The following is a 72089-nucleotide window of genomic DNA, read 5'->3' on the forward strand; positions in this document are numbered from 1 at the left end:
TCACGATATCGCAGTAGCATGGGTTCGAATCCCGGCGAGGGAAGAACCAAAAATTTGCGAAAGCAAATTTACAGATCTAACGTTGTTGGGTTGATGTTTAGACGAGTTGTATATACATTATGTACACAGCCATGTATCACCATCATTGATGGCGATCCGATGGATACATCTGTTGTAGGGTTGTCACTGACTCAGACGTACTTATGAATATAATTATTTTCTGTGACTGTATCTTACATTAATTTGTAGAATCCTTTACTATAGATAATTTAGCTGATCTGTAACAATAACATCTTCATGCCTTATATATCATGTACTGTAGTACGCCGCTAGATTAAAACTGACGTGGAAAGGTAACACATGGCCAGCGAAAGCTGTTTTTTTTGAGAGCCCAGATGGTCGTGTGGTCTAGCGGGAAGGCTGCAGTGCAGGCGATTTGGTGTCACGATATCGCAGTAGCATGGGTTCGAATCCCGGCGAGGGAAGAACCAAAAATTTGCGAAAGCAAATTTACAGATCTAACATTGTTGGGTTGATGTTTAGACGAGTTGTATATACATTATGTACACAGCCATGTATCACCATCATTGATGGCGATCCGATGGATACATCTGTTGTAGGGTTGTCACTGACTCAGACGTACTTATGAATATAATTATTTTCTGTGACTGTATCTTACATTAATTTGTAGGATTCTTTACTATAGATAATTTAGCTGATCTGTAACAATAACATCTTCATGCCTTATATATCATGTACTGTAGTACGCCGCTAGATTAAAACTGACGTGGAAAGGTAACACATGGCCAGCAAAAGCTCTTTTTTTTTAGAGCCCAGATGGTCGTGTGGTCTAGCGGGAAGGCTGCAGTGCAGGCCATTTGGTGTCACGATATCGCAGTAGCATGGGTTCGAATCCCGGCGAGGGAAGAACCAAAAATTTGCGAAAGCAAATTTACAGATCTAACATTGTTGGGTTGATGTTTAGACGAGTTGTATATACATTATGTACACAGCCATGTATCACCATCATTGATGGCGATCCGATGGATACATCTGTTGTAGGGTTGTCACTGACTCAGACGTACTTATGAATATAATTATTTTCTGTGAATTTATCTTACATTAATTTGTAGGATCCTTTACTATAGATAATTTAGCTGATCTGTAACAATAACATCTTCATGCCTTATAAATCATGTACTGTAGTACGCCGCTTGATTAAAACTGACGTGGAAAGGTAACACATGGCCAGCGAAAGCTCTTTTTTGTTGAGAGCTCAGGTGGTCGTGTGGTCTAGCGGGACGGCTGCAGTGCAGGCGATTTGGTGTCACGATATCACAGTAGCATGGGTTCGAATCCCGGCGAGGGAAGAACCAAAAATTTGCGAAAGCAAATTTACAGATCTAACATTGTTGGGTTGATGTTTAGACGAGTTGTATATACATTATGTACACAGCCATGTATCACCATCATTGATGGCGATCCGATGGATACATCTGTTGTAGGGATGTCACTGACCCAGACGTACTTATGAATAAAATTTTGTTCTGTGACTGTATCTTACATTAATTTGTAGAATCCTTTACTATAGATAATTTAGCTGATCTGTAACAATAACATCTTCATGCCTTATATATCATGTACTGTAGTACGCCGCTAGATTAAAACTGACGTGGAAAGGTAACACATGGCCAGCGAAAGCTCTTTTTTTTGAGAGCCCAGGTGGTCGTGTGGTCTAGCGGGACGGTTACAGTGCAGGCGATTTGGTGTCACGATATCACAGTAGCATGGGTTCGAATCCCGGCGAGGGAAGAACCAAAAATTTGTAAAAGCAAATTTACAGATCTAACATTGTTGGGTTGATGTTTAGACGAGTTGTATATACATTATGTACACAGCCATGTATCACCATCATTGATGGCGATCCGATGGATACATCTGTTGTAGGGTTGTCACTGACTCAGACGTACTTATTAATATAATTATTTTCTGTGAATTTATCTTACATTAATTTGTAGGATCCTTTACTATAGATAATTTAGCTGATCTGTAACAATAACATCTTCATGCCTTATATATCATGTACTGTAGTACGTCGCTTGATTAAAACTGACGTGGAAAGGTAACACATGGCCAGCGAAAGCTCTTTTTTGTTGAGAGCCCAGGTGGTCGTGTGGTCTAGCGGGAAGGCTGCAGTGCAGGCGATTTGGTGTCACGATATCACAGTAGCATGGGTTCGAATCCCGGCGAGGGAAGAACCAAAAATTTGCGAAAGCAAATTTACAGATCTAACATTGTTGGGTTGATGTTTAGACGAGTTGTATATACATTATGTACACAGCCATGTATCACCATCATTGATGGCGATCCGATGGATACATCTGTTGTAGGGTTGTCACTGACTCAGACGTACTTATGAATATAATTATTTTCTGTGACTGTATCTTACATTAATTTGTAGGATCCTTTACTATAGATAATTTAGCTGATCTGTAACAATAACATCTTCATGCCTTATATATCATGTACTGTAGTACGACGCTAGATTAAAACTGACGTGGAATGGTAACACATGGCCAGCGAAAGCTCTTTTTTGTTGAAAGCTCAGGTGGTCGTGTGGTCTAGCGGGAAAGCTGCAGTGCAGGCGATTTGGTGTCACGATATTGCAGTAGCATGGGTTCGAATCCCGGCGAGGGAAGAACCAAAAATTTGCGAAAGCAAATTTACAGATCTAACATTGTTGGGTTGATGTTTAGACGAGTTGTATATACATTATGTACACAGCCATGTATCACCATCATTGATGGCGATCCGATGGATACATCTGTTGTAGGGTTGTCACTGACTCAGACGTACTTATGAATATAATTATTTTCTGTGACTGTATCTTACATTAATTTGTAGAATCCTTTACTATAGATAATTTAGCTGATCTGTCACAATAACATCTTCATGCCTTATATATCATGTACTGTAGTACGCCGCTAGATTAAAACTGACGTGGAAAGGTAACACATGGCCAGCGAAAGCTCTTTTTTTGAGAGCCCAGATGGTCGTGTGGTCTAGCGAGAAGGCTGCAGTGCAGGCGATTTGGTGTCACGATATCGCAGTAGCATGGGTTCGAATCCCGGCGAGGGAAGAACCAAAAATTTGCGAAAGCAAATTTACAGATCTAACATTGTTGGGTTGATGTTTAGACGAGTTGTATATACATTATGTACACAGCCATGTATCACCATCATTGATGGCGATCCGATGGATACATCTGTTGTAGGGTTGTCACTGACTCAGACGTACTTATGAATATAATTATTTTCTGTAACTGTATCTTACATTAATTTGTAGGATTCTTTACTATAGATAATTTAGCTGATCTGTAACAATAACATCTTCATGCCTTATAGATCATGTACTGTAGTACGCCGCTAGATTAAAACTGACGTGGAAAGGTAACACATGGTCAGCGAAAGCTCTTTTTTTTGAGAGCCCAGGTGGTCGTGTGGTCTAGCAGGACGGCTGCAGTGCAGGCGATTTGGTGTCACGATATCACAGTAGCATGGGTTCGAATCCCGGCGAGGGAAGAACCAAAAATTTGCGAAAGCAAATTTACAGATCTAACATTGTTGGGTTGATGTTTAGACGAGTTGTATAAATTATATATATATATATACCTCGTCTAAACATCCACCCAACAATGTTAGATCTGTAAATTTGCTTATATATATTTTCAATGCATTTGAAAGTTTAGGCTTTCAAAAATACGACGTTTCTTCAGCGGTTAAGTATATTATGACGTAATTTTGACGTCTTCAGATAAAAATCTTTATGTTTTCTTTTTTATATTTCTTGACCTTATGCATAAAATTTCTAAATATTATGTGCCTATTTTAAATAGTTATCAAACATTTATTTTCTTGAGCCAAAACCAGGTCTTTATGCCCCTACATAAAATTTTCAATATTGGATCAAATCGTTATCGTGTTCAGGAAAGAAGGGTATGAACATAGATACCGACTTTCAAGAAAATTAAAAAAAAAAAAGTCGTTAAAATTATTTAATAAATATCCACTCAGTTTGTCATATTCCTGATTTCAAAATAACAGAATAAATCATTATGTTGAGGTCGTAATTAACGAAAAAATGAGAAATATCAATGTGAACTGTTATGATCTTTGCCGAAACTGACTGGGTAAATTATTTGTATGTAAAAAATGATGGATTAAACCGGAATTAATAGCAAGGACAAGACCAAAATCGAATTTTATATTATTAGATACAAAGCATAGTAGTTAAATAAAAAGCAAGTCATCCCATTTTAGTCTCGCAATAGTTACCAAATCTACTTTATCATTATTAAAATACGTTTTGAAGTTGTGATCATTTGAAGCTTGTTACATCAGTTAAGTTTATTTTCAAGTATTAACCAGTTTTTGTAAACTTTCTTTAGTTTTTTAAGATGTGACCAATTAAAACTAGTTATATCAATTGTTTTTGTTTCTTATATTTGTAAAGTGTTTGGAAAAAAATATTGTATCGTAAAACGAAAGCCTATTTAGGACCTTACAAAATTATAATTAAAAGTCGAAATCACGATTTATATCGTTATCATGAAATAATAAAAAAAATTCACAGAATAAAATAGTCATCACAATTTTTTGGAACTATATAGTTAAAACATTTTTAATATTTAAAAATTTTAATAACTAATCAAATTCGTTGTCACATTTTTTTGTAATAGTTGATAACGGATTAGTTTTGTTCACACGAATTATATTATTTTGTTATCATAGTTGGTTTTTTTTTATTTTGAAATTCATGATAACTGAAAAACCTTATTTAAAAATAATTAATGATCCATTTTCAACTTACGTATAAATTCATTTTGAACAGCATTGGCTTCTTGTTCAGTGTTCGGTCTCCACAGGTAGGCACCATCTGTCGCGGCACAAATATCCTAAAATATAGTAAGATGACATTCATATTTTATTTACATTTCGTTCATTTTCGCAGATTTCGTGGGTATAGGTGAACCACGAAAATAAATCGCCAACGAATGACAAGTTTTCTATAAACTTGTATAAACATGTATATATAAAATGAGGTATACGTGCCAATGAGACAACTCTTCAAACAAGTCACAATTTATAAAAGTAAACCATTATAGCTCCAAGTACGGTCTTAAAAACACAGACTTGTCTCACCCCTAACAGCAGTTTATAATCGGCCACAAGCAATTTCTAGTGTAAAACCATTCAAACAGAAGAAAAAAAACCAACGGTCAAATGTATATATCTAGGGAAATATAAAGAAACAAGAAACACTGAAGAACCGAATCAACAAACGACAACTACTGAACATTAGGTTCTTGACTTGGGACAGAGGCAAACAACTGCAGAGGATTTAAACATTTCAATGGTACCACACCTTTACCTTTATCTGTAACAATAGTAGAATATCACAATATAGAAAGACACAATATAAAATAGCTATTGAAATGGCTTTACTCAATCAAAAGAAGTTGTATTTCAAATGAACATACACAGAACAAATAAATTTTATCTATGTTACAATAAAAATATAAAAAAGGATGGAATAATAAATCAAAAGTATATTGTTTAAAAATTTCAGATAAACGTCAAACTTGAAAACAATCAACCATTGCAATAATTTTATACACAGGTAAATGACAATAATTATCTTGTTACACGTGTTAGGCATACTTCTTTTGTCTGTATTACCTTCCGGTTAGGAACACCAATAAATGTTTGTATTGCAATAAAACTATTCTGAAAACTGGTACACGTGGGATGAATATCAACAATAAAACTATGAAGTTGGTGCTCGACAAAAAAAATCGTGTTCTTTATGTATAGGTGCCAGAGGTGTGATTAGTATAAAGTATAAAAGGAGAAAGAAATAATATCTATGTTCATAGTACGAAGAAGTGATATAATAATTATCAAAGATGGTATATTGGCCAGATGTATGCATGCTCTTGTTTCCTCTAATTCACGAAAACCGAATTTTGAGGAGTCACAATTACACCAAATACCATTCAGTTAGTTTGTTGTACAAGTACTATTATAATCTATTATCAACATATCATTGTTGATTCAGACAAAATTCTGTCCAAATAATTTCGGCTTCCTTCAACACAATTTAAAACGTTACATTGTTTTTTAAAGATGAAAAAAATATTCTTAAATAGAATTAACAAGACTTCTAACAACGTACTGTATATATAAACAAAAGATACAATGACATAACTATAAATACTGTAGAAAACATTTTGAAAGTCGTCATTCTTCGTATATTAAACCAGGTAGTCGTGTTTTACACGTATGTTGTAATGACAACATAGGAAATTACTTAAGTCAGGAATAAAGAATTCTGATATGTCACTTGATCAATACAACAATCAACCTTATGTTAATCTTATAATAATACTATAGTATAAGTAATGTATTGTTATTGTTAATGGTTTTTGATTCTTGTTTGTTTTCGAAGAAAAAGGCACGGTCTTGCAAATGGTGATTAACTAACATACTCACCGCAGCTGTATTCCAGCTAACTATATTAGGACCACTATTGTAATAACAATTAGCACTACTTGTTTGGTTTGATAATAGCTTGAACCCTTTTGGGCAAGTTTCTGGAACACATGGCGCTTTTAAAGCTAAAAAAGAAAACAATTTTATCCACAATCGAAATGTAATCATAAAAAGATAAAGAGATGGTGTAATTACAATAACGTTATAAAAGAAGCACCATGTTTAAATTTTACAGAACGTCATTTACGAAATGAACGGTACCAATCGTCTGCACCAGATGCGCATTTCGACAATCATTGATAAAAGAAGACGAAAGGCATATACTCACATTGCAAGTAAATATCAAATCCAAATGTAGAAGGGAACGTATGTAAAGTACACAATTATAAAATGTGTAACGGTAAACTCAAAAATTACTGCGTGTATATATTATTGTGATTCTGTCATTTTAGACTTAATGTTCGTGTATATTTATTATCGTGGTTTTTCGTAAGTCTGTATTCAAGCCTATATAAGATCTGACATTCTTTGATTTTTGATTTCGTGGTATCCAACGATAATAATGATTTCACAGTATGTTAAAACATTACAGCTGACGTAAGGCATTTCTTCTTCTTTTTTTATTGTATATCAATCGTCGTTTTTGTTGAAAGTATGTCGACATTTAGTTATTGAATATAAAAATAATTGCAAAAAAAAAAAAACACATGCAAACCCGAATTGTGCTTTCCAAGTGTGAATTATGTAGACGTTTAGTCAAAACATAAGGAAGAACAGAAAAAAATCTGAAAATTGTAACACAAAGAAATATTCAAGAACACATCTGAAACAACTTTCACTAATTGCTTTGTCGCTTCGACTGAAAAATTGCAAATGTGATATTTTAAGTACAAACTTGTCATACTTAGATTTTTTCTCTTTGATGGTTGTACAACCCGCCATCGTCGTCGATGTTGAGCACAAAATATTTCAGAAAAGGGAATGAAAAAACTGTTCCATGCTTCTTTTTCTTTTAAAATAACTGTCTTTGTCTATAAAATTCATTTGCATTTCATTCGATTTGATCAAAAGTGGCTACAACTATTGCCTGATTTATATGTTTACTTACATTTGCATCATGGTCGGTCATCGCAGCATTTTCCGTTATACGTCCAATCAGACCCGAAAGTCTCTTTACATGGAACACCTTTTGTTCCACAGGTACCAATGCATATTCCAGAAATAACTGAATAGTAAAGTATTCCGATACAATATAGCTTAATTTACTTTCATATATACATTTATATTACACAGTAGGAATATAAATGTAAAGTCATTGTTTATTTCTAATATTGATTTGCTTAACCATGTTGAATATAGGACACAAAGACGATTTTTTTTAATTTGAAGAAAAAGTTTATATATATTGTTGTTGCGTTATGATTTCTCATAAATAAAACTTACTCAATTTGCTCGAGATGCTCGTAACTCTGCTTAGAAGTTTTAAAATCAGTTCTTCCTAAATGCAAATATTTTTATTGTTCTTATGTCAACACAGGAAAGTAGTGTTGAACAGCTGTGTACAGCTCTGTAGCTCGACAAAAGTACGGATGTTAGTGTTGTAAACTGAATGAAAGTTTTTACCCCAATTACTATGAAAACAAATGGTACAAAATTGTGTTAACATGATTGAATATCTGTAACATAAAAAGGTTATACCTCTGTATGTCTCATTTGGCTCTCGAATGCAGAATGTTTGATCAAAGTGAAAGGATCATACCTTTTATATTATTAGAGAGTCAGGCAGCCTAATCTTTAATCTTCACTACAGCGTTTTAAAGATAAAGGATACTTACTGCCGCCATTTGACAAAATTGTGCAAAAGATGAAAACAATCAAACAACAATACTTCATCATAATTCTGAAATAAAAACTCATCTATATTAATTTATATTCCATGCTATTTAGAAATACACTCATTATATATACAGGATTGAAATTTTATTTTTGCGCCAGACGCGAGTTTCCTTTACAAATATGGAATCATTAAGAAAGAACCACAAACCAGAAGTAAGCGCAGTCAGCTTGTATGCATTAAATGCTATATTTTGATCACTAATTTCAAGTTCCAAATCTATGTAACAATTTGAAAACCGAAGTCGAAACTTACAAATAGAAGGGTTTGGATGATATATGAAAGTACTATCAGGTTGTAAGTATTGATATGGTTTATATGTTTGCTTTCAAAATATCTGATCAACAAGACTGTAATTCACTTTTCATGTGTTAAAATCGGAAGTGGGTAATCGGACTGTCAAAAATTAAAAAAACAAATTGTCGAATTGTTTGTGTTAGGGATTTGTACTGATTTTTGTTTTAAATTTTGTTCTTTGTGATTTTCTAATTTGAATGTCATTGTTGTTTACAAGTATTACAATATTATTTATCATAAACGTGTTTGAAATTCAACATTTTATATTCAGTCAATTTTAAGGTGGTACCCAACACTTTTACTAAAATTAATTTGGGTCGTTTAATTTTCATCAAATTTTGACAATGTATTTACTTTGACCCTTTATTGCAATATAAACATTTCAAAAATTTTGAACCAACCGTTTTGTCACAAAAAATATACTAGTTTATATAGCAGTTTGACAAACACCAATTTAAATCATTGAGAAGCTTAGTACTCCCTTTTCAACACTACGTAATTAAAACGTTAAGCTGACTTGACAGAGTTATCTCCCTGTAGTGTTAGGTACCATCTTGAGGGTAACAAAACATTTACAAATTTGGTATGACTTATTATTAGATAAAAACTTAATTACTTGTTTCCTTTAATAATGTAATATTAAGAAAAGTATGTGTTGTGCAATTTCAACATATAATACTTCAGAGAAGTTGTTCTGTAACGAAAATGTAACAGAATCCGAAAAGTGCTTGAAAGTGGATTAACTAATTCAAAATATATATTTGTTACTAGGTTGTAAACGACAATGCCATGCGTCGTTGTCTAACGTAGTTGATTTCAACTTTCAGTACACCTAATAAAAAAAGAGGGACGAAAGATACCAAAGGGACAGTCAAACTCATAAATCTAAAACAAACTGACAACGCCTGGGCTAAAAATGAAAAAGACAAACAGAAAAACAATAGTACACACGACACAACATAGAAAACTAAAGAATAAACAACACGAACCCCACCAAAAACTAGGGGTGATCTCAGGTGCTCCGGAAGGGTAAGCAGATCCTGCTCCACATGTGGCACCCGTCGTGTTGCTTGTGTGATTACAAATCCGGTAAATAGTCTAATTCGGTAGGTCATATTCATGAAAGGGAAGGGGATTGTAGTTACGACGTAAGGAACATATCCGATATCATTTGTGAAACGGTTAATATGACTTATTACTTTAAACGATTTTTCATTGCTAGCATAGTTTATATGTTTAGTCTGTTCGGTGTCTGTGTGTCAACCGCTTTTTAATTTTGAAATTTATTGATTTTTTTTTAAATAAATCCTTTCCGCCTTTTAATTTTTGAATAATAATAGTCTATTTTATCTGTAATTATTAACAATTATAATGGGTTTGAAACAGCCGAAGAACTCATTGAAATTTCAAAAAGTAATGCACCATTCAAACGGGTTTTAAAAGAAGAGGGACAGGGTATAAAAACGGTGGCATTCAACAAAAGACAAAAATATATCAAAACCAGACAAAAAAATGGTGAAAACAAAAAGAAAAAAGCATGGACTAATGTCAGGTTAAAGGTCAATATCTCCCAGCAAACAAGATGGCGATGATAGCCGTAATATTTACGAAGGAATGATTTAAACTTCACCATTTGAAACTCTAAAGCTCTCAGCAAACAAGATGAGTCAAAATTAATCTGATGGAATACATTGTTATTACCTTTGAATTGTATTGAACATATTTAAATTTCAAGTATATCATCTGTAAGAAAATAATTGAACACGTACCTCAATTCGTAATGGCAGACCTGTTGGAAGAACGATTATTTTTAAAATGAAGTGACTACTTTCAAAGATAGCATGTTAAAACAAAGTGCGTGGTGAATGTTTTGCGTAGTTTATAACAACGATTAGTGACATATGTTGTTTTTTCCCTAATATTGACTAATTAAGCAAATATTGTTAAATGTATTACTTCCTTTACCTGTTATTTAAATGTTGTTCACTTCTAGATCGATATTATAATTGAATCAACAAAATAATACATAAAAGAAGATGTGGTATGATTGCCAATGAGAAAACTAGCCACAAGAAAGAAAATGACACAGAAAGTATTAATTATAGGTTACCGTTAGGCCTTTGACATAAGCAAAGGCCAAACCACATAGGCAGCTATAAAAAGATCCCGAAAATGAAAAATGTTAGACAATTCAAACGAGAAAAACTATCGGTCAGATTTATGTACACAATAATGAATGAAAAAAATGAGTAACACATCAACAAACGACAACCATAAGTTACAGGGTCCAGAATTATGACAGACACATGCATACAAAACTGGTCGCGAGTAAACATGTTAGCAGAATCCTGACCCTCCATCTCACCTATGACACTGACAACCACTAAACTACAGGTTATAGACGGACATATACAAAATGTGACGGGCTTAAACTTACATAAATGTACCAACCTTCCCGTATCCAGTGATATTTGTGTAACAAGTACACCATTAGAAAAAACTCCAGTTGAAACGGCGTAACTTATCAGATGGATACAAATAGAAATACATCTAACAAATCGCAACGTAGACGTGGACGAGTACTTTTAAAACATCCCAACCACAGAAAAACACTAAGAACAGATGTGCGAGTACTCTCAGTTACTGACAACTAGCTCTTCGCCATAAAAAAATAATAAAACAAGATTGCACACGTCTCCTTTACTGGCAATTGTTAAGGTGTTGATAGTCCTAAATATAAAACTTTACTACAACTATAACATATTGAACTTAACATGATCTAGAAAAATGAGGTCAAGGTCATAACAACCAAACAAGAAAAACATGTACATCTTACAATCATTCATTGCACTTAGTAAGTTTGACATATCACTTAATGGTTCTTAGACACATACTTAATTAAGAAAACTAAATATTGATCAATGAACCTTAAAAATGAGGTCTAAGTCAGATAAGCCGAGCCAGGCAGCTGACATGTTCAGCTTTAAGTCCGTCCATTTAACAAATATAGTTGACCTATTGATTATTCTATAGGATATGAAAAACAGACCAAAACATAATAACTTAACACTGAGCAATGAACAGTGTAAATGAGGTTAAAGACAAATAAAACATGTACGATTGACATGGAAATAATAAAATATGTCCATAAATCAAATATAGTAAATTTATTGCAAACAGTATAAGAAAAAAGATTTAAACTCACAATTTTAATTTTGACAAATAAACCTTAAACATGAAGACAAGGTCAATTAGAAATGTACACCTTACCATACATGCCATAATGGTAACGTTACAATGTATGCAAACCTATAGTTTATAGTATATTCGATATTGACTTGACCATCAAAATTACAACCGTGTTCACTGATCCACGAAATGAGGGTGAGGTCAAGTGAAATTTGTATAGGGGCATGACGACTTTACAAGGTATGCATATACAAAATAAAGTTATCCTATAACTCATAATAAGAGAGATATTTATATTACAAAATTGTCAACTTTAAAGTAGTCCCTGAATCATGAACATTAGGTTAAGGACAGTGGCATTTTCGTAAAGGTTACAAAAGTCGCAGGCTCGACAAAAATCATGCATCTAAGAATCAATTTTCAATCAGTACATATTCAACATCAGATTGATTTAGTAAATCTGTCATTAATAGTCAGAGAATGTCATGCCCTTGTGAAATGCCAAAATACAGGTATTGACAAACTGTAAAACCATGAATGAGCATATGCAAATATCAATGATATTTAGTTTGATTTATAATTACTGAAAACAATACCAATTTTGATACCAATATAAAAAGATATTTAGAGATTTTAGCACAGTGTTGTTTGGTAACCTATTAGAATAAATTTATTCAAAGGATTGATAAGTTTACCCGGGTTGTTCCCAAATTTCAAGCTCGGTAAACAGCATCTCTGTAAATATGAGGATGGACAAAGTCTACAGTTGCTACCAAACTTAAAAACCAAATCTTTATATCTAATGATAAAATTAGCAGCGTTTTAAAATAATTTGTGGTAAAGAAAACTCTGACTTAATAATTTACTCGTAAAACATAGATGACGTACGTAACATCACCATCTAAAATTAAAAAAAAAAAATAACAATAGTGAAAAAAATTTCGTCAATAGTGACCAAAATATCGTCAATAGTGACCAAAATATCGACAATAGTGTACAAAATATCCTCAATAGTGAACAGAATATCGTCAATAGTGAACAAAATCGTCAATAGTGAACAAAATATCGTCAATTTTGCCACATATTTCAGACTACAGTTTTCCGTGCTAAAACAAATATCTATATCTATAAAAAGACAGTTATTGTAGTTAATATTTGATTTATTTCAATTAACTTTTTTGGGGTAAATTTGGGCAGTATATTTAGAAAACGCTTGACTATTTAACAAATAAAATCACCAAGATGTCTTTACTGAGTTTAGTCATAAACTGTGATTCATTACAATAAAAACAAAAACAAGTCAGTTATTAAAGGGACACAGTTGGTATTACCAGCAAGCTGTCGATAAACTTTATTGTCGAAACGTACATGAATATTATCAAGGAAAAATTTGACTGCTTCAATCTTTACATCACAGCTCCAGTAGGCATAATTAACATTTACAACATTCTTGCTAGAGAAGAAAGCTTAAAATGAGTTACGGCAAATGTATTTGCATTCAGATTTACCAAGCAACCCTTTAATTAAAAAGGACAACTTTCGTTTGATAAAATTGTATGCACGAGTAGTATAAAAAGCTGAAAAGTATCAATTTGCAATAGAATCGAAAGGACCACCAAAAGCACTTAATATTTCCTTGCTAAGGCAATATACACACTGTATAAGATAATTTTTCCTCAGAATCTATTTAATGGTGTTTGAAATGATATTGCCATTATATTTGCTACAATGCGTGAACAAAACATACAGACTTAATAGGTAAAAATAGCGGTAAAGCAGTCAACTAGTGTGTTAAAATTTTAAACACTATAAATACATCTCCAATTACTAGATTGTCCTATTATACACGTATATATACATGTATATGACATATTAAATTATCTACATATCATATGCGACTTATTTATAAAGCTAGAGGTAAAGATTTCAGAATAAGGAATAGTATACTTGATTTAGCAATCATCAACTGTTTGCCAGGCGTGCGTTTTCTCTTCACACAACTCACCAATTTGGCTCAAATTAGAAAATAAAATATTAAATTGGATGACCAAGCGTTATACGTTGTTTGTATTGACAGTTATGTAATTCAATTATCGTTAACAACGGGTCAAGATCTAGATTGTCGTCTTGGTTGCAATTCCAAAGGAACACACAAACCAACATGATGTCTTTATAAATTGTTCTACTTGGGAAGTGTCGTGTAGGTATATCTTGAATTGCATATGAATGATTAAGACCTTATTTCGTTATCAAGCAGTATATGTAATGTCATTTGGTCCGGGACCACAATTGTCGTCCCTTGATTTTCGTTGTCCACAAATATAGTCCATAGTGTGGACAGTGGGTTACTTGCCATTAATTTTTATACCCCTTCCAAATTTATTTCTCCATGTTTAATGCCTCAAATTGATAGTAGGGGGTGAAATCACATTGTAAAAAAATTGGGTACAGAATTTCAAAGGAACGTAGTGACTTGGTCCAGCTGAAAAAGGATAAAAATTAGCACTTCGGAAGCTGTCAAAAGATTTAAAGACGTCCTAAACATAAAATTGTCCTGATATTGAGTTAGAGCCGATGACGTTTTCTATAATTTTGAAATAATTTGTCCCAAAAGAAGCACAACACACTGTAAAAATTTCATTGAGAAAGCGCAGGTTGGATTTTTTAATTTTCATTACGATGTTGTGAGAAGCCATGTCTGCATAATCAATAAATAACTTGTCATGGAGACACCACAATTCCCATATCACATCTTTTTTGGTATAGATACAATCAGGATGTTTACACTGGAATTCGGAAATATTGAGATCCTGAAAATATGTTTATAATTGAACATTATACTTACAATTGATTTGGTATGGGTATAAGATAATATAGATAAATATTGTTCTTCAAAGAAGTAGTTAACATAAACTTTGGAATTTCATTTTTTATTATTAATATAGTATTTATACAATGTTATATTCGATATTGATATAACTACTCAAAAGTACCAGGATTATATTTAATACGCAGGATGCGCGTTTCTTCTACATAAGACTCATCAGTCACGCTTAGATGAAAATAGTTGTAAACCCAAACAAGTACAAAGTTTAAGAGCATTGAGGACCCAAAATTAAAAAAAGGTAATACTTTGATAGATTCAAATAAAAAAGCAAATTAAAGTACTTTGCTGATATTAGCTAATTATGCAACATTGTTTTTCTTTGTTAATATAATTGATTATGCACATTATAAATATAATTCTTGATGTTGTTCGTGTAACATCTTTCTTACTTCGTGATCAATATATTTTAATTTTGATTTCATTAGCAAAATTTCACATGTATTTTTCAAAAAACATTGAAAATATAAATAATACGCATTTATATACTATAAGTTATTATTATATAACTTTTCCTTAATTTCTAGACGTTCTAGTAGATGTTCAATTTTCTGGTTGGTTCTTTTAATAGACGTATTTATACATGTATATGGGATATTAAATCATTTGCTTCTCATTTGTCACTTATTTGCAAAGCTTAAAGTAACGATTTCAGATTAAGGCATACTATACTTGATAAAGCAATTCGTAACATAACACTTTGCCAGACGTTCGTCTTCTTTGCAAGGGACTCGAATCAAAAAAAACCAAAATAGGTGACCAAGCGATATAAATTTGTTTTGTATAAACAGTTATGTAATTTATTGTCTATAACAACGAATCAAGATGTAGATTTCTCTTGGTTGAAATTCCAAAGGACATAAAAGACCATGGCTATTCAGAATTTCCCCTTTGGCAAGTGTCGTGTAGGTATATCTTGAGTTGCATATGAATGGTTAAGACCTTGTTACATTATCAAGCAGTATATGTAATGTCATTAACAAACACAAACGATGTAGTGTGGAGATTTGTATGCGAGATCATTTAAATAAAATTGTTATGGAGAAAACGCAGCAAAATTTGACGTATTTAAGGATAGGCGAGGATGTTTATAGACTGATATAGATCTGATATATATCAACAACCTAGCAGACTTATTTTGGTAGTATATCAACGTCTGCTTTTTTCTTCAACTCATTGCATGGTATTGTTCTCGACTTGTTATATTCCTATTTGTGGTGTTTCTTCCTTTCTTGTTTAATACAATAACTTGTTCTGGCATTGATATGACATTTCATCATATATATAAAGATGTTTCTTTGATGTATATGTAGAGTATGGTTTTCATAAACTGTGGAATTTCATGTATGTATTACTGTCATATTGCATTATTATATTGCTATAATACTTTGATAGATTTAAATGTAAAGCAATTAAAGTACTTTTGTAATACTACCTAATTATGCAAGACGGAAAAGTGGTAGGCTCTGTGTTTCTTGTTAATATAATTGATTATGCAAATTAAATATTCTTGATGTTGTTCGTGTAACATCTTTCTTTCTTCGTCATCAACATATTAATTATGATTTCATCAGCAAAATTTAACTTGTATTTTTCAGATAATATGAGTAATATGCATATATGTATTATTAGTTATTATATATATTATGTCTCCTTTATAATCAAGACGATCCGGTAAATCTCCAATAGCTAGATTGTCCTTTTATACACGTATATATACATGTATATAACATGTTAAATTATCTACATATCATGTGCTACTTATTTACAAAACTTGAAGTAAAGATTTCAGAATAAGGAATAGTATACTTGATTTAGCAATCATGAACTGTTTGTCAGGCGTGCGTTTTCTCTACACACAACTCACTAATTGGGCTCAAATCAGAAAATAAAAAATTAACTTGGAAGACCAAGCGTTATATGTTGTTTGTATTGATAGTTATGAAATTATATTATCGAGTAAAGATATAAATTGTCGTCTTGGTTGCAATTCCAAAAGAACATGCAAAGGGACAAGATGTCTTTATAAATTGTTCTACTTGTTCTATCTTGAATTGCATGTGAATGGTTAAGACCTTATTTCGTTATCAAGCAGTATATGTAATGCCATTAGATCCGAGACCACAATTGTCGTCCTTTGATTTTCGTTGTCCACGAATATAGTCCCTAGTGTTGACAGTGGGTTACTTGCCATTGCTTTTAATTCCCCTTCAAAATTTATTTCTCCATGTTTAATGCCTCAAATTACAAGTAGGGTGTAAATTTACACTGTAAAAAAATTTGGGTACATAATTTCGAAGGAACGTAGTTGAAAAAGTTTATAAATTAGCACTTCGGAAGCTGTCAAAAGATTTCAAGACGCCCTTAACAAAAACGTCTCCATATATTGAGTTAGAGCCGATGAAGTTTTCTATAATTTTGATATAGTTTGTCCAAAAAGTAGTACAACGCACTGTAAAAAAATTATTGAGAAAGCGCAGGTGGGATTTTTTTAATATTCAGGATGTTTACTGATTCGTCAATATTGAGATCCTTAAAATGTGTTTATAATTGAACATTATACTTATAATTGATTTGGTATAGGTATAAGATAATATAGATAAATATTGTTCTTCAAAGAAGTGGTTTACATAAACTGGAATTTCATTTTTTTTTGTTAATAATATATTATTTAATAACGATATAACTACTCAAAAGTACCAGGATTATATTTAATACGCCAGAGGCACGTTTCCTCTACATAAGACTCATCAGTCACGCTCAGATTAAATAGCTGTAAAGCCAAACAAGGACAAAGTTTCAGAGCATTGAGGTCCCAAAATTTAAAAAAAGTGATACTTTGATAGATTTAAATAAAAAGCAAATTAAAGTACTTTGCTGAGATTAGCTAACTATACAACATTGGTTTTTCTTTGTTAATATATTCGATTATGCACATTATGAATTACATATTATTTTATTTGTTAATTGATTATGCAAGTTATGTATTTCTTGATGTTGTACATGTAACATATTTCTTACTTCGTCATCAATATATTGATATTTATATCGTTAACGGAATTTTACATGTATTTATTAAAGAACATTGAAAATATAAATAATACGCATTTATATACTATAAGTTATTATAATATAACTTTTCCATATTTTCTAGACGTTCTAGTAGATCTTCAATTTTCTGGCTGGTTCTTTTAATAGTATGTACATGTATATGGGATATTAAATCATTTGCTTCTTATTTGTTGCTTATTTGCAAAGCTTAAAGTAACAATTTCAGATTAAGGAATAGTATTCTTGATTTAGCAATCATCAAGATAACAGTTTGCTAGTCGGGCTTTTTCCCTACATACGACGTATCAGTGTGAAACGAATTAGAAAAAAAAAGAAATGATCATATTAGAAAACCTTGCGAAATAACGTTGTTTGTATAGTTGGTAATGACATTTTCTTTAACAACGAATCAATATCTAGATCGTCTTTTTGGTTGAAATTCCATAGAAACATACACAGACACATGATTTCTTTATAGTAAGTGTCGTGTAGGTTTATCTCAAGTTGCATATGCATGGTTAAGGAACATACATGTGTCGTTCTCAAGCAGTATATGTAATGACATTAACACACACACACGATATGTTGTGTTGAGCTCTGTCTGCGAGATCGACAAATAATTTGTCATAGAGACCACCGCAGCAATATTTTTCGTAATCAAAGATCGGCTAGGATGTGTATCTATAAATAGATTAAGTTCTGATTTACACCAATGACCACACAGATTTAAAAGATTCTGACAATGTGTCAATGTTTATTTTTCTTTAGCTAATTACATTACATTATCCTTATTAATATTATAATCGTATTTTTTTCGGTGTTTCTATGTTGATGGATTTCGGCCTTTGTATAACACATTTCGCCGAGAAGTTTTATTGATAATGGTTAGGTCACTATAAAGAACGTGGCCAATGGAATTATATGTGACTAAGGAAAAAGCAGAGGTGCAATCTGAAGTTTTACACTAACTTTTGTTAAATTTGAGATTCTGAAAAACGTGTTTGTAATTGGTTTGGTATAGGTAAAACCTACAATAAATATTTAATCTTCAAAGTAAGTGTGTTTAAGTGAACGAATTCATGATGGGGGCATTCGCTAAATTTATATATGGTACATACCACATACCTCTCATATGTCTCATGTTGTGTTCCTTCCTTTATGGTTTAATACTATAACATGTTCTGGCATTGATAGGACATTTATTTCACAAAATTCAATATGCTATCTTATCATAAATATAAATATGTTTCGTAGTATGGTAAACAAAGACTGTGGAATTTCATTTCTGTATTAGTATAATATTTCAGTACGATATTGATATAATACTTTGAAAGATTCAAATATAAAGCTAATTATGCAACATTTTCTTGTTAATATAATTGATTATGCAAGTCATGTATTTCTTGATGTTGTACGGGTAACATATTTCTTACTTCGTCATCAATTTATTGATAATTATATCGTCAACGGAATTTTACATGTATTTATCAGAAAACACTTGCAATGGAAAATAAATATAATAAATAAAATGGATTTGTACCACCTACGATACTACAGAAAGGTACCTAAATTTTTATAGAAAAAGCATTCCCTTGTTGCGCCTATCCCAATTCAGGAGCCTCTAGCCTTTGTAAGTTTCCAAGCAAGGATTTCTAATTACAGTTCATGAATATATTAGGAAGGTTTGCATAACGTTCATTATCAGTGAACTAGCACACTTTTTTATTTATTTAGAGGCCAGATGAAGCTCGCCTCCGGATGGTGTATTTTCCCGCTACTTTGAAGACAAATTGATGGCCTTCGGCCGATGTTTTTTTTTTTTTTTTGGAGGGCGGGTTGTTGTCTCTTTGAACATTCAACATTTCCGTTCTCAATGTTATTGATAAATCTTTCTCTCGTGCGAACAACATCAGCCGAGATGAACGTGTACAATACAAAGACAAGACGATCAACAAAAGAGTCCCGATGTTGCTGACTTGATAAGTTATATCACCGTCTCCTCGAAAACTGCAAGCAAATCGAACAACATCCAAAACTGTCCAAGATCTGTACCTGTACATGTATAATATAATAAAAGATTATTATATTATACATGTACTAGATTTTCTTAGCCTAAAACACTTGCTGGGTATATCTGATTTATCATTAAAACTAGCCTCCTTCTGCAAGGGATGCAAAAAAAACAAACGAGTTCTGGCTTGCAAGCAAAAACTGAAGACTTTTAACGGTCACTTCACTGGCACGGAAGACACAGCAATGTTAAATGTAAAACTATAAATGATGTGTTTCTTCTACAGGCTAGATGTGGTAAACAGAACCGCCATTCCTCAAACTATTAACGTCTATTGTAACGACTATATGCAAGCCAAACTTCCTCGTCGTTGAAATTTGAGATCCCCTGACCACACTAAGACATATCTCAAACGACTGACCATTACAATCACAGACGACAACACTGCTTTATCTAATAGGGGATAGATTCACTCTGGAAATGTTTTAAGAAAATAAAAAAAACTTTGAAACAAAATGGAAACAATGAAAATGTGAAGTTTTATTTGCGCGTTCTGTTCATTTATCTAACCGTGTGTGACCCCTCAAAAATGCGGGGTTTTTTTTCAGACAAAAATGTTTTCAAAATTAACAGACGATTACCTGGTGATGTCAATAGCATTTTTTTCTTTTGTGTGATAAGCAAACATATACAAAGTATTTTAAATAGAAATAATTAGTTTAATAAATCTGCTATATAACTATAATTGAATAGTCACTAGATTGATATTTCGTACGAATTAAAAACGAATAAAAAACATATGTTTCATCTCATTAAAAAGCTGCTAAAAGTTATCTTACCTTCATTTAAAATCAAATCGTAGTTCATCTTAAAAAGTAAAATTGATGCATACAGTCCTAATTATTTAATTTTTCACACACAGCTTACAACATGTACAAATAATTTCAGGATGTGTAATGTACGTTATCTGCTTTTTCTGAATGTTTTCTAATCAAACGTTGAAGGTTACACTCAGTCACACTTAAGGTGGCTCGGTCCTTTAACAGTGCGCGTTTTACGCATGTTTCTCACGACGAGTGCCTTGGTAACGGTCGCTTTTAGGGGTCTTCTAAAAAATAATTTTGACGACCTTGGAACGAGGGCTTGTATGAAAGCACCCTTCACGATGTAAACAAGTGATGCAAAACGTTCTTCAAAACAGGAAATATGTACGGTGAGAGTGCTTTCTTCATTTTTTCGCATAACAGTTAAAAAAAAAGAAGGACGGAAATATACATGATATGACATTAAAAAAAAAGAATATATAAATACTAACATTAACGAGGACGACGGTATTCCCTTCCAAAAACACATTCTCATCATACACGTTCGCCCCATTGCGTCTGTTCGCACCATATTTTGAATTCATTTAAATACCGGCTAAATTAAATGATGTCTAAAAGATTTATATTTGAAAATGTTTTGCCAATGACGGCAGTTCAATAATTTACTTTTTTTTTGCCTTTTCATGTACACGATGCAGATGAAAATTGATCAATATTAACCGGGACCCAGTATTCCGACCTTATACATCGGTCTAACTCTTTTATATAATACCTCAATACCGCATGCTTTGCGGAGGACCGCAAAATGTTTGGTTTCACAATGTCGAGGATTCTGCCTATAGGACACAGTCCTGCAGACCTCGTGACGGGCAGTCCCAAACGCTACTAACAACTTTATAAATAAAAATATATTATGACTAGGTTTTTAAAACTCCGTCCAGTACACAATGAAGGTGATATTGGCAAACTTTAACTTCTGTCTTACTTTTTGACATGCGTTTTTCAAAGAGAAGCTACAAAGGAAAGTTCTTGATTAAAATAAATATAGCGGAGTGATGTCATTGCAACAAAACATGGGAATGACAATTTTCTTTGTGAATACTGATATGATATAACTGTTGCAAAGAAATGTATACCAGTAACTAATTATCAATCTGTGTGTGATGATAAAAAGGAGATATTTTTTTATTAATAATAATGAATTTTAAATTTGAACTTTGGTAGATAGTTCTTTCATTGGCAATCATACCACATCTACTTACAGCTGGATGTATACACACGAAGCCGCGTAGTGTAAAAAGGGGAAAATTTGCCCATACGTACACCAAGCATACATTGTCCATTCATCTTCTGATGGCAGTCAATATATCTAGCTCCTCCTACTTTGCATAACTTTCATAATATGATACTTATATATATTTTCTTATCCGTATTATCCTTGAAATATTTGCCAGTGAACATTCGGCATGAACGAATTAAATTGTGTTATGTGCAATATATACAAAAGAACGTAATTTCTATTTTTTTATTTGTTTGACTACGCGGTATAGGTTTTTGGTCATTGTTGAAGTCCGTTATTAAATATTTGACACATATTAGGTTTCCAACACATAATTACTGTAGTAGAAGAACTAAGAATTGGTAATATGATGTAAATTGATATGTTTTTGCTTTTGTGCAATACCCACCTTTTTTTTGGTAAATAGTCCAAAACTTGACATTTCTTTATACAAAATTTACAAGTAGTGAAAGGGAGCTAAATCTGAACATACCCAATATTGTATTTAAAATGTTTTGTTGGATTACCTCCTTTGCACTCCTTTAAAATTGTCTTATGTGTCCATTGACCAAAAAAAAAAACTAGTAGTGTAAGGGAGCTAAATCTTAACATACCAAATATTGTATTTAAAATGTTTTCATGGATTACCTCCCTTACACTCCTTTGAAATTGTCTTATTTGTCCATTGACCAAAAATAAACTATTAGTGTAAGGGAGCTAAATCTTAACATACCAAATATTGTATTTAAAATGTTTTCATGGATTACCTCCCTTACACTCCTTTGAAATTGTCTTATTTGTCCATTGACCAAAAATAAACTATTAGTGTAAGGGAGCTAAATTTTAACATACCAAATATTGTATTTAAAATGTTTTCATGGATTACCTCCCTTACACTCCTTTGAAATTGTCTTATTTGTCCATTGACCAAAAACAAACTATTAGTGTTAGGGAGCTAAATCTTAACATACCAAATATTGTATTTAAAATGTTTTCATGGATTACCTCCCTTACACTCCTTTGAAATTGTCTTATTTGTCCATTGACCAAAAGAAACCCTAGTTTCCCCCCAATTCCTATGTTGTTTGAGACATAACCCCCTAAAATCAATACTATCCCTTCATGGTATTGAAACTTGTGGCATAATTTTAGAGAGATTCATACATTAAATCACAGGTTATTGTTTGGAAACTACAAAAATGCTTAATTTGAGCCCAATTCCTACACTATTGGGACCATAACCCCCAAAAACAATTCCAACCTCCCTTTGGTGGTATTGAACCTCTGGTCAAAATTTATAGAGATCAATTACTAAAACTAAAGTTATTGTCCGGAAACTAAATGCATCTTCGGACGACGACGCAGACGACATGATAGTATTATACGACGCAAAAAAAATGTATAACAAGTTGTATATATATATCTGACAGGATAGTCTAGATCACATATTTATCAAGTTGTTACATACATATTCCTAGAAACATCTGCATGTATGGCTGTGACAATTTTCAGCACATATTTTGTGTTAATAGAAGCTGAAGTGCAAGTGAAAGATGAGTGCACAAGCTGAAATGCCTCGTCTGCTTTACTAATCACCACCCATGAATGATTTTATGTTGATACTTGATAAGTTTTACTACAAATATCAGAAAAAAATAATATTATAATTAATACATGTAGTTCCAAATTATTGTTGATCTTAGCTCCTTAAGTGGATTGTGGCAACACATTGCATATACAGCACTTTACACATAGTTCCCAATTGCAAGACTAGATGATACTGGCTTCTCATGAAATTCTGTCAGTACTTTTCCAATAGTTTCCAAGTAAAGTTGAACATTCCAATATCACTCCTTCTATCTGCATGTACATGTACAAATATACTTGCAGACTGAAATTAGACCCCGTCTTTTAGGAAAATTGTTCCAGATATAATGAATGTTCTCCCCCTTTTTTGTGTTTAGTGTTTATTCATTACAATGTAGACTTTTGCTGAAAAAGTAATGCTATGAATGAAGGTAACTGTAGTATACCGCTGTATAATAGTCGTGCATCGATTTAGCTTAAACTAATCCATGTTACAAACTAAAACAAACAAAACAAACACACAAAAGTAAAACAACGGAACAACAGAAAAAGTCTCCTGCTTTCATATTATCCTTTTGATTTTAAATCTTAACATAAGTTTAACAGTCTGAAACAGTCATCTGACCAGCCCTTACAAAACTGAATATCAAGTACTTTTAAATGTTAGAATGACTTTCAGACTTAAGGTGAATTCAATACTTTTCAGGCATTCTCTTGCCGTCATTTAGTATCGGCTCTGTCAGTATTCGGAAATCAGTGGATTACAAAATGCCGTATACAGAAATAACACAAAAACTACAAAATGTTTAATATTGAACTTGCCCCCAAAATTCATATTTGTCTAAGAATCCAAAATATGGTTTTCGACAACTAAACAATCGACAATTGCAAATTCGTATTATTACTGTATGTAATGAAGATCACGTGCTAATTCTCCCCTTTATTTGGTTTTGAAATATCAGTGATTATCCTATTTAAATAGATAATACTCTAAATCAAATGTTGAAATTATATATTAATTCATGATTTTAATGTAGAAATTGGTAAAATTATAAAATAGATATATTAGGGTCTGGCTTAGATTTACGGACTAGAGAATAATGAGGAAAAATTGTAGTATTTATGGCAAACAAATGAAAAAAGAAAACTAGGGACATTAATTAAAGAATAGAGAATAATGAGCAAAATAAATAAAGAAAAGAGAATAATGAGCAAAATAAATACAGAATAGAGAAAAATGGTTTGTAAAGTTAAAGAATAGAGAAATAAATTACCCTCTATCCATACCCTTATATATAATAATACTTCATATAACATCATTTTATTTGAACTTAGTTCAAATTCGTGACTTAAATAGATGAATCATCAACACCAAACAGAGAGGGTGACTTCCAAAAGATGGAAAAGATGACCCATCAGTAAGTTACATGACATTTCACATAAACCATAAATAAACAGTGAAAGTTTTAATATTTTGGCCACGAGCATCACTGAAGAGACATGTATTGTCGAAATGCGCATCTGGTGCAAGAAAAATGGGACTGTTAATTTTTTTAATCAACAGTAAAAGAGGATATTTAAATCTCCGGTTTTATTGGGGTCCGTATTGTTATTAAATATTTTGTTTTTACCCAAATTGTTTTGTGAACCTTTGTTTGTATTGTTATCAGTTTTCATTTTACTATACTACGGACAATATTTACTTTCTTTTGATAAAGTTATGGTTTTTGGTTTTCTCTTTTGGTTCTTGGTATCTTTTCAACTAAATGAACTATTTGGTTTCGAGGATGATTTGTTAATCCGGAAATATATTTTAATTTCTGTACACAACTTTTCCCCGCATTGTTCTGCATATTTTTGGACAGACTGTTCGGGTTCATCATTTCTATAGCATGTTTGTTAAAGCTAGTTGTTTCCAGTAATTGTTCTTCAAATCGATTTTCACATAAACTTCAAACAGTAAAATGTTTGTGACAAGTACAAATACAGAATAAGTACATAAGACGAAAACATACATATAGATAAACCATCATATGTTTTATAAAGTCTAGTAAATAGTCAACGGCCAAGCTCAGACTTTAGAATTCGACAATTTAACCATCTAGATTAGATTATTCTGATGATCCACTGGTACCAATGAACAAATTTACATTTAAACAATGGGTTGAGAAAGGGTTTAATTGCCAGAGAATAAGAAAAAAAGAATAAAACAGTAAGGGAATATCTTTTAACATTATCAAAGGGGTTTTAGAGATTCTATTTTACCGTGCTAGCATCTAACATGTTATTTTCATTTTGAAATGTGTTGTGGGTAATATTTTCAAAAGTGTACTTTACAATGTTGTGATCGGCTAACAACGTCCTCAGCCAATGCTTTTAAATCGTAACTACTCGGTTATTCTCGCAACGCCTACAAAGAATAGCTGGGCAGTTACGATAGCCAATAATGTAAAGTTATCATTATTTTGGACTACGATCAATGTAATTACCCATACTCCTTTAGATTGTAATATCTCCTTGCTTTTACTAGAAGTAAAAAAATCATATCACTTTGTTTTATTGTTTCCAACATCGCCCTATTCATTTCAGTTTTTTTTATTGTTGTCAACAGCACCCTATTCATTTTTCTTTTTCTGAATATCATATTCGTCGGCCCATTTTTTTGACGTTGTCCTATTGCTGGCATGCTGTCCTTTAATGCTGTCTACGTCGTCTTTTTCTTTCACTTTGTCGTATTGCTGTCAAAGTCGCCGTATTCATTTTACTTATAAAAAAGAAATATGAAATTTTAACATTGGGTTAGTTTTTTATTGTCTAGGGATTATCTTATATTTCTCAAAATAAATAATACTAGAAAGTTGTAAACATTCTCTGAGATTTTCTAGCGGCCACCGCGTCTCCACGAAGTATAAGTTTCCTGTTCTTTTACACCATAAATGTGGTCCTAAAAAGTGAAATTTAATCAAGGGCCTAATTTTCTAATCATATCTTTATGGTGAAATAAGTGAAAATATATCAACACTCAGTTAGCGTAAGCATCCCGCTTTACAGTATTGCTAAATATGACCTTCAATCACATTAATATGGCATAAAACAAGAGTGAATATTTCACATTTATTTTAGTCAAGATAAAATGTCAAATCTATAAGAATGACATTTTAAATTTTTATTGTGTCACATATTGATTACACATTTTGCAATAAAATAATGAAAATATTCTTAAGACGTAAAAAAGCAATGCCTATGATTTTGCTTATGAGGCACATATTCACAAACAAATTCACATTTATATTAACGTTTATTTAGTTAATGTATTTAACTAAATAATAATGTTGATTATGAGTAACCACTATAAACAAATCATTATGTGGTGATCACAAGCGACGAATCATCATTCGGCTTTCTGTCATTAAAAATGTGTGTCTTTTGAAAAACGGAATGTAGGACCATCGCATACCCTTTATGTATTGACCATTCAAATACGAAGTCTCACATTTGGGCAGAAACCACCATCCTCCTCGTTTTGGTTCGCCATTAGCACAATTTTCCAAATCACCATCAATGTTGTTCATGTCTGGAGTGGTAAACTTTGTTTGTTTTCCAAAAAAATCTTGTAAACCATTTTCTGTAATAATTGACGGCGCTAAAGAAAAAAGATTCGAAGAAAGATTAGATATGTTGCAAGTTTATTGTTCGTACCGTCTGTCTTGTGTTTATAGAACAGAGCTAATCGGCGCATAATTATATTTTTGTGTATGCACTATATTTGTTTTTGTTGCCAAAAAAAAATCAAGGTCATTAAACATACTCGCAGTTGTATAAAATATACCTAGTAAGTTATCAAGTTAACTATTGTTTAGATATTTTGTACAGCCATACATTGCAGGGTAGTTGTCTATACACTTTATCGCTATTTATTCCAAAAAGTTTTGAAATTACACGTCATAAACCAGTTGAAGATATTAGTTGACCTTGCTTGCACAATGCAGTGTAAAATAAAACTTTTCAAAAACACGTAAAAGGTAGTATGGGTGTCTTTCGCCATCTTGAATTGTAAAATAGCAGAGGACAGAGGTACAGATTTTCAATCAAGTCAGCAAAATTAATTCAGGAATGCAATTAACTAAATTGTGAATATGCATTCAAAAAGATTTTAACTTAGAATTACTAATATTTCTACAAATTCAGATAATTTTTGCTTGATTTTTAATGTTTTTAATTAGGCTTATTGAGGTGATGTAACTCTGAAGTGGTACATTTTTTAAAGGAATCTACATGAAATTTTGCTTTTTTATAATGTTTCAGTTTCAGCAGGAAAAAACGTACGGTGACTCTATCTTTTCTTTTGATATTCTGAAAGCATTTTCTAAAAGCTGTCTTCTCGTATTTTATTTTGCAATTCTATCATTTAGTTTAGCTAATATTCATATAATGATGTTTTTTCCTGTATAATCCATAGAAAGTGTGTCATTTCGTTACAACCTGTAGCTTGAGAAAAAGCTCGGTGACGTATCATTGTTATTATATTTTTGAGCGCATCACTATATGCTTCGTTTTCGCAAAGTATGAACAAATTCTATCATTTTTTAATTATTCCCCCGCTTTAAAAAAAGTGGGGTATACAGTTTTACCTATGTATGTCCGTCCGTCAGTCTATCGATCCGTCAAGGCATCTGTCAGTCCGTCAGTCTGTACGTCCGTTCCATGAATATTTTTGTCGCATCTTTATCAGGAACTACATCATAAGGATTTCTGAAATTTGGTCTCAAGGTTTATATAAGTCGATTGTACTGTGTGACGAGTTTTCAGATTCACCACTCAACAACTTCATATTTACTGAACACTTGTATCATTTTTTTCATATGATAGCCAAGTTGAGTTGAAACTTTTTGTCACATTTTTCTCAGGAACTACAATACAAGAATTTCTGAAATTTGGTTTCAGTGTTTATATAAGTCAGGTTTTCCGTGTGATGCGTTTTCAGATTCATCACCCAACAACCCCGAATTCCTGTTTACCTTATACTTTTAGCGGTCAGGGTTATTATAAGTGAGCAGTATCTCACATTCACTTGTTTTTACTCCAATACCACCTTAAACCATCGTAAACACTTGTATGACTTTAATTTGTATTTAAACAAATTGTAGTATTATCTATAAAAAAAAATAAATGTTTACTTTTTAAACTTTCCCCTCGCTCAACTTAGTACTTACAAGTGTATTACCACCAAATCATAGTACATCACATCCGGTTGCATACGAAAAAGGGTCGAAAAAATATATTCCCTTGAATTTGACAGTTGTAGGATATTAATACTACATTTCATTGCAGTAAAAAATTCCTGGGTCATACGCATTTATTTGGAGCATTTCAACGTGTTCAAAGCACCATTGTTTTGGTATTTGGTGATTCTATAGAATATTTTGGAACCTTGATGTTACATAGTTACTAAAGCTTAAAAAAGAGGTGAAATGAGATTGGTAAACTTCAAGAGATGATTATTTTCTTATATGCAATGAAATGTAGTGTGAAATTTGGTCTAGAGCACTGAACAGGATAAAACTTTACTCATGCCAAGTATTTTTTTTATTTGAAACAAAGATAAATTCTGCACATTTCTTTGAAAAATGCAATAGATGTATGATGACAATAATATGATGATTGTCTATGTAGGTGTTTTTGTTTATCTTTTCCATCAACGTCTATCCACATTTCAACTTAATTCATAATCTAATTTGGGATAATTTATGGAATATTAGAAACATCTCCGATACATTGAAATCAAAGCTAAGACAATAAACAACCCTTATAAAATTAACGGTACCAATTTTCTTGCACCAGATGCGCATTTCGACAATACATGTCTCTTCAGTGATGCTCGTGGCCAAAATATTTGAAATCCAAAGCCTATATAAAAGATGAAGAGCTATAATCCAAAAGGTCCAAAAAATATAGCCAAATCCGTGAAAGGAATCAGAGCTTTGCATGAGGGAGATACATTCCTTTATTTATAATCATTTTTAATATTTTGTAACAGCAAATTTTAATAACACAAAAAATCCGTATGTTCATGCCAGTACCGAAGTACTGGCTACTGGGCTGGTGATACCCTCGGGGACTAATAGTCCACCAGCAGAGGCATCGACCAAGTGGTAGTAATAAAATTAACGGTACCTAAATTATATAGCATCAAGAGATCCATAATTGTTTGATCCAATTTTATGTTAATAAACTCAACACCTTAAGAAAACCAACTACATTATTTTTTCGGTCTGAAAATTTCTTTTGCATATATGTAGATATATATTTTAACGTGATGGAAATAAGTTATTTTGTCTACAATATTTCTGTCATACAGATCAATTGTCCGTTTCAGAATCTAAAGCATCATGGGTAATTTCATTGTCCGTACCCCAAAGTGAAAAAAACGTCACGTCATTGGTTGAATTTCCATTGTTTATAAAGTTTTAAATTAATCAAAACGCTTTTGTGTACGCTTTTGAAAATATTACCCAGGATGCATTAGATTCTGAAACGGCCAATTCTTTAAAAATATTTTTTTGTAGATAAAAGTAAAATAACAAAAATACCGAACTTGAAGTCAAAGGAAAATTCAAAACGAAAATTCCCTAATCAAATGGCAAAATGAAAAGCTCAAACACATCAAACGAATTAATTTTAGCTGTCATATTAATGTCTTGGTATTTGCAATTATAGTTGTGGTTTTATTGAGTTTCTAGAAAAAAAAAACATTTTAAACCAAAATGAACGAAGCGGTTTTTATTTGTGTTATTAATTATGGCATAAATATATGAATACCTTGATTTCCACTGAAGTTACCAATAGCTAAATCATACTTTGAATCTTCATTTCCAACTGAAAACTGCTTGTATTTTGCAAAAACTGTAAATTTCCTCAAACCATCATGAACTAGATCGATCCGCAGTTCATATTGATCCCTGAAGGTCATTTGATGTAAACGTTCGTTACCTGCAATTGTTAAGAAGTCTGTTTATACACATCATTATAAAGAAAGGAGTTAAGATCAAACAACACCAAACTCCAGAAAGAAAAAAGCAAACTTATAAAAGAAGAAAAGAAAAAAGTAAAACCTTTTTGCTTACTTCATCTTGTCTTAATATTGAAACATTCAACATAGAGCAAAACATGTAAAATCGCAAACTTCAAACTAAATTCATGGCATATAGTTGCTTTTTGTATTGTTGAAAGAATTTGTAAAACCAATTGCAAAATCAGATACCAATTAAGATACTACTCAAACGAACAAGTGAGTTCGCACTCACAACTTCAGTGTTGGAAGGTTTGTAATCAATATGTCCATGGGGACGTTGTAAAAGAGGGGCGACAGATACCAGAAGGATATTCAAACTCATCAATAGAAAAAAACTGACAATGTCATGGTTAAAAAGGAAAAAGACAATCAGACAAACAATAGTACAGAAAACACAACATAGAAAACTAAAGAATAAGCAACACGAACCCCACCAAAAACTGGGGTTGATCTCAGTGCTCCAGAAAGGTAAGCAGATCCTGCTCCACATGTGGTACCATGTAAACAGTGCGGAGATGTCACATTATGTTCCTCATTCATGGTTAAGGACAAGCAATAACGTTATACTAAAGTCAAAACACATTTAGATATCGGTTCTTGTCAATTAAATCCTCGGCGATTGATGCATGAACAAAAGCATTATTTTAAGGAAATCATAAGGAATCAAATTGATATTTATACAAACCTAGCCAATGCTCTTTAGCGACATCTCCAAATCCATTTTTGTAATCGTCCCAAAGTTTATCTTCGAAACTGACGTTACCGTTAAAGCGCCTTTGGAAAACCTTGGAGAAGAAAGTCATATACAGCCCTTGGATGGTGTAAACTTCCCAAAAAAACGTGTATGGTGTAATGGTGTATGGCATATGGTGTAATGGTGTAAAGTGTATGGTGCTATGGTGTATGGTGTAAGGGGAATGGTGTAATAGTGTATTAGGAATGGTGTGATTGTGCAACGTGCGATCGGGAATTGTGTGAATGATTGGTGTACGACAGTTCATTAGTTGAGAACAAAGTTCTTTTTATTTTAATTTTTCGGATTTTGAAAATAAACCATTATAATAATCTTAATATATGAAATTTAATTGCATAATGGGTAATTTCGGATCGTGCAGATAGGATTGGTAGTGGTGTATGGTGTATGTGTAAGGTGTATGGTGTAAACGTGTAACGTGTATGGTGTAATGGTACAAGGTATATGGTGTAAAGGTGTATGGTCTATGGTGTATGGTGTAATGGTGTATGGTGTTAATGAGAGGTTTACACCATCAAAGGACTGTAAGTAAGTAACAATAAGCATTTGCAGTATGGTTGTCTGTTAGACATCTATCAACAAGAAACCAAATGATATAGATGTCAGCAACTAAAACATGATTTTTCCATTCATACGTGTGATATTCTTATATAGAAGTTACATCAATTGTAAAATAACAATTTTGTCATTTCCTATATACCTGGCATGCAATCGCATGAACAGAGATGAAAATATCTTTTAAACACGACATTACAAATATACCAAATTCTACTGCGCATCGGGTATCCACAAATACAAATTCGGCTTTGGGAAGGCACAAATTATCAATTAGTTATAATAAGCTCAGTAACTGCGAATATTCTTATTTTAGGTGCTTTGTTTCTATTAGGCATATTTACATTTATTATAAACCTGAACATTCAAATAAATCACGTGTTAAAAAGATATAACCAACCACCGACCCGACACTTAGTAAGATAAATTTTATTTTTTATTTTAGTAACTATTTAGTGGGATAATTCAAAGTGTAGCAAATTCATCTCCTCAAATAATGAATGTCAATAAAAATGTATGTTAAATTGCTGTACAATTTCTATAGTTCAAATCTGAAGTTTTAAAAACAGCGATATCAAATAAAACAGTACAGATTATAAGTCTAAACAATACAAGTAATAAATCAGATAAAAAAATTACAGATCTTGCGTCCATGCTTTGCTTGCAAGGATCTGCGCAATCTCCGTTATACTTTCTGTTAGGCAATCATCATGTCAGTCAATGAAATTTCAATCTTCAAAAGTTTTAAGGTGTCTTACATTGTGATAAAACCGGAGAATGCCGTAAGGTTCGCTACACAGAAAGTAAAATGAAGGGTTATTAAATCCCTGTTAGCAAAGCGCGGACCTGTTTTTCGATCAGATTGGGGGATATCCAAATTCAGGAAGTCTTATACAAACTAACCAGCCATCCGCCACCGTCCGTATTCATGTCACAGTATACATTGTAACCGGGTCCTCCCTCTGGATTTATCCTGTATACACCACTTGGTCCTCTTGTCACGTCCATGCAATCTTTAACAGTGTTTGCTGTAAATAGTATTGCTAATAAATAAAGGCAACAGTAATATCCCGCTGTTCCATAGTCATACAGCGATTAAGCGAAACAAATCAGAATCAATCCCCTGCTTTCATATTGTCCTTTTGATTTTAAATGTTAACATAAGTTACACATTGCAGTCTGAAACAGTCATTTTGATCTGACCAGCCCTTACAAGACTGAACATCAAGTTCTTTTAAGTGTTAGAGTCACTTTCCTACTTATTCACTAAGGTGAATTTGATACTATTCAGACAATCTCTTGCAATCAATTTATATCGAATCTTTCAGTGTTCAGACTGTTCAGTAGTTGCTATCTACCTGTACAGATCAACAACATACTGAATTGTCTGAAAAGCTACTGAACAGTGCTGAATTTACCGCAGTCAATAAATCTGAAAATTTCTGCAATGACGTTATAGTTTTTTGTTAAGACTTTTCCGATGATAATACGATTGAATGAACACTCTAAACTGAAATTCGTTCATAAGTTAAATTATAAATTTTTGATCTGACCAACCTTTAAAAAACAAAGCATTAAATCATCACTTTTCAGACTTATCCACTGACAGAGGTGAATTCAATACTGTGCAGAAAATATCTTGCAGTCAATTCATAGCAGAATCTTTCAGTGTTCAGGCTGTTCAGTAGTTGAACAGATCAACATCATAATAAATTTTCTGAAAAGCTACTGAACAGTGCTGAATGTACCGCAGTCAATAAATCTGAAATTTTACTGCAAACCTGAGCATGACGTATTATTTTTTTTTGTTCAGACTTTTCAGATGATGTTACGATCAAAATGACCGCTTCTGACTGAAATTCATTTACAAGTTTAACCCACAAATGTTTTTAATCTAATTATAATTTAGTCATCAGCCAAGAAATCAGTAGCTCAAAATATTGTGTATTAGTATATACATGTTGATTTCCGAAAGTTTAATATATGCATATACATGTATACTTTAGCCGAATGAATAAAATCCAAAAGCTTCATAAAATCTGCACTTTTATTCGAAGTGTGTATGCTTTTTTAACAATGGATTAGTAATGGTTGTGATTCAAACGCAACGTAAATCATTCATGCCCATTCCATTCAATGTTCTGTGTGTATATTTTATGTTAGATTATGAGAGGGAATGATTAAAATCTACACAACATATCTATTTTTAATTCAAATGTCATGTGTGTTTATTTTATAAGATATTAGAGTAGGGGATAACTCAAAAGCGTTATAAAATCTATACTTTTAATTCAAAGTAATATATGTACATCTAATAGAGATGATTCACACGCGATGTAAACTTAATTATAAGTAATCTATGTAAACGTCATAATAGATAAAGAGAATGAATGATTGAAAAGCCCGATTAAATATACACAAATTACCTTTAGTGCAACGTTATTTATGTTAGATTGATAATAGATAAATAATTCGGTTTTGCTTTATCTGTATACATTTTTTTATGAAATTTTTGCTTATTATGTATGTTTGATTTGTTTACACATTGCTGTCAATATAATGGAATTTCATGCGACTGTAATACAAGTGAGATGTTAAGCTAGCTATAACACTAGGTGTAGTCCACCATTTTCTACTCGGTGAAAATGCCTATTCCAAGTCAGAAATATGACAGTTGTTATCAATTGGTTTTATGTCTTTTTGCTTTTGATTTTGCCGTTTTAAAGGAACTTTCCAAATTTCATAGTTCAATATTTTTGTTTTTTTACTTTTTTCGAAGTGTTGTATGTATTTTATGGATAAGACATGTGGATGATTAGAAAGTTCATATTTTATGCAACGTTTACATTGTTGATGCTATAATATTTATATATATATTTGCTAATGTTATGGAACTACCATGCCTTGATAAAGTAAACGGTATTTGTTATTTTGTAAGGATTTTAGATCTGTATTAATTTGTGTTACAATAGTACATTTCATGACTTTTCATATCAAAATTATTGAAACATATTTATGAGGGTCTTGCATGTTATTGTTGAAATTCGCATTTAGTGTAGTTATGGTGGTATCGTTAATGTAAATAAACTCATCATAGATACCAGGACTAAATTTAGTATATACGCCAGACGCGAGTTTTGTCTACAAAAGACTCATCAGTGACGCTCGAATCACATAAGTGTACAATAGATTATTGCAGTCGGATTCTAAATAGCATTGTTTAAATACAGATGAAAACAGAATGTATACAATTTACATGATAAATTCGTGAACAAAATTGTTTTATTGTTTAATGTCAGTGATCATGGTAAAACAAATTTATGTGACTGGCTTACATTTGACACTTTGTTAGTCTTTTTTTTTTCTTGTACATACATGTATATCCTATCAGATTTTCACTTTGAAAACAATTAAAGAATTATGGAATATGTTTTGTGCACCTTGAATAACATACTGAACATGCACCACTTACGTTTTCTTAAAGTTTGAATTTTGTTTTCCAGCTCATCAATTTTCTTCTTGTAGTCTTTGTCATTTGATATCAACGTATCAACCTTCTTCCAAAATGTTTCATTTAATTTGTTTTCTAGTTCATCTATTTTAGTATCGATGTAAGATTCAATGTTCGACATGTCTAGATCGACTACAAGCGGAGCTTTCATTTCATCAAGTACCGACACGGAAACCAGTGGATTACAAAATGCCGTACACAGAACTAACATAAAAACAAAAAATAGTGGACTGATTCTCCAAAAAGTCATGGTTGTCTAGGAATCTGAAGTATGGTTGTCGTCAACTTAATGAAAACAACTGACAATCGAAATTCGTGTTAATGTTGTATTTAAAATAGATCCCGTGTGATAATTCCCCTTGTTATTTGGGTTTGAAATCTCAGTAAATTACCATTCAACTACTTAAATAGATAATGATATATAATGTTCATTTTTTATATATAATTGGTCAAGTAATAAAACAGATTTATAATATATAATTTGAAATAATTTGATTTCCACTGAATGTGTGACTGAACTTGATGAATCATCTTTATATTGCTCAGTTTTTATATTTTTATGCTGCGCTTTGTATCACGTGTTATATAAACGATGTAGTTGGATCCTGCACGATTGAATTATTAAACATTAAGATGTTTATGGTTTCTGACGCAATCTCATTGTACATTTACTAGGAAATTTAGAGGTTTTAATAAAAACAAGATGTTTATGCGGTACCGATAAGTGTTCCCTCGATGTGTTAAGGATGAATATTATTGTGTGTCTGAAAGTACTTATTGGTACAATAGCAAAATAATATAATAGGCAAAGTCAAACAACTTATAGAATCAAAACGACAATAAGATATATTGAAAAAAGTAACACCACAAATATACTCCAAGGATAATTCAAAAAGGAAAGTCCCTAATCAAATGGCAACATCAAAATTTCAAACACATCAAACGAATGGATATAAACTGTCATATTCCTGCGATTGATACACGAATTTTCTTATGTAGAAAATGGTGGATTGAACCTGGTTTTATAGCTAGCCAAACCTCTTACTTGTATGACAGTCGCATCGAATGTCATTATATTTACAGCTTTCTATCAAATTTTGTAAGAGGAGTTGAGTCAAATATGCAAAGTCTTCTTACAAAAATCAAAAAATCAAATTCCGCTACAATATGATATAATACACAGAGTACTAACATTCCAACAAATTCAATTTCAATAATCAAAAGTTTCTGTTTTAATTGCTACTGCTTTATGAAAAGTATGGTGTACATGTGATCGCTCATACAGTGTTATATCGGTTTTGGGAAATTTTTAGGAATTTAGGTCCTCCGTGCTCTTCAACTTCGAACATTTTCTTTTTTTGTTTTTTTGTTTTTGTTTTTGTTTTTGTTTTTGTTTTTTTTTTTTTTCGAGCGTCACTGATGAGTCTGCTGTAGACGAAACGCGCGTCTGTCGTAAATACAAAATTTAATCCTGGTATCTATGATATGTTTACTTGTTGTAACACATATGGAGTGGTTATTATTAGTAGTACTGGTTTACGTATACGAATTAGTGTATTTTCTATGTGATGGTCTTTCAGTTATATGAGGTATTTCGGAAAACGGGAGATAGATTTTATAAAAATACAGTCAAAACATATCTAAACGAACCAAATTGAATTGTAAGGACACAACTTTGATAATTGGATTTTGTTTTTGGACTTGCAATGATTTGTTTTAGTTGTTGTACCTGACTTAATTGAATACATTCAAAATGTAAACACAATTTCTAATATCAAAATAGTTCGGGTATACTAGGTTTCATTGTATAATATACGTATTTATTTCATTGTCAAGATTAAACTAGGACATTTTACCCTTGTTTACATTTCAACATCAGATAAAACTGGTAACCAATACGGACATTTTCACACCAATAAGCTGATAAAGAAAACAAAACTAATCCCGGCGCGAAACTAAATTTCCAAAGATGAAACAAGGTGTCTTTGATAAAGTGATTTTATTTGTATTATTTAACAACATTAAAGGTAGGTATTTGTTAAAGTTAGGTACTTGTTATTAAGCTATTTTTGTGTAAGATAAAAATAAATTGATAAATTGAAAATGTAAACAAGTGGTTAAGTGAACGAAAAAATACACATGTGTCCACTGTAATAATGCGCTACAAGGCTTTCCTAATCAGACTCTGGCTGGTTCATTTTTTGAAAGTTATGCATTACCTACTTGTCATTTTAATCCAAATAGCATAGAAAATGTAGTTTATGCGGTATGGGCTTTGCTTATTGTTGAAGACCGTACGGTGACCTATAGTTGTTAATGTCTGTGTCATTTTGGTCTTATGTGGATAGTTGTCTCATTGGCAATCATACAACATCTTCTTTTTTGTACACTGAATAACTGCATCAAATTTTTTATGTTATTTCGAATAGACTGACAAGATAAAACAGTTATTTCTTATTGTTTAATTCTAAATTCCATTTTAAATCGGCTTAGTTCATGAAAAACGTTGATGACGTCATGGTCACAGGACACAATTGTGTCTATGATATGATAAACAAAACGACGTCTGCCAATCATAAGACGCGTAAATTCAACATCAAATTATAAAGAAACGAACGTCTCAACTCCAACAGACAAAGTTAACTTTGAATGTAATTGGCCTGTTTAGGTAATTGTTGCTTACATGGCTTGTCAACAGATTTTAAACATCATTGACTTTCAAATATTTGATTACGAGCATAGTTTAAACATATTTATTTATAGTGGATTGGGAAACCAGTTTCGCAACTTATATTAATCCCTTTCCACTTTGCGGGTGCGAGTGCATACATGTACAGCATACATGATGAAATAAAATTGAGACGAATAAAATGTATAACGTTTTGTTATCCTTTTTTTTTTTTTTAACTTATGCGGTTTTATTCTAGACCAAGCAAAAAAAAACATCAACAAACAAACCCAGTCAAATCAATGTTTTGAAAAAATCAAAACATCTAACGTTTCTTGGTGGCGTATGATTACCTTTTACAAACATTCAGTACGAGTTGGGATACTGAAGCTTCTATAATTTCGACATCTCTCTTTTCGATATTACCACTACAAAAGTCAAAAAGTCTGAAAAGACCAGTTTTTTTGTTTATTTGCATGAACTTTTACTCGACATTCTCCAAAAGTTTGACTTATTTCTTAATTTTTCTTGACAAATTCTCATTTAAATCAAATTTGTATGAAATTTACTCGAAATATTCTTGACATTCTGAATATGGTCTTAAAATTTCTTGACAAATTCTTGACATTTAATTACTGTCTTGAAATTTCTCATTATATTCTCGACATTCTTATTTTTTTCTCAGTATGGCTTGACATATTCTGAACATTTTGAATTGTGTCTTAAATTTACTTGACAGTTCTGAGTTTTACAAATCATGACCAATATTCATGATATAACTTTAATCTTTATTTCTCTTTACATAATATACTGTTGTTTTAAGTTAACCTACTTACATGTAAAATAATTGAAAAATTGGGTATCTAAATATTTTTACAAAATTTAATGCAAATATGGCTATGAAATCTGATGTATAAAATAATTTAAATGTGAGTGTGTTGATATAAAACAATTTAAATGTGGGTTTTAAAAACAAATCAAATTTTGATTCCTAAATCTATTAATTAAACGATTAAAAACAATCATACTGTATACATATTTCATTCTACTTTCATATTATTCAATGTTAATATGGTACATAATTATTGCATAAAAATGTGGTTTATATAAATGGCAAATTATTATGATATACAAAGCATTCATTTAACAGAAGAAAAAAGTGTGTAATGTCATCTGTTGGAACATATATTAAGTATTACACATAGACAGGATGTTCCCATAAAATTAAGGTATTCCACACCCAAAATACACGCAACTGTCAAATAGAAATTACTGATTTACCTGTAGGCAGCCATACAACTTATCAGTTGACCACTCAAAAGATTTAAAGAAAATTATTATCTACTCCAGGAATAATATTTCAAAAAAAGGTATTCAGAAATCATTGGTCTTATGAAATGAATCTTAAACAGACATGCTCAATATAGATCCAAACATTTTTTTTTTCTTTTCAGGAAGTTATCACATTTTTTTGTTTGTTAAAAAAACTATAAAATTCAACACTCAAATTTGAATAAAAATGTTTTTTTGTTGTTCTAAAAATGAATAAGATTTTTGAATCAAGATGAGAACAAATTATTTGACCTACACGAAAACCCTCCTCTTTTTTGGCCACTCAAACCCAAAAGATGATTTGTTGTGTCCAAAAGAGACACATGGTCACATTTTAAAACTGCTTTCAAGACACCTATTTTAGTAAAGCAAATTTGACTGGCAGTTTTGCGATTGGCAAAAATCTAAATGCTGTTTGTCAGTTACTTCGACTTATATTCCAAGTGAAAACAATTAATTAGATGTTTAATAAAAATAAATCAAAATTAAACTACATGGGGGATTATTCAGGGTATTCCAACTTTGGTGCACAAACAAGGTATCTTACTTTACCAAATTTATCCTTGATTCTTCAAATTGTAGTTTAGCCATACGAAAAAGGAGTATATAACAGCAATATAATGTCATAAACAGTGCAAAATGAGTCTGTACACATTTCAGGCGAAATTTATACTGTTGAGATAGTGTCAAGACATACTTAAGACTGTCAAGAATGTGTCGAGACATATTCAGTCATTATTTAGAACATCAAGAATATGTCAAGACATATTCAGACATTATTAAGAATGTCAAGAATATGTCAAGACAGATCGAGACAAATTAAAGACAGTCAAGAATTGGTCGAGACTAATCCAGACTCTTGTCAGATGAAACAGGAAGTGTCGAGAAATTTTAAGACAATGTTCATACTGTCAAGACCTTTGTCAAGAAAAATCAAGAAGCTTATAAGATAAATTATGTCAAGATTTTTTTTTAAATTATTCGGACAAATTAAGAATGTCGAGTAAAAGTTCATGCAAATTCAGACAAAAACTGGTCTTTTCAGACTTTTTGACTTTTGTAGTGTACTGTTCTAAATGCGTGACGTATCGGCCCTTTAAGGAAAATTTCGAAGTTGAAAATGATTTCAAAGTCATCAATGACCAAGATATATTAACACTTTTGTAAAATCCCGATCATAGAATCACACACTGCCAATGGAAAATAAGGAGAAGGGATACCATTGACAGGATTGAAATAAAATATTAAAAGAATAGAGATATCGAAGACGAGTATCATTATATTTTTGTTTGCCCGGCTTTTTGAACTTTGCTGTTCAACTTTGTACTTGATGTGGCTTTCGAACTTTTGTATCTGAGCGTCACTAGTTAATCCTGTGTGGACAAAACGTAAAATCACAAAATTACTGAACTCAGAGGAAAAACTAATCGGCAAGTCCATAGTCACATGGCAAAATCAAATTACAAAACACAACAAAAACGAATGGACAAGAAGTGTCATATTCCTGACTTCGTACAGGCATTTTCAAATGTAGAAATGGTGGACTAAACCTGGTTTTATAGAGCTAAACCTCTCACTTTGATGGCAGTCTCATCAAATTCCGTTATATTCATAATGACGCGTGAACTAAACAGACATAATAAATAAAAGGGAACAATTTTACAGAACACAAAAACATATATCTACAAACACATTCATTGATTCGAGTGTCTGACGTCAGACAATTTTATTCGTCACATATATTTGTCGTTAAATGTATAAACAAACGATCTAAAAACTTCACATGGGCAATGTAAGAATACAGGATTAAAAATCAAAATTATGTAAGAATTAATTTCAGAAATAGACCCTGGTCCATCATCTTTCTACTCAGACATTGATGACGTTTTACAAAGTCTGAGTAGGAGCTGCATATCGCATAAGTTGGGAAATATATATCCCATATGCAAGTGAAGTTGGTATATTGCTACTAAGGTGGCGGGAAATTTATAATTTCTTCAAAATTTAAATTGTCTAGTCTCATAGATTCTGGTACTAAGATGACTGTGTAAGTCAAATTCGAGATATGAGTCTAAAAATGAGGCGGCGGAAACCGTTTCTGTTGTTTCTTTTTTTTTCACAAGTGTCTGCAGGAAAATAAGAAGAGGTCGACAAGAAGAGGCGCACTGTTTGTTACCATAGGAATGCCGACAATTTGTTGGAATAGTCTACCTCCAAACTCAACAAATATGTTGTCGATAATAAACTCCAGCATATACTCAGCACTTGTTCTTCTGGGTAGGATGTTTTACCTTTTTGTTTAGTCTCCGAAAACGGAATTTGGTCGATCGTTCACACAGTTTTAACTTGTGAATGCGACGTTTTATCAGAGACATGATAGTTTAAACCCATTCTGACAAAGTGTCAAGTTCAACGTCCTCTCGCTTAGCCCATGCTCTGACGTAGTCCTAAATGGAATCCATAATTATTTTGAAGTTATGGTTCCAATTGATGTGTTGGGGGTTCTCTAAACTTAGAATCATAAGAAATCACATTTCGGAGATTTTCATGTTGAATTATGTTTAGAACCCCAATTATAACATGCCCAGAGTGGCTGTAACTATAAGGCGAATGGTTTTCAGGTATTGTTCTAATTCAAGGTCTTGCAATGCTTGTTTATAGTTAAATATCTTAGATGCAATGGTTTTAGTGTAACTGTAGTATACAATAGGAACAGACTTATTTTGAAAACAAATAGGAATTCTAGATGTTACCTCCTTGTGATGTAGAACGTTCCAGATGTTGATTGCATCAATTCCTCTATTGGAAAAGTCAATAGGGAGGAATTTCCTCTTTTCCTCATGTAAAGGTTCCGATCTTTCTGTTTTGAAAAGACGGAAAAGAGGTACATCACAAATGATACTGACTAGTCTGTACATTGAAGAAATGTATTGGTGCCTCCTTTGTCAAGTGCATAATCTCTCAAACGTTTTGGAAAATTAACTGGCAGTGAAAAGAGAATAGTTCTAATGTAATGTAACCCTAATGGATGATGAAGATGTGTGTGAAAGAAGGCCATCAAAGCTTCCAGAGGGTATTTAGATTTGGAAGACCTTTTTACATTAGGCAGATGGTAATGTTTTTGCCCAAAGCTACGTTGTTGTCGTAAGGTATTATTAGATAAACTCATTATATTAACATCACTGAAGGCAGGACTTGACAAATTACCTTGATATTATAATCGAAACCATATGGCATTGCAGTCCCTAATTCCCTCATTCAGAAATTTTCCTTATCTTTGCAAAAAGGAGTACTTAGTACAGAGCTATTTGTGTGGTGATACATTTTCTCGATGATGCGTACTTTCATAGATAAAGAAGGATCATGGTCCAGTTGATTAAAATGGTTATAAAGAACCCTAAATTGCGGATCTTTATAATCAGACCGGTGTTGATTCATTCTTTTACGCAAAGTTTGACAAGTTTCACCAACACAAAGTACATTCGTTTCCGTACACGACATTGTCCGTGGAACAGTCCAGAGGCTCGAAAGATTAAGTATAATGTGTTTTAGATGTTAAATTACTAGTAAAATCAGGAGTCGTGATTAACATGTCACAGGTCTTTCACGTGCTCTTTTTTTTTCCTTTTTTATGTTTACAAGAAGAAATGATAGGTGTTGATTCACTTGTAGCAGGTGCCTTTAAAAAGTCGAAAATATTGACGCAACATGGCTTTAATTTATGAAAAGTATCTGCATTTTAAAATAGTAATTACCTTCTGGCTGAACATAAGTCAAATCAGGGGTATCCCGAGGGATATGACATGGAATACACATATCATATGCTATAGTGTTTCGTGCAGCAAAAGAGGACCTTGGTAACCCGGGCGACGTCCCAGTAGGTTTGTTCTTTGTATTATTTGTATTCATCATGCATAAAGCTACTAGGTTAATGATGCCTTCGTGGATAATCCACCAGTAGTAATGTTTCCTCTAGGAAGAAACTTGACATCGACTTGGTTGTAGTTAAAAGTAAAATCACAAAAATACTGAACTCAGAGAAAAATCTAGTCGGACAGTCCATTGTCACATGGCAAAATCAAATGTCAAAACACATATTTTTGTCCATCTTGTTATGATATTGTAATTATTGTATTTATTTATGTTGACCTGATTTGTGTTTTGTGGCCTGATAGTTGTTTACAGAATAATCTTAGAACTGTGCAGTTTAGAAATCACTGGAACAATTACAGAATGATTGGAACTTTCCCGAATGATCCTAATAAAAGATGCGTTATATAAACTTCTACATTTTACTAGAAACTTCCGTTGTAACTTTCTAGGACGTTCCATTCTAGAGTGTTCTAGTATTTTCCGTTACAACTATATATTATATAGACACTAAAAAAACACACTCTTAGACTTAGACATACATTTTGTAGATAGACATTAATATTCATAACATTTGAATTGACACTTTTATTCTACAATAGTTATCAAAGGTACCAGGATTATAATTTAGTACGCCAGACGCGCGTTTCGTCTACATAAGACTCATCAGTGACGCTCATATCAAAATATTTATTAAGCAAACAAGTAAAAAGTTGAAGAGCATTGAGGATCCAAAATTCCAAAAAGTTGTGCCAAATACGGCTAAGGTAATCTATGCCTGGGATAAGAAAATCCTTAGTTTTTCGAAAAATTCAAAGTTTTGTTAACAGGAAATTTGTAAAAATGAACACATTATTGATATTGATGTCAACACCGAAGTGTTGACTACTGGGCTGGTGATACCCTCGAGGACGAAACGTCCACCAGCAGTGGCATCGACCCAGTGGTGTAAATAGTTATCAAAGGTACAAGGATTATAATTTAGTACGCCAGACGGGCGTTTCGTCTACATAAGACACTTCAGTGACGCTCATATCAAAATATTTATTAAGCCAAACAAGTAAAAAATTGAAGAGCATTGAGGATCCAAAATTCCAAAAAGTTGTGCCAAATACGGCTAAGGTAATTTATGCCTTGGATAAGAAAATCCTTAGTTTTTCGAAAAATTCAAAGTTTTGTTAACAGGAAATTTGTAAAAATGACCACATTAATGATATTCATGTCAACACCGAAGTGTTGACTACTGAGCTGGTGATACCCTCGGGGACGAAACGTCAACCAGCAGTGGCATCGACCCAGTGGTCTAAATAGTTATCAAAGGTATCAGGATTATAATTTAGTACGCCAAACGCGCGTTTCGTCTACATAAGACTCATCAGTGACGCTCATATCAAAATATTTATTAAGCCAAACAAGTAAAAAGTTGAAGAGCATTGAGGATCCAAAATTCCAAAAAGTTGTGCCAAATACGGCTAAGGTAATCTATGCCTGGGATAAGAAAATCCTTAGTTTTTCGAAAAATTCAAAGTTTTGTTAACAGGAAATTTGTAAAAATGACCTCATTATTGATATTCATGTCAACACCGAAGTGTTGACTACTGGGCTGGTGATACCCGCGGGGACGTAACGTCCACCAGCAGTGGCATCGACCCAGTGGTGTAAATAGTTATCAGGTACCAGGATTATAATTTAGTACGCCAGACGCGCGTTACAAACAACATCATACTGGATTGTGACCGTAGTAGTGAATGTAATATTCAGATTGATTCCGAAAGATATCCGGATACAGACAAAGATAAAAGATTGGACTCATATGTTGACAGTTAAGTTGACAGTAATATTTGTGTTATACTTCTTGTAAACTTTTGTATAATAAATATTGTTAAATTTTATTATTGATTTGTGTCTTTTGTTGGCTACAATTTAAAGGTAATTTTTGGTAGTAACAATCTGATGAGTTAAGCCTTTTTGAACTGATTTTTATAGTTCGTTCTTATGTTGTACTGTTATACCACTGTCCCAGGTTAGGGGAGGGTTGGGATCCCGCTAACATGTTTAACCCCGCCACATTATTTATGTATGTGCCTGTCCCAAGTCAGGAGCTTGTAATTCAGTGGTTGTCGTTTGTTTATGTGTTACATATTTGTTTTTCGTTCATTTTTTTACATAAATAAGGCCGTTAGTTTTTCTCGTTTGAATTGTTTTACATTGTCTTATCGGGCCTCTTATAGCTCACTATGCGGTATGAGTTTTGCTCATTGTTGAAGGCCGTACGGTGACCTATAGTTGTTAATGTTTGTGTCATTTTGGTCTTTTGTGGATAGTTGTTTCATTGACAATCATACCACATCTTCTTTTTTATAACATCTAAAACGAATGGACAAGAGCTGTCATATTCCTGACTTGGTACAGGCATTTTCAAATGTAGACATTGGAATGCCCAAACTTTGGAGGTAAGTCCGTCTCAGGGAGTCGCTTTACTGATAGAAGGCCTCCATGGGAGGGAGTGTGTTACCACTGTCTTAAGCATAAAAATGTTAAAAAGGACTGTCTAGATTTACAGGGGAAGGATAAAACTATGACCTCCACAATTCAGTCGAAAATAACTGCAACAGGACTATTAAACTCAAACGGGACTACTGAGGAAGCCGGAAGGAGTCCACACAAATGAAGTTAGGCCTCTCGGTAGTTGAGTCTGTACCCCAAGGCAAAGTAGCCGAGATAGCGGTAGTGGGATCAGGGGTAGATGCCAGGGACAGACAGGGAACAGAGAACCCAGTGTGTCGTTGAAGGTCAGAGAAGAGATTGAGTCCGAGCAGTGCTCCGATTCTGACAAAGAGGCAACTCCTTCATACAAATTGGACTGCTTCGTATTAAAATGTCCTGCGAACATATTGAGGCATGGTGCACTGGAGTTGAACCACATCCTTCTCCAAGATGGGTATTTGTTGGTGGAGAAAATCGTCAAAAGGGACACAGGCCTTGCCGGGTACTCTTTACTGAATATTCATAAGCTAATCAAGGTTGATTAGGACAGAAGGTTAATAAAGGACACAGACAGTGGTTGTTGGAAAATAAGGGTCAACCAGGGGTATTCCTTGATGATGGATACCCCAGCCATACCATTAGTAGAGAAATGTGAGGTGCCCTAAGGCAATATAGTTCCTTCAGCATTGCTTAAGGGGGACCAGGAGGGTCCAGTAGCCAATATTATGAGGGGATCCAAATGAGCTATCTTAGCAATTGAGACTACTTTGGCAAGTGACGAGAAGGCCCAACGAGAAGGGTTTGAACGCCACATCAGAAGGTAAGGCAGATACCACATTGCCATTAGTAGAACAGGCTAGGGATGAGGAGGTAGTCACTGTTTGTCAGCAATATCAGGGGCCTACTCCTGTTGTAGATAGAGGAATAACTGACAATACTGAAAAAGGTCATACATCCATCACTTTTGTTGACCCTTCCGCAACTGGAGAAAATTGACAGAAATGCAACAGGGTCCTCAACGGAAGCAATTAACAGAAAAACAACACCAGGAAACAACCGGCCAATCAACAAAGGAGCAGTCTTCAGTGTAGAATATTTATGTGACAAGGAATCTGCATCTGTTATCCAGAAGATCCTAGTTTAATTTTAGGGTCACTTTTTAGAGCAGATTATGTAGGCACTAATCATTTTAATCTGCAGCCGCCCCCAGTAGACAATGGGACGCCAGTCTTTTGGGTGAGCTCAGTTAGATCGGGTTACAACAGAAGACAGTGGGACCCTGGAATTCCCTGCCGTAACAAAGATATAAATACAGTGCAAGTGAGGAAAAAATTAGAACAAACTCTTCACGACGGAGAATGAATTAGCACAACCTCCTGGGTCCAACTATGTAGAGGACATTCAGCCACTAAGTGGACTGGTCTTAGTTTGTATAAAGACAGGGAAGAGTTGGTATACGATCCAGAGAAGAACCATTCACAGTTATCTGGGTTCCCAATTTATTGAGAACCCATTGCACTAAATGTTAATGTATCAGAAGACACATGGATACAAAGGGTCTGTTTGGAGGGGATAGGCTCAATACTTTTTTTTAAATTGTTAGGGGGATAGGAATATACTTTTTAAATTGATGCATATTTCTCTAAATTTGGTATGATTTCCGTATTTTGTTAATTTTGGGCGAAAACCACAGGGTCCACCTCAGTGGAGGTGGCCTTATCAATAAAATTGGGGGGAGTGTAGTATTCGGAGGGTTAGTTTTAGGTCATCAGACAGACCATCTAGGGATGTCCGAATAACTACCCAGAAATCATCCTCTTCCAGTTGAAACTAATGGCTATACAAACACCTATTCACACAAGAAGAGCAATCGGCCGTTCCTGACTGCAGTAACTACCATTCAAGGTAGCTATCGGTATAGAGATATACTCGGGATCACAACATTGGCGCTGCGAGCAGGGTATTAAGTTTTAAATCTTGTGCCTTTTATGAGCTATTATTCGATTGTTCCATTGTTTAATGTGTTCTCCTATTTATTTGTATTGTAGTCCGATGATGGTGTGTTTAAATGTTTAAAGCGGGAGGTTTGTTATGCCACAAAACCAGGTTTAACCCACCAATTTTGTCTTTAAAAAAATGTCCTGTACCAATTCAGGAATATGGCCATTGTTAAATTATAGTTCGTTTCTATGTGTGTTTCATTTTAACGTTGTGTTTCTTTTGTGTCGTTTGTTTCCTTTTATATTTGAGTGTGAATTCACATTATTATAAGACGTGTAACGGTACTTTTCTATCCCAAATTCATGTATTCAGTTTTGATGTTATATTTGTTATTCTCATCGGATTTTGTCTAATGGTTAGATTGTTTCTGTGTGAGTTTCATTTCAATGTGGTGTCGTTGTTTTTTATATTTACTGTGTTTCTCGCAGTTTTAGTTTGTAACCCGAATTTGTTTTTTTTTTTTCTATCGATTTATGAGTTTTGCACAGCGATACACTACTGTTGCCTTTATTTTGCAAGATGACAAAAGTTGATTTATTCTAAATGTACTAATACCCAGACATAACATTATCAAATTTAAAACACTGGTGTTATTCCCAAAAAACAAAAGACTCTCAGAAACCTTGCAATTGTATACGATGTATTAATAGTAAACTCACTCCTTCTCTACAACCATTATTTATCATATTTATACACAAAAAGTAATTTTTTATACAATTTAACTTAAAGATGTTCGCTTCTCTGTTTAAAAATAACAAGCTTTTTAAAAGACTGTTATAAATTGATTGTATATAAATAAAGAAAATAAAAAAAACAGAAAAAGATGGAGGGTTTGTGTGCTTGATTTCGAGATATAAGCCATTACACATTTTTGGGAAAATAATTCTGTCTAGATTTTTCTTTCACTTGACAATGGCACCTTTTTTGTTTTATAACTATGAAAAATAACAAGGATTTCATAAGATTCTGATATAAGGCCCATAAACCATAGGATTCCGAAAATCTGGCAAAAATTCAAAAATAGAGGAGTAAACACACTTAACCAGTTGACTGTTTAAGTACATATATATGTATATATATTCTTTTATATGTTATCTCAACCGAAATTTTATGCATTTTGATTTTTATGTACATTATTTTGTATCTTCTCTGTAGCTGCACTTTCATAGTTTTGTGAGAATAAACTATATATCTATCTAATTATTGACTGCATTTTTTTCATTTTAGCCGAATTGTGTGAGGATTACTCGTTAGCAGGAATAGATGCACCAGTTGTTTGCGATAACTCATTTGCTAATGAATGTTGTCAAATGAATAACAGATGGTATTGTGTCTATGACGTTACAGACCACAACTGTGAAGCTGTTGGACAGTAAGTATTTTTCTAGATATATAAGCAATGCGAAGAATGAAAATAGGAAAATGTTAAATCACGAAACAATACTGAACTCCGAGGAAAATTCAAAACGAAAAGTCCCTAATCAAAACGGGAATGTGTTCATCCATCTAAATCATCTGAGATGTAATCAATGGTTCGTACATGTAGATGATGTGTTGATCTTTCATGTCTCTGTTCCTTTTTTTTTCTTGTGTTTACATGAACATGGCAGAGTCAATATAACTAGAGGTTCGCAAGAGCCTGTGCCACTGACCGTATCTACTGTGGTTTTTGAAATTATCTAAAATTAGGTTAAATCATAGAGATATCCTTAAAATGATGGAGACCAGTTTTGGTTTAATTTAGTCCAGTAGTTAAATAAAAAGATTTAAAAAAAATACCATTAAATTGTAGAAAATAACTGTAAAAGACAATATATCCTATAAGATGTGAATTTCCAATTGGTCATGTTGGCTTATTTTTAAATCTTTATTTGCTTGTTATTTTTCTTGCTTACAGTGTATCTCAATCTATATAATGTATTGAAGATATCTAACAAAATTTAAAAAAAACTTTCTTTCGTTCCAAAGCTTATTTCACCCAGGTCCTGTATAGTGCCGAAAATGCCTTTCAATTATCTTATTAAAAACCCTTCTTAAATCTTGGACAGGTCTACGCCTTACCCTAATTTACCTGCAGGATGTGGGTGGCATTTACTACTTCCTTTGACGTATCAAAAGCGAAAAACGCATTCCGTGATTATTAAATAACGCTACACAAATTATTTGGTCAGCGGTTTTATTATATTTGATGTGTTTTTCTTCAGTTTTAGTTTGCAACCCGAATTGTGTTTTTCTCAATCGATTAATAAATTTCGGACAACGGTATACTACTGTTGTCTTTATATATGACTGTTTGTTGCCATTACGTCACATTGCACACGTTGAATTACCGCTATTATTTTGTTAATGTACGACTGAATACAATTAGTTTGATCTCCTACGGATTAGCTGAATTTGACATGAGTAAGGGTTAATATATATTATTTTCGTCAGAGGAAGCCGGACTGTACTATCCACAAATCGTCCTACAGGAAGCAAGACTACAACAACTTCAAATCGTCCTACAGGAAGCTCGACAATAACAATTGCATATCGTGCTACAAGAGGTGTGTCGTCAACTTCTCAAAGATATTTTACCTATAGACCATTCACAGCTTCTCCAAAGCAGACAACGTATGATTACATTGCTCAGGATTTTCCAAACACCAGTAAACCCTCACAGTAAGTACATATGCATATGTATAGGTTGCATTTCTGTAAATATTGATAATGCAATATCCCATAGGAACTCCTTTTACGACTTAAATTGTACCACTTTTACTATGAAGTTTTCAACCGACCCTCATACATCTATATCAACATTGTAACATATGCAAAGAATATATCAATCAACCCAGTCCTTTATCATATATTTTTTTTTTGTTAAAAAATGGTGGGAGTTAAATGAAGTGATATCTTTTAATCCCTTGCAAATGCATTTAATGAAAATTATAAAATATTTTCGATAATAGAATAAATATTGTCGATGAAAAATATTAAACTCTCATTTTATTAAAATTTAAAACTAAGCTAGGATAGGGATTTAATTTGAGCTTTTAATAAATGATTTGTTCTTCCTCTTTATGTTATATAATTTAAATTTAGTGTGAAGTTTGCAAAATAAAGTCGAATCAATCTTGTTTTTGTTGGTCAAATAAAAGTAGCTAATGCAATTCGAACAGATATAACAATTAAATCATGAAATTACATTCCTTGAATAATCAATAATCGAGATGAGCGAGCAACTGCAGCGTAATCAAACTTTGCATTATATACAGAACTATCTTGTATCTGATGTATGAAGTCAAAAGGAAAGTGCCTAGTATAATATGTTAATAGCGATTTGCGTAATAACGACTAAATGTTTGCAAACATTTTGAATAGATACGTAAAACAAAATTAATACAAAAAACATTGATAAATCTCTACGAGAAAAAAAAAATGTTCTAGTCATGGGCATTTCAATAAAAAATCAAATACAAATTTTAACAAAGTATGTATTTGATGCTTTTAGAAATGTAAACATGTTTCCGGTTAATAGATATCAGTAATGTTCGAAGGTCAACACACATGTCTTCGGATTATTCACAGATGACCTTGAACAAAAATAAGAATTTACGAGGTGTCTTGGTTCGGTTATATACAGTTCCAAGGCATACTGAAAATGCAAATAACAATATATTTTTTTTATTTGATTTACAGACACTTCATGACTGATATCAGTATTTTGGCAGCCATCGGGGCTGTGATTGTGCTAGTTGTAATCATAACTTTTATTGTTATGAAACATTCAAAAAGACGTGATCAACAAAGACGAAATGCCCTGTTCAATGCAGTCAATGAGCAAATAAGTAGGAATTCCGGACAGCACAGAGGAAATCCGGTATATACTGTAGGAGGTATGTTTCATGACAAAAGAAGATGTGTATTTATATGATTATGTACATATTTTCCTTGTTGAATAGTTTAACACTAGTCGTTTTGAGGGCCCTTTATATCTTGCTGTTCGTTGTCAGCGAAGGCTCCGTGTTGAACACGTGAAGTCCGTACTTTAACTTATAATGGTTTACTTTTAAATGTTGTGACTTAGATGAAGAGTTGTCTCATTAGCAGTTATACCACATCGTTATATATATATATATCTATAATTACATTTTATATAATAAAAGTTTGACGCAATTCTAATTTCAAAAAAAAAATATTTGTTCATGTATGAAGATAAAAATATTTTCAAATATTCTAAAAATAACAACATACATGCACTGTACATGTTTTGTAAGCCTATCAGTCTTACACAATTCAAATACAAAACAAAAGCTTTAATTGTCAATCTGCCTAAAATGTATGCAGTGGTGAAAACATAACAAACCCTCTTAAGTTTGCCTTAATTAATGTTTGAGTCGATAAATACCATGCAAATATAAACTAGAAAAAAACAATCAAAAGTATCTAACTACCTTTTTTTGCTTTTTTTTCTAACCGACCATTATCAACATATTTCTCGAATAACCAGACTCGCAGAAACAATAGACCTTCTACATGTATTTCTCTCGAATAACCAGACTCGCAGAAACAATAGAATTCTACATGTATTTCTCTCTAATAACCAGACTCGCAGAAACAATAGACCTTCTACATGTATTTCTCTCGAATAACCAGACTCGCAGAAACAATAGAATTCTACATGTGTTTCTCTCGAATAACCAAACTCGCAGAAACGATAGACCTTCTACATGTATTTTTCTCAAATAATCACACTCGCAGAAACAAAAGACCTTCTACGTGTATTTCTCTCTAATAACCAAACTCGCAGAAACAATAGACCTTCTACAAGTATTTCTCTCGAATAACCAAACTCGCAGAAACAGTATACCTTCTACATATATATCTCTCGAATAATCAGACTCGCAGAAACAATAGACCTTCTACATATATTTCTCTCAAATAATCAGACTCCCAGAAACAATAGACCTTCTACATGTATTTCTCTCGAATAACCAGACTTGCAGAAACAATAGAATTCTACATGTATTTCTCTCTAATAACCAAACTCGCAGAAACAATAGACCTTCTATATGTAGTTCTCTCGAATAACCAGACTCGCAGAAACAATAGACCTTCTACATGTATTTCTCTCGAATAACCAGACTTGCAGAAACAATAGAATTCTACATGTATTTCTCTCTAATAACCAAACTCGCAGAAACAATAGACCTTCTATATGTAGTTCTCTCGAATAACCAGACTCGCAGAAACAATAGACCTTCTACATGTATTTCTGTCGAATAATATTCAGAAGGAAAAAAAGATGATAGAATTAAGTATTCTATATTATACAATTACTGCATTTTAAACCACATTTTTACCGAAACAAAAGACAGTAATTGTTTTTCATTCCATATTCCGAGAGAAGTTTTGCCAAAGTTATAGATCTATACGTAAAAACACGCCAGGTTTTGCGCGGTGAATATACTTTGACTGCAGTTGAATGTGCTTATTTATTTAAAATCCAATTCATATAGCAATACATACTAAAGTTTAAGCAATATATAAAAAATAAGATGTGGTATGATTGCCAATGAGACAACTATCCACAAAAGACCAAAATGACACAGACATTAACAACTATAGGTCACCGTACGGCCGTCAACAATGAGCAAAGCCCATAACGCATAGTGAGCTATAAAAGGCCCCGATAAGATAATGTAAAACAATTCAAAGGAGAAAACTAACGGCCTTATTTATGTAAAAAAAACATAAACGAAAAACAAATATATAACACAATAGCAAACGACAACCACTGAATTACAGGCTCCTGAATATGGTAAGATAAAAGTTTTCTGCCATTGAAAGTTGAATCGTTGATAAACGTACTTATATGTTTTCTTTTATTGATAGTGAGAGAAACAGAGACCCAGGTTAACTGGACACACAATAATGTTAATGATAGTTTAGCTAACAACGAACATATTGCGCAAGGTTTTATGCAAAATGTTCAACCACCACCTTACTCACAATGTATTGCGTCTGACCAATCTAGTAAACAACTGTCTTCACCGACTGACTCTGCAGATCAACCATCGAATAGCTAAATAACTCCACCACCATTGTGATGATTTGGGTAAGGTTTATATAAAACAGTGGCAGAGGCAACATTGTGTCGAAAAGAGAAATAAGAAAATTGCATTTCGAAAAAAAAAATTATATTAAGCATGTTAAGGGAATCATCAACAAACACGACAGGAAATATTATTGATTAACCAACATGAATCCAAATAATATCCTTAAATATACTCTAACACTAAGGAATGATTTCGTATACCGCAGTTATGTTATTAAAAATGCAATTTACTGACAAAACTTGACTTAGCGAGATCATTGCATCAGTATAAATAATCTTGGGATACAGTTACATATGATTGATTTTCTTTAAATGTTACTTTTGCGTGTATGTCATTCAATGATCAAATAGAGAATGAAATGATAAGCAACTTTTTAGGTTTTAAAATATCACCTTAGAGAGAATCACAAATCTAGCGGATAATTCCATCATTCATCACGAAAATGTAACCCTTGTTAAATCGTTTAAATTGACGTCGACATAGCAGTTAGGAGTGATTTAGGTCTTTTGTTATCATTTGATTATCCAAGCATAAAATTCTAAAACTAACTACAGAGACATTCCACTAAGTTAATTATCCCGAATTTCTTTTCCAAAAGGACATTGAGGAAAGATACTAGTAGTGATATTTACCTAAAATGGTTAGCCATCTCTTTTTAAATGTAACTCGACATTTTTAAGAAAAAGAAAATTATAATATATTGGTTTGTTTTTTTTTTCTGTTTCAGAATTCGTAAGGTTGAACTATAGAATGAAAATTGGAGTTAGTACCAACAAGTCTTTTTGAGACGCACAATGAATAACTGGAATTCGAAATAACATTATGTTTTATAGTTAAATTATTGATTTGTTTTAAGTAAATTCATCATACAAATGTTTTAAGGTGGTACCTAACACTACAGGGAGATAACTCTGTAAAATCAGCTAAACGTTTTAATTACGTTGTGTTGTTTAGGGAATATTAAACTTCTCGACGATCAAAATAAGTGCTTGTCAAACTGCTATATAACCAGTGTAATTTTTCTGATAAAACGCTTTGTTCAAATTTTTTTTAATTTTTATATTTTTTTCAAAGGGTCAAAGTAAATACTTTGTCAAAATTTTATGAAAATTAAACGAGCCAAATAAATTTTAGTTAAGGTGTTGGGTACCACCTTAAGTCAGACAATGTTACTAGTTTTACTGATATGCATGAAAATAAATACTCATTTTGTTTAAATGTCTATTGTCATCTGATAGAAGCTGAAAGGGTCAAGATGTCAACACAGTTATTTTCATATGTGTTTCCAAAGTCACGAACCATATTCATGATTATTCATGTGGTTCATAAGTGTTTCTCATTTTTCTTAGATTAGACCGTTGGTTTTCTAGTCTGAATGGGTTTACACTAGTAATTTTTGGGGCTCTTGATGTTCGGTGTGAGTCCAGGCTTCTTGTTGAAGACCGAACTTTGATCTATAACGGTATACTTTTATAAATGTTGACTTCGATGGAGAGTTGACAGTTTGGCACTCAAACCACATCTTATATCTATTATATCATGTTTATTTATTATTTATTATTCGAATTGCATAGATAAGTGACGATTTGGAGCTCGATATTTTCATGCCATAGTTTGACATAATCACATGGTACAACATTGCAGTTTAACCTTTTGAAATCAAGTGCATATCATTGATAGATTATTTTACTATTGACATATACATTAAGTCACCTTTTATTTAAAGAACAAAACAACTGTAAGAGGAAAACACACAATCAGATAGGTTAAAATTGTAACATTTATCATTTTGCGACTACTATTGTCGATCTTTAAAAAAAAACTAAGTAAATGTTATCAAAAGATTAAAACCCTTTATTGAAACTCAAATTTTTATCTGATGACGCTTCTTGATCCATACTCCTATTTATTATATACACCTACTTTCGTCATATTTAAATATTAATGTAGCAATTGTACTGTTTTCAATAGGATCAATCCGGTTCAATGTTTGTATGCTGAAGTATTCTCAAATTTAGGAAATATAATAATTAATAAAGAGAACATAATCAACAATCAAATTGTATCATATTCATCCTATAAATAAGAGGATTACAAATGTTCCTGCCAATACGTTTCGCCTGTTACATGAAAATTCGTAATACATTCGTTTTCTGCCTTTTTAATTAATGGTACTTTGCAGCCGGTTATACTTGAGAGAAAGTCACATGTATGTGCTGTATTCTATTAACTATATGAATGAGTATTGGTTTATTAAAAAAGAAAAAAAAAGAAAATATCGAACTCCCCATTCAAATGCATTATAAGATGGCAAACTCACATCAAAGATTAGAAAACAACTACCATATTCCTGACTTAGTATATATTCATTTCCGTATGTCAAAAATGAAGGATCATCCTGGTTTTATAATTTACTAAACCTTTCAACTGTCGCATACAATTCCTTTATATTGATAAGAATGTGTGTACAAAACAAAATGTTGGAAACAATTTTATTTAAATCTCTGTTGCATTATGAAATATTATCGTTTCTTCCTGTTTGTCGTTACACATATGAAGGTTTTTATCAGTATTTATTAATATTATTATGCCAGCTGTTCCTGGCACATATGGTAGAAGCATCGTTTTGGAATAAAGAACAATAACTCTCTCTACACGACCTATCTGAAAAACTTCGTCACTCTCGTTAAAAATCGTATAATAAATTTTTTTAATGGCTGCAAAATTTAACGTTTAAACGCGAACTTGAAAAACGTGACAGATCGGAATAATTTCGATGTTAAATACAACATGAATTTTTATTATAGCATAGAACTTGAGTATTAGGACTATCTGATTATCTTTTGGCGTCTTGAGGAATCCTCAATATGACATCTATACATCATCCAACTACTCAGAAATATTTTACCAATAGACCGTTCACAGATTATCCAACATTATTGCATTGTTCATTGTTTATTGTACGGCACATTCACCCAATTTAACCAATAAAAGCCAATACATTAGGATTATTAATATATCAATGGCTCATTTTGAACTTTCCTGATATGTGTCAAATTTAACAGTTATCTTTATATAACTTATAACATTCCTTATAGATCCATACACTTATCGATGATAAACACCTACAATCGTCAAATTTGAATATGAATGTATCCATTGTTCTTATGTCAATATCCTTTTATCTATAGTCCAAGTTATTAAATATTTATTATTGCTTAATTGAAACACGAACTAGAAGTCCTTCAAGAGCATTCAATAGTATGTTTGTTTTAAAGGAACTATTTTTCTCTCTTTTTACTTTTGTTTTGTTTAAAAAACATCAAATATACGTTATAATTGTCAATGTGACAACTTACTACCAGAGACCAGATGGTGTTCATGTAAGTGTATGTTTCATCACGACCTTCAATGTGACAACTACCAGAGACCAGATGGTGTTCATTTAAGTATCTGTTACATTTCGGTCTTCAATGTGACAACATACCAGAGACCTGATGGTGTTCATGTAAGTGTATGTTACATCACGGCCTTCAATGTGACAACTATCAGAGACCAGATGGTGTTCATGTAAGTATCTGTTGCATTTCGGTCTTCAATGTAACAACCTACTAGAGACCAGATGGTGTTCATGTAAGTATCTGTTACATTACGGTCTTCAATGTGACAACCTACCAGAGACCAGATGGTGTTCATGAAAGTATCTGTTACATTACGGCCGTCAATGTGACAACCTACCAGAGACCAGATGGTGTTCATGTAAGTGTATGTTACATCACGGCCTTCAATGTGACAACCTACCAGAGACCAGAGGGTGTTCATGTAAGTATCTGTTACATTATGGTCTTTAATGTGACAACCTACCAGAGACCAGATGGTGTTCATGTAAGTGTATGTTATATCACGGCCTTCAATGTGACAACTACCAGAGACTAGATGGTGTTCATGTAAGTATCTGTTACATTTCGGTCTTCAATGTAACAACCTACCAGAGACCAGATGGTGTCCATGTAAGTATCTGTTACATTACCATATTACGGTCATCATTGTGATAACCTACCAGAGACCAGAGGGTGTTCATGTAAGTATCTGTTACATTACGGTCTTCAATGTCACAACCTATCAGAGACCAGATGGTGTTCATGTACGTATCTGTTACATTACGGCCGTCAATGTGACAACCTACAAGAGACCATGTGGTGTTCATGTAAGTATCTGTTACATTACGGTCTTCAATGTGACAACTACCAGAGACCATATGGTGTTCATGTAAGTATCTGTTACATTACGGACTTGAATGAGACAACCTACCAGAAACCAGATGGTGTTCATGTAAGTGTATGTTACATCACGACCTTCAATGTGACAACCTACCAGAGACCAGATGGTGTTCATGTAAGTATCTGTTACATTACGGTTTTCAATGTGACAACCTACCAGAGACCTTATAGTGTTCATGTAAGTATCTGTTACATGACGGCCTCCAATGTGACAACCTACCAGAGACCAGATGGTGTTTATGTAAGTATCTGTTACATGAAGGCCGTCAATGTGACAACCTACCAGAGACAAATGGTGTTCATGTAAGTATCTGTTACATTACGGTTTTCAATGTGACAACCTACCAGAGACCTGATGGTGTTCATGTAAGTAGCTGTGACATGACGGTCGTCAATGTGACAACCTACCAGAGACCAGATAGTGTTCATGTAAGTATCTGTTACATTTCGATCTTCAATGTGACAACCTACCAGAGACCTGATGGTGTTCATGAAAGTGTATGTTACATCATGGCATTTAATGTCAAGACAAATTGATAACTTATGGTAAGCTACAAAAGGGATTAGTATGATAAAATTTGAAACAATTGAAAGAAAATATAACGTCCTTTTATCATTTGTATATACTTAAACAATTGATATTGACAAATAAGTAGTATAAATGTGATTGAAACCAGTATAGATAATCCATTTTTGTTTTGAACTCTGTGCCTGCAGGAGTGTTATCCAATATAAAAGGTGAATAATGTATGGAGGGATCATAATTAGAATCAAAATGTGTCATAGTCAGTTTAAAAATTAAAGGAGTCAAAATGTATATTTGATATAAACTACAAGAATTCCAGCCTTGCTGGAGTTTTGTCTGTCGACATGTCAGGATTGAACCATTAAATATCTATTTTCAATTTCTTCTTTTGCGCATGATTGTAGATGAGAATACCATTTCTTAGTTCTCTAAATCATTGAAATCGTCAAAATGAGTGCTCTGTTTTTTATACTTGATGAAGGCATACTGGTTTAAAATACACAACACAAAACATATCAATAGTATACTTCAAATTGTTTTAAAAATGGTGCGATCTCAAGTAATTGTTTGTGATAATAGACACTTCATAAGCTGTTTCGTGAAATATAATTATTAGGCCAGTTATTTCTTTGAGAGGGAATGCACAGTCAAAGGCTGATTTTGCAAACTTCTTTTTGTAATATTAAGCCTACATATTGAAGATGAATATAGATTACTAATATAACATAAAATGAAAACAAAAATAAGAAATACCTCTTTTCAAACAAATTTCACATGTTCTTAAGTTAAAGCCAGCTTAGCAGTAGCTCTACATTACATGTGGTTCAATGAATCGATTGGTCAATTTCTTAAGGGCATCTTTCATTTTGTTTAAGAGAAACTACATTTCAATGAGAGTTATGACGTCAGAATAAAAATTGCTTTTACTTGTTCAAGTGGTACCTACTATGTTTTTTTATTTATGTTTATTCATCGAATTTGGTTTTTACTTTGTCAATATGATTTAAGGAATGACTCTGAAAAAAAAATCTGATTTAAATAAATTTTATACATTATAAATTTCATTTTAAAAAGTAAATCATGACAAACGTTGATGACGTTACGGTCACATGACCAAATGATGTGTATGAATTGATTGCCAATACTTACATCGAAAGTTAAACTATATTAAGTCAAAATTGAAATGTAACATATCAAAAGTATTTTCACTAGACATGCTAGAAATTTTAAACAGTGCCTATTCTGAAATATTATTATCACATCTTTTTTTTTTTTTTCTAAATTTTATCAAAATGATTCGGACCTGGCTCTGTAGTTATACATCCCGTCATTGTGCTATTGTTCTGTGGTATGGTTTTGTGTATAAAATTGAGAATGGAAATGGGGAATATGCCAAAGAGACAACAACCCGACCATAGAAAAAACAACAGCAGAAGGTCACCAACAGGTCTTCAATGTAGCGAGAAATTCCCGCACCCGGAGTCGTCCTTCAACTGGCCCCTAAACAAATATATATTAGTTCAGTGATAATGAACGCCATACAAATTTCCAAATTGTACACAAGAAACTAAAATTAAAATAATACAAGACTAACAAAGGCCAGAGGCTCCTGACTTGGGACAGGCGCAAAAATGCGGCGGGGTTAAACATGTTTGTGAGATCTCAACCCTCCCCCTATACCTCTAGCCAATGTAGAAAAGTAAACGCATAACAATACGCACATTAAAATTCAGTTCAAGAGAGGTCCGAGTCTGATGTCAGAAGATGTAACCAAAGAAAATAAACAAAATGACAATAATACATAAATAACAACAGACTACTAGCAGTTAACTGACATGCCAGCTCCAGACTTCAATTAAACTGACTGAAAGATTATGATTTCATCATATGAACATCAGGCACAATCCTTCCCGTTAGGGGTTTAGTATCATAACATATATGAGAAGAACATAACCCGTGTCATGCCAACAACTGGTTTTTAAATAAATGTGTTTAGTTCCGATGCAAAGACCCTTGTCGTTCATTTTTGACAATGTACTTTGTTTAAATGCCTCTTTTGTTTCTGTTTCTTTGTTACATGTGACGTTGCTCTATACTTATACATCCCGTCATTGTGTTTCTGGTCTAATTTCTGTATTATTGCTATTCATTTTTTTCGTATGTTCTTTGTCTTTATGTTTCTTTGTAAGAAGAGACGTGGTTCTGTCAACGTATATTTGTTCCACCTAACAATGGAAACTTTGTTATAAACATTGTCACAATATCTATTCATGTTGGAACAATTATTTTATACCATTTATTCCGTTAGGAACATATACTGTAATATTTATTCATGTGGAAATAATATTCTAGAATAATTTTTCCTTTTGGAACTTGTATTATGAAGGACCTTCTATTCCGTGACAGTTCTGTACTTATAGATCCCGCCAGTGTTATTATTCTATGGTCCGTTTTTGTATTCTTGTCATTTGTTTTAGGGTATGTGCTTTGTCTATATGTTTCCTTGTAAAAGATGACGTGGCTCTGTTCTTATGCATCCCTTCATTGTGTTATTATGCTATGATAATTTGTTGTATTCTTGTTTTTAATATATACACATGGAAAAAAGTATTGCAACACCTTGATTTTTTAAAACTTGAAAAATCAACCTCTTTTTTTGGATGAAATATAGTAAAATATTTGTATAATATTATTGAAACATAGTTTATGATAACATTGGCATTTAAACGAACAAAAAATGTTTAAAAAAAAATATTTATATAACCACAATTTTGATGTACAAAAAAATGCATTTTACAACTATTACTGTAGTCGAACATTACAATGTCAGACATTTCAAAAGTAATCTTCCGATGACTGTTCACATCATGAGTGATCGTTATACGCCAAAGATTAAGTACTTTGTGCGCAGCCTCCATTCAAACGGATAAACGTATCATAACGTCTTCTTATTCCTGCCATGAATCGACTTTTTTTGTTTCTAAGGTAGCTGCAACCAATTCTGATGAAGAGCATTGTTTATTTCATGATGTTTTTGAACTGTGGTGTCTTTTCGCGCACTTTTTGCCCAATAGTGTCCCATATATGCTCGATATGGTTCAAATCCGGGCTACGATCGGGCCAAGAAAGATGAACCGAATTCTATAGGAACAATGGATCTAATTTTCAACTTTGGCGAGCTCTGCACTACATTTGATACGGAAAACTGTGTGTCTGTTCGTAAGCAAAGGTATCCAAAATGGTCTTAACGCGCGATAACCAGTAGCGATTAGTCGATCTCAAACAGTTTTTGTTAAAAGGCTCCTGTATACCCACCACTCTCTTTTTAGGATTGTATTGTATGCAATGGGTTTCCTTCTGACCAACCTTCATTGTACCTAATTTTCCCTAGCAAATGGTATAGGGGGTCTTCTTTATCTCGGAAGGTCTTTAACATCGTTTATTGCCTGATTTTAATTTTCAAAACGACTTATAGTGGAATGGTGATGACCAACAATACATGCAGTTGTTACAGCGACATCCCTGTTTCGCTCATGCTGATAATCTGCCATCTTGCTGCAGTTAAGAGTTGTCGAGGACCCATTACAAGGTGTCAATCACATAACTTCAAAAACTTGGTTATTTAAAGTGGTGAGAACAATGAGGATTAAAACACATGTTTTGCTGTTTACGGGTACAATAGCTGCATGTGCAAATAAGAACTTATCGAGTCGATATTCATTGATAAACTCAGGTGATACTTAACTAATGTTTAACTTATTCTATTTTACCAAATTATATCACAAAAAAATAAAAAGTGTTTTTATAATTTGAATTTCAATTTGGTGTTGCAATACTGTTTTCCAGGTGTATAGTTACTGTGCTTGTTCTTTATTCTTTCTTTAGCTTTTTTGTTACATTTTTGATTGTTTTAATAATGATTCAGATTATAAAACAATGTTGACAGCTGTATTTTTGACATTTTACCAATTTTGTTTGTTTGTTTTGGTCACACATCATTGCAATGCAATTTTATATGACTGTCATACAAAACAGCGGTTTACCCTGAAAAAGTTCCAGATATTTGACCGTTAGAAATAAAAGTAAACCTTTTGCAGTAAGGATTTACTTTTTAAAATCGTATGTTTGACATTGTTAATTTATAATAATATATAATTATTATATAATAACTGATAGGTTGATCGATTATAAACTTCTGTGCATAAAACTTGTATTATAAATACAGTTAAACAAATTATATTCAAATCAATGAAAAAATATGTTGATTAATAGCAAACGCAGTTGATTAGTTGTAACAGAGAATACACAGCATTGGTTTGAAACACTATGTTCTGGTCCCAGAATATCATCAATTTATTTCAGATTGTCTGTTATTTTGATATCGAAGATTATTTTATATTTTAACTTGAACTTTCACATTAGTTTGAATCCAGAAAAAAATCAAAACAATTATAAACTGGTCATTTAATTGATCATCTATATCCAAATTAAAATAATTAAACCTGCAATCAATGATCAAAATTGAATGCTTTGTTTACATTTGTTGAAAGCCAAGTGCTTTTTGGGGGGGAAATTTGGGAAACCCCTAAACAAGAAACAGTTACATTTCATTGTTATTTTTAGACAAGAAGCATTCATTTTGATAAACTTTACTCTCTGAGTTATTTTTCTTCTTGCTTTTGTGTTTCTTTTGGTCGTATGACTGTTGAGTTGCCTTAGTCATTATGCACTCTGCAATCGCGTTCATGACTTTGGCATGACTGTTGAAATATGATGCACCCAGATGTCATTGCAATGCCTTCTTCCCTTATCTAGAAGTTTTCTCTAAATTTTCATAAAGGGTACGTAGTGTATGGCGTTTAGAAGAGGGGCAAAAGATACCAGAAGGACAATCAAACTCATAGATCGAAAATAAACTAACAACGCCATGGTCCAAAAAGAAAAAAAAGACAGACAGACAAATGATTGTACACATATCTTAACCCTTTTACAAATGATATCGGATATGTTCCTTACGTCGTAACTACAATCCCCTTCCCTTTCATGAATTTGACCTACCGAATTAGACTATTTACCGGATTTGTAATCACATAAGCAACACGACGGGTGCCGCATGTGGAGCAGGATCTGCTTACCCTTCCGGAGCACCTGAGTTCACCCCTAGTTTTTGGTGGGGTTCGTGTTGTTTATTCTTTAGTTTTCTATGTTGTGTCATGTGTACTATTGTTTTTCTGTTTTTCTGTTTGTCTTTTTCATTTTTAGCCATGGCGTTATCAGTTTGTTTTAGATTTACGAGTTTGACTGTCCCTTTGGTATCTTTCGTCCCTCTTTTAACTGTGGTGATAAATAAAGGCAACAGTAGTATTCTGATATTCGATATTCATAAATCGATAGAGACAAAACAAATCCGAGTAACAAACTAAAGATGAGGGACACGCGTCAAATATAAGAGAACTACGACACAACAGAAACACAACATTAAAATGAAACACATACATGTACAGATATGAACTATAACATAACATTGGCAATGTTGCTGCCTTGATACAGGACATTTTAAGACAATAAATTGGTGGTTTGAACCTGGTTTTGTGGCATATATTACATATATAACCTTAGCCTTATCTGGCATAACGTTTTGGAATTGGGGGTCCTCGATGCTCCTCAACTTTTTGAAGGTAATATTTTGTCAAAATGTTTTAAAAATTAAAAGAGCCAAATGAATTTTAGTCAAGATGTTAAATATCAAGCTGAATTCGACGAACTAACGAACCACACATATCTACATGACATGACCCACAAATCAATTGCCATGATTGAAAAGAAACTGATCACTTTCTAACTTGATTCTTTTTGTATTGTTTGTTTGGGCTTTCTTCAATTTTTTTTTTTTTGGGGGGGGGGGAAAGAGGGGGGGAGTTTGTCAAACCGTGTTTGGTGCAACATTGATATATTCGTTCTATGTTGTTTTTCAAAGAAAAAGAAAAATCATCTTTTACAATTTTATTACATCAAGTACAGCAATGGCATACATCCTCTCTACGGACAGACTCTCTGAAAAACACAATAATATAAATCAACAGACACATAAAAATAACTTATATCTAATGATTCAACAAAGTTTGATGAAAATTTTTAACTTCGCTATCTTGTATCAAATGATGCGTTTGTTCTGTAAGCAGGAAATAGCTAAGTAATGAATCTAAAAAAGTATCAATTGGTAAAGTTTACTTATATATATCTACCCTACGCACTAAATTCAGACATTCTTGTATTGTAATTTCAGAAAAAAAAGTGTGAAGATATGCTGTATTTGGAGATTTTCGGTTCTCTTTTGGTGTATTTAAAAGAGGGTAGAAATGGGTTATTTGCGTGCAACGTTTTTTATTTGATGTTCAACGTGTTTGTATTTTTTATTTGACGTACAGTTGTGCTAGACATGTGCCTCGTTTAACGTGTACTGCTTATTTATTTTTACTTGCATCGTGATTTTCAAATGTTTATTTTGCGTGCTCTATAATTGTCAAATAAATTTCAAATACTATGCAGGGATAGTCAAGAAAAAATGATTGAATTTTTTTTTGTGATAATGCGGAAAGGCCTATGATATTGTTCCTTTATTTGCATTTTAGGAGTTAAGACGATTGTTAAACACTTTTTTAAAAGCCTTTATTCATTTATATCATAAATATGTATACTAAATAGGGAATATTATGTAAAACAGAGAGTGTATATATAAAAAAGGACAGTGAGTCAGTCACAAAAGATTCACATAAAAGTTGAAATTTTTTTCGTCAAAAGTTCATGACAGAAATTATTTAACGTTCAACTGAAGTTTTCATGATACATGGTGATGTTGTGATTATATATTAATATTGTGAAGGCAACATATTATTTCCAATTAAAGGTCAAACGAAGGTGTTTACTTACAAGTTTGTACTCGCATATGTAGCGATTAACACTGGTACAGGGTAATTTCACCCAAAGCCATGAAGTTCCGGAGTTCGTAATGAGAACACAGACGTTATTTGTAGTACCCGATTCTGAAATGATTAACCGAACATTTATTTCGTATTTCGTATTAAATAACGCAAAACGGATAATTCCAATTCATTGATACCATTTTAAGAGTTAATTTTGATTGCATTAGAAAAAACAAAAAAAAATTAAAAAAATATACAAAACGATTGTTTTTTAAATCCATTAGTCGAAAACAAACTGTATTACTTATTGTTTGGAGTGAGCAAATGCTCCGTGTTGAAGACAGTTATTTGACCTATGATGTGATTTGGCTGGAGAGTTGTTTCATTGACACTTTAATATATCTATCTTCTTATATCTATTCACAATGCCATAGAAAAGAACAGAATTCTACCAAAAGAAAACAAAAGTATACGAAATATAACATATCAAAACAAGCGGTGATATCAGGTACTCTGGAAGGGTAAGAATATTCTGCTCAACTAGTGGTACATGTCGGGTTGTAATTGTAAGTACAAATCTGTAGTTCAGTCTAATTCGGTAGGTCAACTACTCTTTTTCATTTTTTATCTTGTTATAGACCAAATGGACAAGTACTGAACAATATTAATCTTTTACGTTTTTGTTTCCACCTTTTTATACACATATATTGTTGGACACCATGTACTGTCCTCTAGATAACGCTTCTTTTGTGTTGTTTGTTTGTTGTCTTATCAACGTATGCTGAATATATACTTTTGCTAAATTATCATAAAATTTACCCGCTCCAAATGGGAGATCATTAAATGAAAGTGGACCATTTTCTATGTCAAATGTAAAGATTCCATCGTTGTCTATATCATTTGCACCAGTCCATACACCTGAAGATTGTGCTGCAAAGAATTACATGTAAATGAGCTTCATCGAAAATCAGTAGATTAAAAAAGAAAAAAATATATGCGTTGTCAAACTGTGACATATCGGTAAAAGATGCGTTTTTCGACTGATTTCTATCATTCAAACTGCTTTAACTTGAACACGAGTTCATTGACACATCTTTTTTTTAAATGAATTTGATTGATAAATAATCAGGAAAAGGCCATTACTTGGTCCAAAAATTACTGCAAATTTAAAAGTTTTCATACATATTCTAAAGTAACTTTCCTCGCTTTTTTATCAAAATTCTAGTATATTTTAGATTAAAAAAGTATGTGCACAACCATGAAACAACTTTATATTTGGTCAGATTATGTCAATAGTTATTATTAACCTTCTGTAATTTTCTCTCATTTTTCTTGGCTGCGCACGAGGTTTCCACAACAAAAATAAAGATAGAACATTGAAAAAAAGTCCTTAAAACTTGTTAAACTTTCAAAGAAACAAGATTAATCAATTCTGTTGAGGTTGTAAGCATAATATAAGTAACATCAATGTGAACTGTTATAATTTTTGCCGTATCTGACTGGGTAAAACATTTGTATGTAAACAATAATTGATTCAACCTGATTTAATAGCTAGGACAAGATTAAAATCAGAATTTATACTATAAGATACCCAGTAAAGTAGTTAAATTAAAATCAGGTCATCCAATTGTAGTCTCGCAATAGTTACCAAATCTACTTTATCATTATTAAAATACGTTTTCAAGTTGTGACCATTTGAAACTAGTTATATCAGTTGTTTAACCTTCTTAAGTTTTTGAAAGTCTTTGGAAAAAAAATATTGTATCGTTACACGGAAGCCCTTTTCAGGACTTACACAAATATAATTCAAAGTCGAAATCACGATTTAAATCGTCATCATGAAATAAACATTGTTTTCACATAATAATATAGTCATCACAATTTTTTGGAACTAGTTACATTATTTTTAATATTTGTAAATCTTAATAACTAATCAAATTCGTTGTCTCATTTTTTGGTAACAGGTAATAAAGGATTCATTTCGTTCACACGAATTTAATTATTTTGTTATCACAGTTTTTTTTTCGTTTTGAAATTCATGATTTCTGAAAAACTTCATTTAAAAATAATTAATGATACATTCTCAACTTACCAAGATTAAATTCTTTTTTAACAGCATTGGCTTCTTGTTCAGTGTTCGGTCTCCACAGGTAGGCACCAGCTGTCGAGGCACAACTACCCTTAAATTTAGTAAGCTGACATTCATATTATATTTACACGTTCATTTACACAGATTTCGTGGGTATAGGTGAACCACGAAATTAAATCTTCAACGAATGACAAATTTTCTATAAACCTGTATATAGATATAAAATGAGGTATGAGTGCCATTGAGACAACTCTCCATCCAAGTCACAATTTATAAAAGTAAACCATTATAGGTCAAAGGACAGTCTTCAACACAGATCCTTGGCTCACACCTAACAATAATTTATAATTGGCCCCAAGCAATTTCCAGTGATAAATCATTCAAACAGGAAGACCAACAGTCAAATATATATATAGAGAAATAAAGAGTAACGAGAAACACTTAAGAACCAAACCGAATCAACAAACGACAACTACTGAACATCTGGTTCCTGACTTGGGACAGGTACAAACAATTGCAGCGGATTTATAAGTTTAAATGGTACCACACCTGTACCTTTATCTGAACCAATAGTGAAATATCACAATATAGAAAGACACACTATGAAATATCTATTGAAATGGCTTTACTCAATCAAAAGAAGTAGTAATTCAAATGAACATACACAGAACGAATAAATTATATCTATGCTACAATAAAAATACAAAATTATAATAGTAAGGGATGAATAATAAATCAAAAGTTTAATGTTAAAAACTTTCAGAAAAACGTCAAACCCGAAAACAATCAGCCATTTGCAATAATTTTATACACAGGTAAATGAAAATAATGTTGTTGTTACACGTATTGGGTATACTTTGCTTGTCTGTATTACTTTCCGTATAGGAACACCAAGAAAGTTTTTGTAAAGCAATAAATAAAGGCTACATTAGTATACCGCTGTTCAAAACTCGTAAATCTATGGACAAAAAACAACTCGGGGTAACAGACGAAAACTGAGGGAAACGCATAAAATATAACAGGAGAACAACGACACAACATTAAAATGTTACACACACAGAAACAGACTAAGCATTAGACAAAATCCGATGAGAATAACAAATATAACATCAAAACCCAATACATGAATCTGGGATAGAAAAGTACCGAGACACGTCTTATAGTCATGTGAATTCACACTCAAAAATAAGAGAAAACAAACAACACAACGTTAAAATGTTACAAACATAGAAACGAACTATAATTTAACAATGGCCATGTTCCTGACTTTGTACAGGACATTTTGAAGAAAAAAATGGTGGGTTGAACCTGTTTAATAAAGCTATTCTGAAAATTGAAGCTTGACCGGTTTACAGGATATTCTACCACAGAGAAGGTAACTGGTCGAAAATATTAATTTCCGGAGTCAAAAGTCGATAATATGAAAAAGGTCAGTGAGGAGTCAGAATTACACCAAAGACCATTCAGTTAGTTTGTTGTACTAGTACTATTATAATCTATTATCAACATATCATTGTTGATTCAGATAAAATTCTGTCCAAATAATTTCGGCTTCGTTCAACACCACTTAAAACGTTACATGGTATTTAAATATGAAAAAAAATATTTTTAAACAAAAATAACCAGACTTTCAACAACGTGCTGTATGAATAAAAAAAAAGATACAATGACATAATTATAAACACTGTAGAAAAACTTTTTTAAAGTCGTCATTCTTCGTATATTAAACCAGGTAGTCGTGTTTTACACTTATGTTGTAATGATAACAAAGGAAATTACTTAAGTCAGGAATAAAGACTTCTGAAATGGCACTTGGTCAATACAGCAGACAACCTTATTGTTATTTTATACTAATACTTTAGTCTGCTAAGTAATGTATTATTTATTGTTTATGGTTTGTGATTCTTGTTTGAAGAAACAGGCACGGTCTTGCAAATCGTGATTAACTAACATACTCACCGCAGCTATATTCCAGATAGCTTCATTAGTGTAATAACAATTAGCACTACTTGTTTGGTTTGATAATAGATTGAACCCTTTTGGGCAAGTTTCTGGAACACATGGCACTTTTAAAACTAAAAAAGAAAACAATTTTATCCACAATCGAAATTTAATCATAAAAAGATAAAACGATGGCGTAATTACAATAACGTTATAAAAGAAGCACCATGTTTAAATTCTACAGAACGTCATTTAAGAAGTAAACGGTACCAATCGTCTGCACCAGATGCGCATTTCGACAATCAATGTCTCGTCAGTGATGCTGGATGTCAACATATTTGATATTCACAAGCTAATTAAAAACATGAAGAGCCATAAACTAAAGGATACATACGTATTGCCAAAGCTGGACAAAGAATCAGAGCTTTGCATGCGAAAAATATATTCCTTCATTTTAAATAAAACAAATAAACATATATAAATATCAAATCGAAATGTAGAAGGGAACGTATGTAAAGAGCACAATTATAAAATGTGTAACGGTAAACTCAAAAATTACTGCGTGCATATATTATTGTGATTCTGTCATTTTAAACTTAATGGTCGTGGATATTTATTTCGTGGTATCCAACAAATAATAATGATTCCACAGTATGTTAAAACATTATAGCTGACTTAAGGCATTTCTTCTTTTTTATTGTATATCAATCGCCGTTTTTGTTGAAACTATGTCGACATTTAGTTATGGAATATAAAAATAATTGCAAAAAAAAACAAAAAAAACATGTAAACCCGAATTGGCTTTCCAAGTGTGAACTATGCAGACGTTTAGTCAAAACATAGGGAAGAACAAAACAAAATCTGAAAGTTGTAACACAAAGAATTATTCAAGAACACATCTGAAACAACTTTCACTAATCACTTTTGTAGCTTCGACTGAAAAATTCCAAATTTGATATTTTAAGTACAAACGTGTTGGTTGCACAAACCGCCATCGTCGTCTTTGTTGAGCACAAAATATTTCAGAAAAGGGAATGAAAAAACTGTTCCATGCTTCTTTTTCTTTCAAAATAACTGTCTTTGTCTATAAAAATCATTTGCATTTCATTCGATTTAATCAACAGTGACTGAAACAATTGACTGATTTATATGTCTACTTACATTTGCAACATGGTCGGTCATCGCAGCATTTTCCGTTAGATGTCCAATCAGACCCGAAAGTCTCTTTACATGGAACACCTTTTTTTCCACAGGTTCCGTTGGAGGAGTGGCATATTCCAGAAAGAACTGAATAGAACAGTACTCCGATACAATATAGCATGATTTACTTAGATATTTACATTAACAATACACAATAGGAATATAGATGTAAAATCATTGTTTATTTCTCAAATTGATTTGCTTAACCATGTTAAAAATATAAAACACAAATAAGAATTTTGTTAATTTTAAGAAAAAGTTCATATACTGGTATATTGTTCTTGTGTTATGATTTCTCATAAATAAAATTTGATAAATTTGCTCGAGACGCTCGTAACTCTTTTTAGAAGCTTAATAATAAGTTCTTTTTGAATGCAGATTTTTTTGTATTGTTCTAATGTCAACCTAGAAAAGTAGTGTTGAAAAGTTTTGTACAGCTCTGTAGCTCGAAAACAGTATTGATGTTATCGTTGTAATCTGAAGGTGTTTATCCACAAATTACTAAAAAAAACAAATGGTAGATAATTGTGTTAGCATGATTGAGTATCTGTAATATAAAAAGGTTTAACTCTGTCTGTTTCATTTGGCTCTCGAATGCAGAACGTTTGATCAAAGTGAAAGGATCGTACCTTTTTATATTGTGAGAGAGTTTAGCAGCTTAATCTTTAATCTTTACTTTAGCGTTTTAATTATAATGGATACTTACTTCCGCCATTTGAGACACCAATTGTGCAAAATATGAAAACTATCAAACAACAACACTTCATCATAATTCTGAAATTAAAACTCGTCTATATCAATTCTATTTATCCAAGTATTTAGAAATAAACTCAGTATCGATAGAGGATTGAAATTTATATTTGCGCAAGACGCGCATTTCGTCTACAAAATGGCATTGTTTAGAAATAACCGTAAACCTGAAGTAAGCACAGTGAGCCTGTGTTCATTAAATGTTATATTTTGACCCTGATTTCAAGTTAAAAAAAATGTAATAGTTTTTAAACCAAAGACTTAACTTAGCAATAGAAGGGTTTGGATGATATATGAAAGCACTTTTAGGTTGTAAGCATTGAAGTGGTTTACTGTAGTTTTTTTCTACAAAATATATTAATAACGAGCATCACTCTTCATGTGTTAAAATCGAAAATGGGTAATCGGACTTTCAAAAATAAAAATAAATATAAATTTCCGGAATTATTTGTGTAAGGGATT

General features: G+C 32.4%; 2 protein-coding genes across 3 annotated transcripts; one reads left to right on the forward strand and one right to left on the reverse strand.

The window, feature by feature from the left end:
* Positions 1-26669: 26669 nt before the first annotated feature.
* Positions 26670-35807, reverse strand: LOC143043572 (fibrinogen-like protein A). Its single transcript, XM_076215820.1, has 5 exons — positions 35421-35807; positions 32852-32976; positions 31325-31424; positions 30387-30557; positions 26670-27210 (listed from the first exon to the last, which is right to left on the reverse strand). Exons 1-5 carry the CDS (start codon positions 35707-35709, stop codon positions 26942-26944), a joined length of 954 nt encoding a protein of 317 aa, XP_076071935.1. The 5' UTR covers positions 35710-35807; the 3' UTR covers positions 26670-26941.
* A 1513-nt stretch (positions 35808-37320) lies between these two features.
* Positions 37321-55136, forward strand: LOC143042666 (uncharacterized). Of its 2 annotated transcripts, XR_012968077.1 has the most exons (7): positions 37321-37486; positions 49045-49189; positions 50251-50478; positions 51499-51695; positions 53695-53917; positions 54646-54800; positions 55078-55136. XR_012968077.1 is itself a non-coding variant. In XM_076215087.1 (6 exons), exons 1-5 carry the CDS (start codon positions 37429-37431, stop codon positions 53886-53888), a joined length of 822 nt encoding a protein of 273 aa, XP_076071202.1. In that variant the 5' UTR covers positions 37321-37428; the 3' UTR covers positions 53889-53917; positions 54646-55136. The 2 variants fall into 2 exon arrangements, 1 of the variants encoding a protein (XP_076071202.1); XM_076215087.1 differs by having other exon boundaries at positions 54646-55136.
* Positions 55137-72089: the final 16953 nt, after the last annotated feature.

Source organism: Mytilus galloprovincialis, chromosome 8 (assembly GCF_965363235.1).
Source record: "Mytilus galloprovincialis chromosome 8, xbMytGall1.hap1.1, whole genome shotgun sequence".
NCBI lineage: Eukaryota > Metazoa > Mollusca > Bivalvia > Mytilida > Mytilidae > Mytilus > Mytilus galloprovincialis.

Excerpts from the sequence above, each read along its gene's own strand:
- LOC143043572 (XM_076215820.1), bottom strand. The coding sequence starts at position 35,709 with ATGACTTTTTGGAGAATCAGTCCACTATTTTTTGTTTTTATGTTAGTT. Across the intron at positions 32,977-35,420 it reads AATTCAAACTTTAAGAAAAC|CAAACACTGTTAAAGATTGC; the intron begins GTAAGTGGTGCA and ends TACTATTTACAG. Across the intron at positions 31,425-32,851 it reads CGGACGGTGGCGGATGGCTG|GTTTTCCAAAGGCGCTTTAA; the intron begins GTTAGTTTGTAT and ends TTCTTCTCCAAG.
- LOC143042666 (XM_076215087.1), top strand. The coding sequence starts at position 37,429 with ATGAAACAAGGTGTCTTTGATAAAGTGATTTTATTTGTATTATTTAAC. Across the intron at positions 37,487-49,044 it reads ATTATTTAACAACATTAAAG|CCGAATTGTGTGAGGATTAC; the intron begins GTAGGTATTTGT and ends TTTTCATTTTAG. Across the intron at positions 50,479-51,498 it reads AACACCAGTAAACCCTCACA|ACACTTCATGACTGATATCA; the intron begins GTAAGTACATAT and ends TTTGATTTACAG.